General features: G+C 44.6%; 1 protein-coding gene, 1 non-coding gene and 1 pseudogene across 2 annotated transcripts; all 3 read left to right on the plus strand.

Moving 5' to 3' along the window:
* Window positions 1-857: 857 nt before the first annotated feature.
* Rbm28 (RNA binding motif protein 28) lies at window positions 858-35,121 on the plus strand. Its single transcript, XM_042272942.2, has 19 exons — window positions 858-1,415; window positions 3,903-4,061; window positions 4,316-4,410; window positions 5,862-5,937; window positions 6,328-6,420; window positions 8,095-8,166; window positions 9,561-9,765; window positions 9,928-10,067; window positions 12,940-13,012; window positions 15,793-15,902; window positions 19,745-19,818; window positions 20,502-20,637; window positions 21,568-21,632; window positions 23,934-24,092; window positions 26,666-26,815; window positions 27,074-27,148; window positions 31,289-31,542; window positions 32,129-32,231; window positions 34,629-35,121. The coding sequence occupies exons 1-19, from the start codon at window positions 1,298-1,300 to the stop codon at window positions 34,761-34,763; spliced, it is 2,292 nt and encodes a 763-aa protein (XP_042128876.1). The 5' UTR covers window positions 858-1,297; the 3' UTR covers window positions 34,764-35,121.
* A 9,235-nt stretch (window positions 35,122-44,356) lies between these two features.
* On the plus strand, window positions 44,357-44,519 carry LOC121826639 (U1 spliceosomal RNA). The gene has a single exon (XR_006068868.1). It is a non-coding gene; the product is annotated as a U1 spliceosomal RNA (small nuclear RNA).
* Window positions 44,520-63,334: 18,815 nt separating this feature from the next.
* LOC121828195 (high mobility group protein B1 pseudogene) lies at window positions 63,335-64,006 on the plus strand (annotated as a pseudogene).
* Window positions 64,007-71,104: the final 7,098 nt, after the last annotated feature.

Consider the following 71,104-nt stretch of genomic DNA (forward strand, 5'->3'; position numbering starts at 1 on the left):
TGCCCAGTTTACTGTTTATGCTGGATAGGGTTGACTTAGTGGTAGCCTTGACAATCTATTTTTCTCTTTCAGTGCTCTTTCTCCTGATTTATCTATTTAAATGTAACTGTGGTATGGTTTTTTTTTTCCAAAAGCACATACTATTTATTTGAAGTTAGCTAGGGCTTCATAAATTTCATGCTTAGCGGTCCCCACCCCCATTACTTACAACAAGTCATCCATTCATCTATTCCAAATATGCTGGAAGTGGATGGCTCTTGGGAATTTTCACTGGACCTTTCATCCTTTGTGGTGTTTTCTACCCACTATATGGCTGTAATTGAAAAGTAACAATTTTAAAAGTGCCTCAGGTACTTTTTGCAGCAAGGCATTTCCAAGTGCAGCAGTTTTCCATGTAGGACAGACAGTGATCCCATTGAGTGTCAAATACTGTGGTTAGCCCAGAGTCTGTCTGATGAACAGACACGAAGGAAGATGTTCTTTCTCTGGGCAGCAGTGTGTTCTAGGTCTGTGCATATAGCTGGGTGTTATGTTTGGCTTGGGTGTGCTCTGATGTGATCTTGCAGACATTTTTTGTAAGATTAAAAAAAATTGTCTATCGCTCCATACTATTTTATATGAAGGCAGGGTTCCTGACTTTTTTCCCAGGCAACCAGTTTTATCCCTAATGCCTGGCATATAGTAGGAATTCAATAAATAATTACTGAAAATATAACTTTGTAGTATTTGTTCTATGCGAATTTTAGTAGATACAATTTGTCTCCGAGGCCAGGTGACACTTTGTCTCATGGTTTTTGAGGATATGAAAGTTGTTCAAATAATGTATGTCACATCCTTGTGTCTATGACGTTTTGGCCGAGGTTTTTGCGCGTAATTTGGGAATTATGTGGAGAACCTTCAGAAAATTTATTGAACACCCACTCTATGTCAGATGTGGGCAAGGCTTAGAGGGAAAATGACTTCTGCCTGTTTTGATGAATTTGGGATCGATCTCTTGAATGAAAGATTTTAAGAGAGGGTAAATTGTTGATGTCGTTTCACTTAGTGGCAGGGACGGCGCTAGGACAGCACGTAGACCGTCGCTCAGGAAGCTCCGCCCCCAGGACATCATTTTTCTTTTTCATTCCGGAACTTTTCTTCCCTTCCCCACTGCGCTTCCTCCCCGGACTCTTTTGAGCAACGGGTACTTCCGGGGTCGCCCGGCAACTTGGCGTGGTCTTCCTGCCCGAACTCATCCCGGGACTCGCTCGCGCCGGTGAGGTCCACTCGTGGCCTCACAGGCTTGTTTCCCGGTCTCATGGCGGGTCTGACTCTATTTGTGGGCCGTCTCCCGCCCTCGGCTCGCAGCGAGCAGCTGGAAGAGCTGTTTAGTCAGGTGGGTCCGGTGAAGCAGTGCTTCGTGGTGACTGAGAAAGGTAAGGAGTGGATGGCGAAGAGGGCTGGGTGCCCCTGGGAGCTAGAACACACCGAATTTCAGGGAGCTATGTAGTTATAGTTTGTTTTGAGACAAGGATCTCACTCTGTAGCCTCCTGCCTCAGCCTTCTGAATCCTCTGATTAAATGACGTGAGCCATCCTGGCTATAAGCGTCCAGTTCTTCCCCCCTCCGAAGGTACGGGACCGGGAACTAAGTTTCTTTTCTAAACTGACTCTGCTGTAGGTTGGCCAATAGAGTCAATTTATGAAAGGCAAAACACCCACTTAACGTTTCTGTTGCGTTTCCCCCTTTGTTACACGTGTTCAAATGTTCAAAGGCTAACCCATTAGCCTGGCGTAATCCCCGCATTTGGGAGGCTGTGGCAGGAGGATTGCTGGGAATTCAAGGACAGCCTCGTCTATAATAGCCTCGTCAGGCCAGCTTGGATTACATAGTGAGACCCTGTCTCAAACGAACAACCCAAACTAACATTTAATAAAGCACCAGTGTGGCCTATTGAGTCAGATGATTGCCAGGCAGGGAGGATGTTTAGCTTGACATAGGTTAACTTATTTAATGTTCTCAACAATCTTACATGGCAGAGAGTCTTAATCCCACTTTTTAAATACAGGAATATAAACTTTAAGGACATTTAATGATTTGAAGTTTTTATGGTAAATAGAGGACTCAATTTGATCAGCACATGTGGAGCTCTTAGTATGCTTAGTATTCATTTGTTCATTTGGCAAATACTTCTTGAATGCCAACTATGTTCCGCAACATTGTTGGTCGTTCTTGGGGTACCGCAAACGTGTGACACTAAATCACTAATCTGACTCAGCTGAACTTCACGTTTGAGCAGCTTTGTTTTTGGTTGTATTGATTGAGAGGAGGGTCTTATTTTTTTATTTTTTATTTTTATTTTCTGAAAGACGAGTGCTAGACTTTAGTGACAGCATGTTCCAAGAGAAAAGAAATCAGTCTCCTTGTCACAGTTTGCTTTTTTCTGGTGCCACATGTCAGCTCTGCAACCAGTGTATGTAGATTACTACCCTGTGCTATATCGTATGTACTCTGGAGGAGATTTAAGAGTATTTAAAGGGTGCCGGGTGGTGGTGGCGCACGCCTTTAATCCCAGCACTGGGGAGGCAGAGCCAGGCGGATCTCAGTTTGAGGCCAGCCTGGGCTACCAAGTGAGTTCCAGGAAAGGCGTAAAGCTACACAGAGAAACCCTGTCTCGAAAAACCGAGAAGAAAAAAAAAAAAAAAAAAGAGTATTTAAAGGGAAGCAGCACACAAGAGTTGTTTCTTCTGCAGGTTGTGGGCAGACATCACCATTGTTTTTTTTCCCCCTTCTTTTTTTGTGCAAGAAATTAATTACAGTTTTACTGTTAACAACTCCCCACCCCCAAGGGCCATGGTGAGTAATCTTAAGTAATTATCCATCTTTTTGGTCCTGATACTCTTCTGTGTGGAGTCTCATGAAAGACTGTGAGGCTGGCAAGGAGGCATAAACATAGTTCTTTTAAAAATGATTTCTTAATTTTATGTACCTGAGTTTTTGTGCATCAAATGTGTGCCTGGTGTCCTGGTGCCTTTGGAGGCCAGAAGAAGTTGTTACATCCCCTGGGTCTAGAGTTACAGATGGTTGTAGGCCACCATGTGGTTGCTGGGAATTGAACCCAGGTCCTCTGAAGAGCAGCCAGTACCCTTAACCGCTGAGCCATCTCTCCAGCCCCTTAGCTTAGTTCTTGTTGTTTTGACATTCACTTACTTCTCTCTTTCTCAAACCACTCCTTGGAAAGGAGTGGTGTTCACGTTACCTAGCTTGGAGTGTTCTGAAGCTAAAGTGAGGCCAGTGGTTTACACCTTCTTTGGAAATATTTAATTTGATACTGAAATGCCAAGGTCTTGATGACTTAATGGTTTTTTTAGGGCCTTACTCATTTATTACTAATATCTTCTAAGACTGCATTATTATAATCTGATTTTTCAAATCTACCATATGTATTTTTTCTACCCTCTGTTGATCTTTCATTGTTTGATATGGAATTCTTCAAGGGTCTAATGCGTGTCATGAGTCCTTCATATTCTTAAGATTATCAAGGCGCCGGGTGGTGGTGGTGGTGGCGGCGGCGGCGGCGGCAGCGCATGCCTTTAATCCCAGCACTTGGGAGGCAGAGGCAGGCAGATCTCTGTGTGTTCAAGGTCAGCCTGGTCTATAGAGTGAGTTCCAGGACAGGCTCCAAAGCTACACAGAGAAACCCTTTCTCAAAAACCAAAAAAGGAAAAAAAAAAGATTATCAAGGCTGGGATAAGAAGAGGCAATAACACAATAACATAAAGATATCAAATGGGAAGGGAGAGGAAAGCCTCATGGTCCCGAGTAAAGTGCTGGCCTTCTTTCTTTTCTTTCTGAGACTCGTATCTTTGATAGATTGCTCACAGGCCTTTGCTCTCAGCCCCTCCTGTCTTGCCTTGTTCTAGGGAGTAAGGCATGCCGAGGCTTTGGCTATGTCACGTTCTCCATGCTGGAGGATGTTCAGAGGGCACTCAAGGAGATCACTACCTTTGAAGGTTGCAAGATCAATGTGACTGTTGCCAAGAAAAAACTGAGGAACAAATCCAAGGAAAAGAGGAAACACGGTGAGTTTCTAGATTCTCCAAGAGGGAGACAGTGAAGATGAGAGGTGGGCGAGAGCCGGGAGGTACTTTGGGAACCAGGGCTCCCTAGTTTTCTTTGTGCTGTGCTCTGATAGTCAGTCACGTGCATCTCAGGTATTCCTGGATAGTGCACACTTGACCCCTGGCAGATGCTGCCCGTATTGCTACCTTTTCCACCTATGTCTAGCCTAGAAGTGGGGTTGCAGACTTATGATCCCATGTCTCTTATCTTTTAGAAAATTCAGAGTCCCCAAAGAAGGAGCCAAAGCCCAAAAAAGCCAAAGTGGCAGATAAGAAAGCCAGATTAATTATCCGGAACCTCAGCTTTAAGGTAAGCGATTGAACTAAGTGCTTGTTTTGAAGGATGCTTGAACCAAGGCGTGCTCATTAGTGGAACTCCTCACTAAAATGGTACTTATTACTGGAAAATAAACCTTAGCCTGTTGAATTGGGAAAATGGGCCTCTTTGTCAAGGGGCAAGCAAGATGGATCAATGGGTAAAGGTTCTTGCTGCCAAGCCTTATGACACAAGTTTGATACCTGGGTCCCACATCGTGGAAGAAAAAAAACCAATTCTTGGAAGTTGTCCTCTGAATTCCACACACATATGTAGAGACCTACAGAGGCTTCCTAGTGAGAACTTACTCAGGGTCCGAGAATCTGAGCTTGCTTCACCCAGCAGGGCTGCATAAGGGGATGATTTGACCACGGGCGTGTTTACCAGGTGTTTGGAAGGGTCTACACATGGCTGTACTTGGGTGTGCTTTGATTTGGCAAGGGGAAATCTTTTGCCTCTCCCTTGGCGTTGTTATAAAAAGCCCTTTTGAGCCGGGCGGTGGTGGCGCACGCCTTTAATCCCAGCACTCGGGAGCCAGAGCTAGGCGGATCTCTGTGAGTTCGAGGCTAGCCTGGTCTACAAAGTGAGTTCCAGGAAAGGTGCAAAGCTACACAGAGAAACCCTGTCTCGGAAAACCAAAAAATAAAATAAAATAAAAGCCCTTTTGAAGAGGCCAGCAGATTTTGATCCAGGTCCTCCTGAAGCTACCCTGTTTCTGTCTCCTCTCCACTATCTTTCTATCTAAAAGTTTCTTATTCCTCTCTCCTCCTCATAGGAACCCTTTGAAAGGTGGGAGCTGAGTCATACAGTGGTGGCGCATGCCTTTAATCCCAGCACTTGGGAGGCAGAGCCAGGCAGATCTCTGTGAGTTCGAGGCCAGCCTGGTCTGTAGAGCGAGATCCAGGACAGGCACCAAAGCCACACAGAGAAACCCTTTCTTGAAAAACCAAAAAAGGGTGGGAGTTGGCCTCCCCCCCACACGAGCATGCATTGCCCTCTTCCCAAATTAAATAAATAAATAAATAAATATAATTTTAAAAGAACTTATTAAGTCCACTAAATGTGAAGATGCTTTCCTTTAGAGGAAACTACCACCGAGAAAGAGGTTTGTGTGTTCAACTTCTCTTTCCTTCCTCTTTCTTGTAGCTCATGTGCACCTCAAATGTTTTAGCCAAGGCTAGCTTTTAGCTCCTGATCCTCCTGACTCCGTCTCATGAGTGCTGGGATTACAGGTATGGGACACCATGTCTGGCTTTTTTTCTTTTCCTTTTTGGCTTCTTAGATACAAAGTAAGCTGTCATCTTTTCACAGATGTTCACTTTTCTAGTCTTGAAGGTTTAAAAAAAAAAGGAAATATTCAGACTCTTTCTAGACAATGAACTTAGTAGTTGATGTTTCATATTTATTTGCTGTGATAATATTTCTCATTTTCCTTTTGCCTTTAGTGTTCAGAAGATGACTTGAAAACGGTATTTACTCCCTATGGAACTGTTTTGGAGGTGAATATCCCAAGGAAGCCAGGTACGTGTGCACCTTCGTTTGGTGTGGATTTGATGAAGACAGTTTAATGTGAATTTTTCCATATTATTGAATGGAAAATAAACCTTGTGTCGTGTTCTCTGTGGCCCTAGACACTACGATATTTGCACAGTACCTGTCGTAGTACTCGACAGGGCGTGAGGCCCAGGTCCTAGTGTCATTGCCCTGAAGATGTCTATGTTGCTCATTGTCAGTACCGCTGGTCTTGATTATTGCTTTCCTAAAGCCAGAGTTCAGGAGGATATAAAACTGTTGTTTGGCTGATTGGCAGACTGTGGACTGTCTTGTCAGCCTGACTGACGGCTGTGATCTTCCTGTTCTGTTCTGGGCTACCCCACTGCTGCCACTAACTTTTTCCACATTTGCTCTCAGATGGAAAGATGCGTGGTTTTGCTTTTATTCAGTTCAAAAACCTCCTTGAAGCAGGAAAAGCTCTCAAAGGCATGAATATGAAAGAGATAAAAGGTGAGTCTTCAACACTCATACCATGACCTAGTTATTCCTGGTACTTGAGTGAATTAGCACAGTAACCGCCTTTTTTTTTTTTTTTTTTGTTTTAAATGTTCAAAAGATGTTTCTACCGTTTAGGAACTCATTGCTAAAATGGTAGCTTGTGAAGCCCAGGGTAGCCATGAGTTCCCTAAGTCGCCAAGGAACATCTGACCTTTCTGCCTCCACCTCCTGGTTCTGGGATTACAAGCGTGTGTCGCCACACTTAAAATATTTGGTGAAAAATTTTTTTTTTAAAGTTTTATTTATTATGTATACAGCATATATGACTGCAGGCCAGAAGAGGGCACCAGATCTCACTACAGATGGTTGTGAGCCACCATGTGGTTGCTGGGAATTGAACTCAGGACCTCTGGAAGAGCAGTCAGTGCTCTTAATCTCTGAGCCATCTCTCCAGCCCTGGTGAAAATTTTTTAGTGTATGATCTTAGGTTAAACTTGAAAGAACTCATGCCAGGAGCCTTCCCTTCATTTGGTTTGAGTGTCTTTTGGAAGTTCCTAATGACTATCCTGGACATAAGTGCTGATAATGCACATTAGTGCCTACATTCCTCTGTTTTGGTTGGATCACTCTTTTTTTTCTTTCCCCCTGAGACAGGGTTTCTCTGTGTAGCTTTGGATCCTGTCCTGGAATTCACTCTGTAGACCAGGCTGGCCTCAAACTCACAGAGATCCGCCTGGCTCTGCCTCCTGAGTTCCTGAGTGCTGGGATTTAGGGTGTGTGCCACCACTGCCCGGCCAAGTTGGACCACTCTTTATCAATACCCATGGGTTATTAACCTGACAGTCTGTTCTTGGTATCATCAGGTACCAGGCCGATGGAAAGGGATCAGCTTAGTTCCTACTTAACTTCCGAGCAGGATTTCCATTTTCCCAGAATGTCTGTTTTGCTTCTTGGCAATGTAACTGGAAACACAATTCTTTGTTTACCTCATATTGTCAGAGTGTAGTGGCTGTGTAAAAAAAACTGAATTTCTGTTGTTAAAGGGTTAATATTAAAAGGAGCTACTGTAGGTGGGGTTTTTGGTCAGGACCACCAGCTCCCAAATAACCACACAGAGACTTAATTATGAGAGCTTGGCTGACAGCTCAGGCTTGTTACTAACCAGCTCTTACAACTTAAATTAACCCATTTCTATTAATTTATGTGCTGCTATGTGGCTCATGGCTTGTGACCTCATTTCCTATACATCCTGCTCCCTCTGTGTCTGGCTGGTGACTCTGCCGTCCTTTCACCTCTCTTTTGTTGTGCCTACCCTCTACCTGCCTAGCTATTGGCCATTTAGCCCTTTATTAGACCAATGAGAGCAAAGATATTCATAGTATACAAAAAGATTGTTCCATAGCAAGCTGTTGAGAGCATTTTTAGTTTTGTTTTTGTTTTGAAACAGTGTCTTACAAGGTAGTCCCGACTGGCCTGGAACTCAAGATCTTCTTGCCTCTATCTTTAAGAACCAGTATTCAGGCTAGAGAGATGGTTCAGCAGCTGAAGGCTAGGCTCACAGAAACACCAGTAGTCTCAGAATTGGCATTTCTTTGTCTCCACTAATACTGTGACTGTCTTTTAATGGGTGGGAAGTAGGGATGTTAAAGAGAAGGAAGTCTCTTTGATCCCACCTCTGTCTGACAGGGCGCACTGTGGCTGTGGATTGGGCCGTGGCAAAGGACAAATACAAAGACACCCAGCCTGCTTCTGCCCCAGGTAAGCTGTGTTAGTGTGAGGTAGGAGGGTTGCGAGGGTGGAAACAGTTCTTGTGGGTTTTTTGGTTTTGAGACAGGGTTTCTCTGTTTAGTCCTGGGACTTGGGATGTAGACCAGTCTGCCCTCAAACTCACAGAAATCTGCCTACCTCTGCCTCCCAAGTGCTGGATTAAAAGTGCACGCCACTGTGCCCGACACATATTGGAGCTTTCCTGGATAGTGGAAATATTGAGCTGGAGATTCCCCAAAGCATATTAGCCAAAAAAAAAAAAAAAAAGTATCCTGGAAAATCTCCAAATCCCTGTGGGCTCAGGTCTGCTTGTTGATGCGCACTGGACTGTCTGGTGAGCTGATCCCCAAACATAGGATCTATGTTTTGAGTCTAAAGTCACTTCTGAGGTGTGGGTATGAGTGAGTAGAGGCCCGAGTTTGTTCATTCTTCCCTTTACTTACTCTTTTCTCACCATCCCATATTAATGAGTCATTAAGAAGAAAGAGCAGGGCTGAAGGGGGCTCATTGGTTAAGAGCACTGCTTTCTCTTCTAGGGGATCTGAGCACCGCATGGTAGCTCACAACTGTCTTTAACTCCAGGTTTAGGGGATCTGATAGCTTTTTCTGCCCTCTGAGGGCACTGCATGCTCGTGTATAGGTACATAAGCAGTCAGAACATTTTCATAGGCATAAAATAGTATTTATTAATTAAAAAAATTGAAAAACGAGAGAGAAAACTTACAATGCTTTTAAGTCACCAGAGTGTCAGAGTATTAAATATTGAAATGAAAGTTCATGGAGGGCCAGAGTGAGCAGTGTGTTTGCTGTGGTGTGTAAATGGTGGCTTGTCTGAAGAGTTTGGTTGCTGTTTCTCTCTTTCTGGGGCAGGTTCACCTTCAGGCTTAACTTAGAAAAAGAGGAATCTGATGTAGGTGGTGACTGCCTTGCTTTTTTGTTTTCTCTCTTATTTGCTGATATTGTATGCTGTCGTCTTTAGGTGTCTCTGAGGAACTGATTCACAGACTATGCTCAGATACCTGAATCCTTGGGTGCTCAAATTTCTTATAGAATTAATGCAATCGTTCCATACACTTTAGATCCTCTCTAGATTAGTTGTAAACCTAATATAATACAAAACTATGTAATAGTTGTTGTACTGCATTGTCCAGGGAATATTGACAAAAAATAGATATTCAGTACAGATACAGGGTTTTAAACAATCTTTGTTGGTCTGTGGTTGATTGGATCTGAGGTTGAGGAACTGACAGAAATGGAAGCCTGACTGTATGGTAAGAAAAACAAGAGGAAATCCTGAAGAGGACTAGGAACTTGAGTTACTAGTTATTCCTGTTACAGTGACCTTGTTTTAGATAGTCAGTGAACTCCTTTACCTTCCTCCACAGATGAAAAGGAGAGCAGTGAACACAAGCATAAGGAATCAGGTAAAAAGAATGGCAGGGTGGAAGAGCAAGAAGATGATGATGATGGTGATGATGATGATGATGGTGATGATGATGGTGATGAAGATGGTGATGAAGAAGATGATGATGAAGAAGAAGAGGAAAGTAGAAAGTCAACAGTGACCACTCGTGTGAAAATGCAGAAGAGGTAGGCCCACTCTGAGACACTAGGGGAAGACATAGCATTTTTCCTGAGAGGAAATCCTCTTGCCTTTCCTGCTCCCACTTCCCTGCCAACTTGGTGTGTGTCATAAAGCTCAGTAGCTTATGTGTCAGCCCAGATGATGAGATCTGAACTGTGCTGTTGCAGAGCAGTCAAGAGAGCAGCTCCTGAAGAAAGCCTCGAGGAAGATCATTCTGATGAGGACAGTGACCTGGAGGGAGGAGGCAGCCTTGATGGTGAAGGAACGGTGCAGAGTGGTAGCAGTGCTGAAGAACAAGAGGATGAAGGTTTGCTGGGATCTTCATAAATGCCTTTCAGCTTTGAATAAATTACTGAGAAATGTATACCAGTTCTGCCCAGGCCTCTTTTCAAATAGTTTTTCTATCAAATTTTTGTTAAATACTAAAAAGGCAAGCTTTATTTTCCCTTTTTCCAATGCTTTTCTCCCCAGCCCTGTCTCCCCCTTTCCCTTCCCACACTCCTCTCTTTTGAGACAGGATCTCATGTAGCCCAGGCTGACTTTGATGATGCTGTGTAGGAGATGATGAGCTTGAACTTGTGATCCTCTTGCCTCTACCTCCTGAGTGATGGGCATGCACCACCACTCCTAGTTTGTGTGGTGCTGGAGATCAAACACAGGACCTTGTGTATGCAAGGCAAGCACTCTAACCGTGCTGTATCCCTGCCCCCTCTGCCCCTTGGAGCCAGGTCTCCTATAACCTAGGCTGGCCTCAAACCCAGTATGTAGATGAGAATGATCTTGAACCCATCCCCATGAATTCAAGCATTACAGGTATGCACCACTGTATCTGGTTTATACCATGTTGGGGTTTGAACCCAGGGCTTCGTGCATGCTGGGCCAGCAATTACCAACTGAGCTACATTCTGAGTCTTTTTATTTCTTTGTTTTTTTTTTGTTTTCCCCCCACCTCCTGGAGCTGAGGACCGAACCTAGGGCCTTGTGCTTGCTGGGCAAGCGCTCTACCACTGAGCTAAATCCCCAACCCCTATTTGTTTTAAAGATAAGTTTGGAATGATATTTGAGAATTTAGAGTCTTTATTAGGAAATTTAAAACCTAGCCTTAATATTGAGGGCGCTACCACTTCTAATTGTCTAAGTTGAATGAATAACTGGATAAACAGATTAAATACAAATAGATTGAGAAAAACCTTTTGATTTGAGATGTAGATGAGTTAAAAACAAACAATTGAGTTTGAGATGAGATAAAGAGCTATAAATTCAATTTGGGCTTCCATACCAAAATTATACAGACATGTGGCTCAAATAAGACAGACTTGTTTTGTAGCTCGAGTTTTCCTGCCTGGCCCACAATCAGGACAAATCTCTCTCACCCGCCAGTCCCATAGCCACTCAGACCCAACCAAGTAAACACCGAGACTTATATTACTTACAAACTGTATGGCCACGGCAGACTTCTTGCTAACTGTTCTTATATCTTAAATTAACCCATTTCTATAAATCTATACCTTGCCACGTGGCTCGTGGCTTACCGGCATCTTCACATGTGGCTTGTCATGGTGGTGGCTGGCAGTGTCTCTGACTCAGCCTTCTTCTCCCAGAATTCTTCTCCTTGTCCTGCCTATACTTCCTCCTGCCTGACTACTGGCCAATCAGTTTTTTATTTACTAACCAATCAGAGCAACACATTTGCCATACAAAACATTCCACAGCATTGTTTCCTTATAGTTCTGGAGGTTAGATGTCCCCAGACCAAGGCACCCCGTTTCTGCCTTACAGACTTTCCCTGCTCAGTGTCTTCACATAGTTTTCCCCACGTGTTGGGTCAAGGAGAATAAAGCAAAACACCGCAGGACTCTGCTCTGTCTTCTCTGATAAGGAAACCAGTCCTCCAACCCGCGTGACTCCACTTAGCCGTAATCACCTCTCCGAAGTCTCCATTTCCAAGTATAATGGCATGAGGCGTTAAGGCTGTTTGTATGAGCTTTGGAGAGACACAGTTCGGTTCCTAACAAGGACTTCAGGGAGCATTTTGTAGAACTAGTACCAATCTCCCTTTATTGGGGGTCATTAGACAGTGGGAAATGGCCAATAACTGCTTGTTGGAGTGGGTGTTTTTCTCCCTTCCTGTTGTCTGGTGTTTTGGTTTGACCACAGAAGAAAGAGGAAATAAACATTTTTATTCATGAGGATAGAGTCAAGGCTTTTATATTGAGAGCGTGATGAGACCTGCAGTTTGGATTCATGTGTCTCCTGTCATTTTCTTGTTTGAATCTGAAAACCTAGGGGGTTCAAATAAGAAGTTAAAGGATATAGTACAAAGGAGCTTAATGTAGAAATCCAAAGTTCTTCACCATTCCAACAATTCTCCAAAGTAATCATTTTTTCTCAGAAATTTGTTTGTATGCACATAGCATGTAAGTGTTTTTTACATTTTGTTTTTTGGTTTTTTTTTGATAGGGTCTCACAGTGAAGTTCATGCTGTCTTTGAACTTGAGATCTTCATACCTCAGCCTCTCAAGTGCTAGGGTTCTAAGCATGACCCATCACACCTACCTTAATGTTTATTCTTCAGGCAATGAGTTTGCTTTTTACCCAGATTATCAACCTCTTAAGCCATATTCCCAGAGAGAATCAATATTCTGTTTCTTGTGTACTTGGAAAACATTTTAACACATTTATAAGCAGAAACATGTGCATATACATACAATATAGTATATAGTGTGTACATGCTTTCTCCTCAGATGTTCTAATTTATATGGCCACAGCAATATATGGGGATTTTTCCTCCCACACTTTTACCGTACTGGATTCTATTGGTCATTTTTGTTTTGCCAGTTTAGGTAAAAAGTAGTATCTTTTTTTCTTGAACCATGCTTTCCTCCCCCCTTTTTCTCTCTCTCTCAGCTGGGGATTGAACCTATATCCTTGTTTATGTTAAACGCACATTCTACCACTGAGCTATACCCTCAGTTCCTCTGCTTTGCTTTGCTTTGAGTTTGAGCAACTTTTAATAATATTTAGTTGTTATATCCTTTGTCCATTTAAAATTTTAAGAATTAGTTTCTATAAAATATTTAAGAAGTTAGTCCTTTGTCATATGACTTGCATTGTCTTTTTGAGTTTTTTTTTGTTTTTTTTGTGTTTTGTTTTGTTGTTTTTGTTGTCTTTTACATTAGATGTCCCAGTCTCAAAGAAAAAGAAGAGGAAGTTATCCTCCGATGTGAATGAAGGGAAAACTGTTTTCATCAGGTATGCAGCCTTCCTTATGCAGAGCTGTGCATCCCCTTCACAGGTCTCATCGCTTACCTTGCCTTTTCCTTACACCCCTGGTTCTCCTTTCCTCTCTCTCCTCTTCATCTCTGGTTCCCCCTTTCTCTTTTCCTCTCTCCTTTCTTTAGCACTAAAATTAGATGCTATGAGACTGTTTAGCACATCTGATCTGAGGGACATACCACTGAGAAATTTAAGAGCAAGACCTTAAAACAGGAGGTAACTAGTAGGTAGAGTCCTTGTCCTTTCTAGATTTCATGTTTTGTAATTGGGGTGGCAACTTTTGAAACATTTTAGCTCTTAATCTTTTCTTTAGGAGACATACTGAGGTGATACCATTTGCTCTAGATAATTTCTATCTTCATGCCTGACTTCTCTTTTTCTTTCCTATTTTTTGTTCTTTATATTTTTGAGACAGGGTCTCATGTATCCCAGGCTCCAAACTTGTTATGTAGCTAAAGATGGCCTTGAACTTCTAAGTCTCCTGCCTCTACCTCCTGAGTATTGGGACTACAGATGTATACCACCATGCCTAGCTTAGGTGGTGCTGGGAATCACACTCAGGTCTTTGTGTATAATAGGTGTGCAGAATAATTGTTTGTTGACATAAGCTAGAGTCATCTGGGAAGAGGGAACATCAGTTGAGAAATTGCTTTCCAAATTGGCCCATAGTCAAGTCTGTGGGAAATTTTCTTGATTGATGATTGATGTGGGAGGGCCCAGCCTCTGGGCTGGTGGTCGTGGCTTGTCAAGAAAGCAAACTGACAGGGCTAGAGAGATGGGTCAGTGGTAAGGGCACCGACAGCTCTTCCAGAGGACCTGGGTTTTATTCCCAGCACCCACATGGTAACTCCCAACAGTTTATAACTCCACTTTCAGGGGGATCTCTACAGGCACTTGCATGCCCCTGGTGCACAGACACACATGCAGGCAACACATCCATACAAATAAAATAAAAATAAATAAATTTAAAAGAAAGAAAGCAAACTGAGCAAGCCATGGGGAGCAAGCCAGTAAACAGCACTCCTCCATGGACTCTGCTTCAGTTTCTGGCTCCAGGTTCCTGCCATAAGTTTCTGCCATGGCTTCCCTCAGTGATGGACTGTAAGATGATAGGAACTTTTTTCTCCCTAAGTTGCTTTTGGTCATGGTCTTTATCACAGTAATAGAAAGCAAACCAGGGCACTAGGCAAGCACTCTACTCACTGAGCTACATTCCTAAGCCCTAACTTCTCTTTTAAGTAATGTCCAAAATACAGAAAGTCATGCCTTCTGTTTCCAGGGGAATATACGGGATGAAGATAGGTTTTATGGACTCTTGTTGTTATTTCAGCCCTACTGACTAATAGATAGGCATCTTCATAGGTCGGGTTGGTCTTACCATACTGCAAGCCGGCTGGTGAGTGAGGTGGCTCAGTGGGAAAAGGTGCTTGCCACCAAGTCTGACAACCTGCTGGGGGGCTACCCACCACCCCCATATTTCCCCAGAGTGCTCTTGAGTGAGAGCAACAGGAAATATTAGATAGAAGGATTTAGAGTGTGGAGAGAAACAGATAGAAAATACAGGATTGCCTCGAGAGGGCCTGGAACCTTTTCCAACAGGCCCTGACGGTCTCTGTCCTAGGGTATTTATAGAAACGCCAAGGGGTAGAGTAAAAGACCTCCCCCCAGCACAGCCAAGTGCAGACCATCTCAAACACCTGCACTCAGGCCCATGATCCTAATCATCCTCTCTATACAGACCTGCTGGGTAAAGCCACTAGGAACCTGAAAATGGGCTCCCACAACAACCTGAGTTTGATATTCAGGACCTACATGACAGAATTAGAGAACTGAATTCTTGCAAGTTGTCCTCTAATTGTCAAATGTGTTTCGTGGTGCATGTGCACATACACACTAAAATTTTTAAATGTGTAAAAAAAGCTTTAGATTCTCAGATTAAAGCTATTCATGTGTAGTTCCTGTTCCTCCCTTTCTCTCTGCCCTTCTCTCTCCCCTCTTTTCCCTTCTATTTGCCTAGTCATCTTTACCATGTTTTTCTTTTATATTGTTTTGAAGGGTTTTCTTGGAAAATTTTAACTGAAATCTAGATTTCATAATGAACACGAAGGGGACTGTGTCTAATTCAATAGAAGAAAGACATGTTTCTTACTAGCCTGCTGTGAAAATTTCTGGTTGTAAAGAGAAACTGATTGTCGCCACATTCTGTGAGAAGAGGATGGGTTGGGTGAACTCTGGTTTGCTCCCAGAGTCAGTGCTGTCAAGGTGCAGACCTCAAGTGGGGGTGAAACCCTGGGCAGTCGTGAGCTTGTGGATCTTTTCTCTATGATACCATCTTTAAAAAAGGGAAGGCACAAAATATTTCGTATATGAAGCAGAGCTTTTGTGTGTGTATTTACGTAACTACCAGGTCACGATACAGCATATCTGTATCATCCCAGGGTCTCTCAGCTGTCTTGGTCCTCGTTGGAAGGGAATCTGTATCTGCAACTTTTAGTCTTTTTATTGTCTATTAAGTTTTAAATTCCCAGGTGAGAGAATCTGATATTGGAAGGTAAGTAAGTTGGGACAAAGGGACAAAATCATAGAGCAGAGGCTTAGCCACTAGGGGCCACTCTTGTGTACTGGTGCTATTTTTGAACAAGGGAGAATGGTTATAAACAGGGACCCATCAAAGTTGATTGTCTAATCCGTGTACCTCATATTGCAATTCAAGGTCTTTGTCATTAAAGTTTTTGTGGCCTGCTTTTGTTCCATAGAAACCTTTCATTTGACTCAGAAGAAGAAGATCTTGGGGAGGTCCTCCAGCAATTTGGTGATCTTAAGTATGTCCGAATTGTCTTGCATCCAGACACGGAGCATTCTAAAGGTATTTGCCCTCAGCTGACCAAGCCCAGCATTAGAAAAGAGCATCAGTTCCGCCGTTCTGGGTGTTACACAGTCTGTCCAGTGTTTCTTGGCTTCCGTAAAAGCCCAAGGACACTCTGAAATTGTCTTCCATGATGTGAAAGTCAGCAGTTTAATGGCTTTGCCAGCTTTAATTTTGCCTCAGCCTTTAAAGCTCTTGCTTATTTACTTTAAGATAATGAATTCCATTTGTTGTTCTCCTTTGCATTTCAAATGTGATAGCATCTCATGGGTATTAATATTCTACATTGCTCAAAGTTGATGGAGAACTTGTTTTTTCTCTGATGCTTTTGTTAGAGATGAAAACTGACAGGAACTTGGTTGCATGGCAACAGTGGAGGGCAGCTGCAGCAGGGGTGGTGCCGAGATGTTTCCTCTAGTGCTGTTTGTTCTGGAGTCTGAAGCGCTCGGCGTTCACCCGCGCACTGCTGTGTGTTAGCATGTGAATGTAGACACATACATAGCATCAGTGCGTATGTAATCTTTGACTTCATGGACTGCGTTCATTCTGCTTAAGCTATGTATTACTTAACTTTTCCATTACTGTGTCCAAAATACTTGACATAAAGGAAGCAGGATTTATTTTGCTTTGGTTCAGAGGATTCATCTGTTATGGTGAGGACACGGCAGAGCAGCTTGGCTCTTTCATAGTGGGGCTGGAAGCAGAGAAAGGGTGAAACTAGAGCTCTGCTCACTCTCCGTTTCTTTGATTTTACAAGGCTCCTAGACCATGAATACCACCCACCTTCAGGGAGGATCTTTCCCCTCAACCCTTGTGGAGACACCCTCACAAATATCAAAGGGTGTGCCTTCGGTCTCCTAGGTGGTTCTATATCCAGTTCGATTGATGGTGAAAGATAAACCATCAGAAGCATTGCGTTCATGTGTTTGGACTTTTGACTCCTCTGTGCTCTAGCAAGTGCTGTAAGCCCACTCATCAGAAGAATGCTGTTTCTGAGGGTTTGAGGGGTCTCCAGAGTTTATCCATGGTTAAGAACTTCCATTCTAAGCTTCAGCTGAGAAGAACTGATCACATAAGATTTAATCAATTTTTACTTTTACTCAGTTAAAATAATCTAAGGCAGTACTGAACAGCTTCTTGGAGATTAGGGATCAAACTCTCCTTAGTCACATACCAATTTGGAAAGTACTTAATCACTGTGAGCTTAGGTTTTTTACCTGAAAAATGGCTAGAGTAATAAATGTCTTCAGCTCTAATAGTTACACTTGTTGGACCTTTTTCATTTCTGGTTGTTTTTTCTAGAATGTCTACTCAGACTTTCTTAGAATGCTCATAGGGCAGGCATGATACTGTTTTCCTTCGGTCTCCTTTTGAGTGTAGCAGGGTATTTAATACTTTTACAATGTAGTCTGCAGTTGATGTGCTAGATTTCTTTCTTGGTCTATTCATCTTAATTGTTACTGATTTTAAAAGCATAATTTAAGTATCTCCCCACCTTCCAGATAGAGTTTCTCTGAGTAGCACTGGCTGTCCTGGAACTCACTTTGTAGACCAGGCTGGTCTTGAATGTAGATGGACACTTTTCTCTGTCCCTCCTTGGTCCACAGTTGCTTGGTCCCAAATAAACACATAGAGGCTTATGTCAGTTAAGTACTGTGTGGTCTATGGGCTTCTTGCTAGCTAGTTCTTTCATCTTAATTTAAGCCATTTCTGTTCATCTATGTTTTGCCACTTGGCCATGGCGTTAACAGTCTGCTGGCATCTTGTTCCTCCTTGGGCGACTCGCAGCATCTCCTCTGACCCCGCCTTTCTTTTCCTTCTCTCTCTCCTTGGATTCCCCGCCTGGCTCTGTTTTACCTTGCCATAGGCCATAGCAGCTTCTTTATTAACCATTGGTAGCAACAATTCACAGTGTACAGAAAGACCATCCCACAGCACTTGAATTTGGAGATCCACCCGCCTCTGCCTTCCAAGTGCTGCGATTAAAGGTGTATGCTACCACCACCTGGTTCTTCCCATACACTTTAATCTCTAGATCAATATGCATTAAGGAATGAAACTAAAACAACTTCCTTTGGGATTAGTTTGACCAAGAATAAGCCCAATATGAATTCTCCACTTCTCCTGTATCTGCTGCCTGTCCCTAATAAAGGGCTTTGCCTCGTATTTTTTGGACAGCACAGAAAACATGGCATGGGGGAAGTAATGGGGGATTCTTTATAGAAATCTTTGACAGGGGAAGAAGTAACTTTATATCTTCCAGCCGACCTAGTGTAGCAACAAAACTGCAACGGATGTTATCAGCCTACATCTGTATGTTGCTCTAACATTTATAACATAATGTTTAAGGTTGCTTCCAGCCTGTTTGCTGATTTCAGCGAATGATTAGTACAGTGCTCTCTCTCTCTTTCTCTCTCTCTCTCTCTCTCTCTCTCTCTCTCTCTCTCTCTCTCTCTCTCTCTCTCTCTCACACACACACACACACACACACACACACACACACACTGTTTTGGGTCAAGGGCATGGAAGGGCATATAACTTAAGATTAAAGCTATGCATTTAACTTAGGTTGTAAAAGCTGTGTGGGAAATCCAAGGCCCAGTAAGGTCTGTTGCATGTTTCCTTCACGTCCGTTAAGCTTACAGAAGTGCACAGTAGAGAGAGGGGTAAGCACGTAAGTACGCAGTCTGAGATGACCTCAAGGCACATTGCTGACTTGATGGCAAGGCCTGGGAAAAGTTCATTCTCCTTGGAGTCAAGAGATGCTTTCATAAAAATGTGTCAATATACACACACCCCTGAGAAACAAGATAAGTTGTCGTTACATTGTTTTTAGAAAATGGCAAGTCCATACATGTTCAGTTTAGTCACTTTTTTTTCCCCAAGTATTTTTGTTCTGTGTGTGGTTGACTCCACTAATGCATGGCCCATGAGTTCTGAGGTAGAACTGTTTTTCTTCTGACTAGCTCTGTGCTGTAGAGGGTAGTCCAGATTCCTGAAGTACTTCTTGTTTTGGGGAAGATGCTACCTGATCGATGCCTAAAGAGATGTGAATAGAGGTGGGAGGAGTTGGGAACACAGAACACTTGACCCTGTCTAAAGTTTTGACTCTAGATGCTTGGTCTTTAGATGTGGCCTTTGGGTTAGCCTATTGTATGTATACTTCAGATTAATCTGCCTAGATTTATTCCGGTACAGGGCAGAAGATAATGCCCTAGCTCTGGGAGACATGGTAGTGTTCTCAATGAGAGAGTTCTTTTTTGAGTTTTAAAGTATACCAACAGAATATTATGAAACATACTGTTTTGAAATTTGCTGTGAGGTGAACTTGTACAAAGTTACTTTTAATTCATAGTAGAAAATCATTTAGATAATTGGCCCTACATCTAACCAAAGGCATGCTTTATAAAGGGTCTAGAGAAGACGCCAGCAGTTGATCTCATGGCTGTTTTCCTGTGACATTCATATAATAGAAGCCTCTTTAACCCCAAGAGGCGTATCTGGGTGTTATTTGATGCCCCCCAAGGTGACTCTAAGACCATGAGATATAATTTTAGGGTTCAGTAGTTCTGCCTCATCTTCCATGATGTTGAATTAAGTGGTTAGGTGGGTTTCTCTGTCATTTCATGTGGGTATTATTAAGGAGATAATTGATGAGACCAAATGCTAAGGACAGATGTGTATACTATGGTATCTGCCTATAATCCTGCACCACTCGACATAGTGTCTGTCCCGTCGATGCTACTTAGTCGTTCCATTTGTGTCAGGCTGTGATATTTTCAGCGTCTTTTGCTTACTGTGAAAGTGAGGAGTGTCTCACTAAGTTTTGTGTTTTGGTGCAGGATGTGCATTCGCACAGTTCATGACTCAGGAAGCAGCTCAGAAATGCCTTGCAGCTGCCTCTGCAGAGGCTGAGGTAAGGAAAGTATGTCCTTGCCCTATGCCTAGGACATAGTAGCTGAAGTGAAGACTCGAGCACTTAGCGTGTATTTAAGCACTGAGCTTTGCATGCGCTGCCTTAATTATTTATCCATTGAGAAAATGCAGTTACTCATATGTCTTAAGTGAGGAAACAGTTTTGATATTTGTAGTATTCATTGTTGTCTGTCTATCAGCCTCTATTCTAGGCTAATAACATTAAAGACTGAAAGAAGGTATTAGTACCATCTGGGAAACTAGATGCACATTTGACAGACAAAGTGTAGATACTGAGAATTTTTCTGTGCTTTTTACATGACGTATGCAATTTTTGAGATATTATCCTGTATTGTCATTGTCTCGTAAATACTCTTACCTTTCACCAGCTTTAGAATACTGAACATTTGTTTACAGAACATTTTCCTCAGTTTAGGCCTGCTTTAGAACTACTGTAAACTCCTTACTGCTGATTGTCTTAAGTACATACGCATGTGACCTTTTATACACTTATAAAAACTAGAGTGACTCTCAAGGGTCCACATGTGGCCAGCCAGGCAGATGCATCCTGTGGCTTGGCTTTCACAGCTTAATTACAGTGTGCTGATTTCCTTTTGTTGATATTCCTTGCTATGTACTTTCTGCTTGCTAAGTATTTGAGTAGAAGGTTGCAATATGTTTCAGGGTGGTGGGCTTAAACTGGATGGCCGGCTGCTCAGGATTGACTTGGCTGTGACCCGGGATGAGGCAGCAAAGCTCCAAACAAAGAAGGTGAAGAAGCCAACTGGAACCCGGAACCTCTATCTGGCCCGAGAAGGCTGTGAGTAGTGGAAGAAGATAGGAACCAGGCGTCTAAGTAGCCAGCCCTGGGACATGCGAGTGAGCCAGCAATTATGAGATGTGTTTCCAATAAAACCCCACATTTCCTCCTTTACAGTGTGTTCTATTGCTATTCCACTCCAGTAGAGGTTAGGACCTGTTACCCATTTACTTTGCAGACCAGTCAGTCCCATTCTTCTGTTTGGGTGCCTTAGATATTTCCGTTATAGGATTAGAAGCTCAAAGGAGGAAAACTCACATTAACTCCCTTTTGTCTTCATTTCTTATGAGCTTTTTTTTTTTTTTTTTTTTTTAAAGATGTTGAAAAATAAAACCAAAATTACTTTTTTGGATTATTGATAGACTTTAAATGTTTACTTAGTATCTTTCTCTTAATATCAAAAAAGAATGAGAAATTAGTTTTAAGTTAAAAAAAAAAATTCTAGAGTTTCTGATATTTATCAGCCTACTCCCATGTAGATGCATAATAACAACTAGTAATGTTAGGCCGTCAGCCTTTGGCGCTAAGGCCTGTGAAACCATAGCTCTCCTCCACGGTGGCTCATCTAATTGGGAGTGGTGGCCCTCAGGTGCACAGGGAGCAGCTAAGTTTCAGGGCAGATTGTTGGTGGATCCCTGGATTGTAGCTGCTTTCAGAACTTCTTCCACACCTTTCTGTCTTACTTGCAGCATGAATATGATGCTGTTTTGCAGGCAGAAAGGAACAAAATCACAAAATGTCCAGAGTTTGTCTTCAGAGCAAGTCTTAAGTCTAGAACTTAGCCCTGTAGCTATTTTTGGACCTAACTAACTGGCCAACACAGTCCTCAGGGCCCTATTCAAAGAGTTTGCATCATTCAAATCACATTCTTCCTGTTGCTCAGTGAACATTCCCTTGGTGACATCTTGGCCTTTTTCCTTCTTTCTGCAGTGATCCGTGCTGGGACGAAGGCTGCCGAGGGTGTGAGTGCTGCAGATATGGCCAAACGAGAGCGGGTGGGTAGATCAGGCACCAGCCTCAAGGTTCCCTCCATGGTTTTGTAAATGAATCCGAAGCAACTATTGCTGCTACATTTGCTCATGAAGAGCTGTGTATAAAGAGCATGTTTTACCTTGTTAGAAGCGCACAGGGGAAGGAGAAGTCACTGGACGTTACTCCTAACGTGTCAGCGTTCTGTTCCAGTGTAAGAACCCAGTCTTCTCTTTCTTTCTGTAGTACTCACGTGTGTGGTGAACAGCATTGTGTGATTGTTAGAGTAAACGTAGAACAACAGGAAGGAAGCTCTGTGGGCAGGGCTTACTAGGAAAAGGAGGACATGTGGGGTTTGGAAAGAGTAGCCAAGATGTCATTGGGAGGGGTTAGCATCTCCAAATTATGCAGTTATTGTAGAACAACTTCATATTGTAGGTGTTTCTACTGTTAACTGACCCCTTTGCTGCTTAGTAATGTTCTCGGCAGTTGTTATTTTTGTACATATAGCTTACTTTTGTTGTTCTGAGATGGTCTCATGTAGCTCGGGCTGACCTCATTGTGTAGCCAAATATTTCTCGATTTCTGATGCTCCTTCCTCTCCACCTCCTGAGTCCTGGGGTCACAGGCAGGCTCCATCATGCCCAGGTACATGTGCTGAGGGTTGAACTTCAGATGCTGTGTGTACTGTGCAAGCTCTTCACCAGCGGGGCTGTATCCAGCTCATGCAGCTCACCTTAAAAAAGGCAGCCTAGAGCCGGTGGGGCGACTCCATGGGTAAAGTGCTACTGAACAAGCCTGATGACCGAGTATCTCTCAGAGTTGTCCTTTGACCCTACCTCATGCACAAGTGTGTACACATTATACACAGACACACCTAATAATAAAGTTACAAATTAAAGGATCAAAAGCCAGCTTAGAATGTTAAAGATACAGAGCAGCTGTGAAACCGTAAAGTTCTGTAGATGGGGAGCAGCAAATATACTATACTGATACAGTCTATTTATGTGTCATTATAGATATATATTTATGTGTTATGTAGTATACACTATAATGATATAGCAGCAAATATACTATACTGATATAGTCTATTTATGTGTCATTATAAATATTTATATATTATGTAGTATATACTATAATGATATAGCAGTAAATGCACTATACTATACTGCCTCTACCAAAGCAATATGTCTTTCCAGCATAGATTTTATAGTAGTGTTCTCAATTTTTTTTTAGTAGTGAACATCTGGATATTATAGTTTTTGGTGAAGTAGTGCAATAAGATGTACTGAATTTTAGAATTAATTTTGCTAGCCAAAGCTGGCTAAGTTATTTATGTGCATTATAAAAAGTAAGTTTATTTTCTTTAGGGAGGAAGTACTTAGACTTAGTTGTTGGGTGGGTGAGGACTGAGCACAGATGCTAACTTCAGTATTTGTGGGAGCCCGTTCTCGGGTTCCTTGTGGCTTTACCCAGCAGGTCCGAATAGAGGATGATCAGGACCACGGGCCTGAGTGCAGGTGTCTGAGATGGTCTGCACTTGGCTGTGCTGGGGGAGGAGGTCTTTTGCTCCACCCCTTGGCGTCTCTATAAAAACCCTGGACCAGAGACAGTCTGGGCCCGTTGGAATAGGTTCCAGGCCCTCTCGAGGCTATCCTTTATTTTCTATCTGTTTATCTCCGCAAGATTCTCCGCTATAAATCCTTCTATCTAATATTTCCTGCTGCTCGCACTCAAGAAAACTCTGGGAAGCTGTGGGGGTGGTGGGTAAACGCCCCACAAGTATTATAGGAATACTTGTACTAAGCTGGGTGGTAGTGGTGCAGGCTTTTAATCCCAGCACTCGGGAGGCAGAGGCAGATAGATCTCTGAGCTCGAGGCCAACCTGGTTACAAGGTGAATTCCGGGACAGCCAGGACTGCATAGAGAAACCCTGTCTTGAAAAACCAATAAAAATAAAAATAAGCGTTTTAAAATAAAGAATATTTGTGCCAGGCCACATTTTGAGCTATGCATTTTTTAAAAAAAATCTAATTTGGCCTCATGTCAGTGCTAAGACTTAAGTATTGATCTGCAGTTTCGTTTTTAGAGATGAAAATTTGAGTCTTAGAACGTCGTTTGATTTCTCTAGTTGGCTGACGTTGTTGGTTCAGATCTGACTTGAGCTCATGGTCATCTTGCCTCCCTGAGCCTGCCTTTCTCTCTGCTGACACTAAGGCAGCAGGAGCATCTGTGGCTGTGGGGTGGGTGGGTTAGGATTCTTTAGGGATTGGGAGCCTGCCTGTGGGCGTATTGTATGTTAAGAGTTTGTCTCTCTTCTCTCCCAGTTTGAGCTACTGAAACATCAGAAACTCAAGAACCAGAACATCTTTGTCTCCCAGACCAGGCTTTGTCTGCACAATCTGCCAAAGGCCGTGGATGATAAACAACTCAGGAGGCTGCTGCTGAATGCCACTCGAGGGGAGAAGGGTGTGTGCATTAAAGAGGTGAGAGATGCGTTGCCATGCAGCCATGAGCATTCACTTCAGGCCATGCTGCCAGCCTGCTTTTGAATGCCTCGGCATCCAAAGTTGAGTTTGCCAGTTTTCTTGGTTTCATTTTTTTCTTTGGAGAACTGTCTTTCATGTCTGATTGAATTATAGCAAAATGTGAGGAAATCTCTGCCATGAATTAATTTAGCAAGCATTTATTCAATACCTGCTGTGTGCTCGGCATTATATAGATAGGTGTTGTAATGTGAATTTTGTTGCAGAGAATACAATTTATGTGGTTTGTTTCCTAAAAGAATGTTGTTTGTGTGTGGGGGCACGCACACATGAGTGAGAGAGAGAGGGAGGAAGGGAAGGAGGAGGGGAGAGGGGAGGAGAGGAGAAAGGGAAGGGAAGGGAAGAGGGGGAGGAGGGAGACCACGAGCGCACGTGCCAGGGCACCCGCAAAGATGTTAGAGGACGGCTGTGTCTCGGTCGGTCCTCACCCCACCTTCGTGGAGACAGGCTCTTGTTCACTGCAGACCCGTGCTTACTGTCCTAGAGCTGCTGTTTCCACACAATTCTAGTGTGTCTTCCCACCCCACCACAGGAGATTACAGACACCACCATGCCTGGCTCTTAGCTGGGTCTGGACATCTGAACTCAGTTCTCATGTTCCCATGGCAAACATTTACCCATTCTGCCACCTCCCTGCCCCTACAACAGCATTTAACTATGTGAGACTCTTACTTAATACCCCTTGGTAAACACAGACAACCATGCATGTCTCCACTTGAATTAGAAAACTGGGTTCACTCCAGTACTTGGTTCAACTCTGTCTCTTTTGAAGCCCTTACTGTTTATACTGACCTGAAACTTGGTTGTTTCTCTGGACAGACTGAGCTCTTTGAGGATAAATATTATCTCATTATCCCCAATTCTGGATGTAGCACTTGGCATAGAGTAGTCTATTAATCTTTATATTTAAAAATGCCATTGCCAATATTTTAGGTGTGCTTTGCTGTTTCATAGCCATAAACTGTGTGCCTAATACCCACAAGCCTCTTTAAAATGTGTTCCTTGGTCTTGAGGAAATGACTTGAGAATGTTAACCGGTCAGAGCGTGCCTGACAGCACTGTTAGTAATGCACACCTACAGTATTTCGTGTGCATCCATTTCGAGCCCATCACGGTTTAACGCACTTCTGTACGTTGTACAGTGTGTGCATTGCTTGTATAGCCGTTTCCTCCAAGATAAAGCCTCCATTTTGGAGGGAAGGTTGGTGGGTGAGCTTAGGAAGAACAATTCAAAGGCTCAGGAAGTCCCTGAAATTGACCAGATACACTAGCCCTCTGGCTCCTCAAACATATATAAGAAGTAAGGACTGCTAAGAGATACTCTCAGACAGGCTGAGGTGCCTCAAAGAGGCTCTGACCAGCCAAACTACTTGGTAGAGGCAGAGACCTGATGAGCTACCTGGAAGAGGCTACCTGGGAAAGACACTCTAAGCTGTGGAGCAGTGTGTAGGTTGTGAGTGTACTACAGGTGTCCAGCTTGTGAGCTGTCCCCCAGGCTGGGCCGGGCCTTTGGAGACAGCTGTCTTTGAGTCATTTCTGTTTCTGTAAGTCACCTAGTAAACTCATGGTTCACCAGCTGGACTTTGGTGGGATCATTACCATGGTCCGTCTTCAGTTCCCTATCTTTGGTGAGTAGATTTTTGTTCATGTCTCCCCAGGAATCATGTCTCACAGCAGCATTGTATTGATTTTTGTTCTTAATTCTTATATTTGTGTCAGTACTGTCTCTGTGAGATGTCTTGAAAGACATTTTAAATGAGTATCTTGAAGTAAGGAATTCATTCTTCTCTTCATCCTCTGCTGTGGAAAGAGGAGTATCCACACACAGATGTCTTTCATACTCCTCCACTACAGAAGAACAACAGCTCTGGGGAGAAATAGTGTATAAATGGTGAATTTTCTCCAACTGTCTTCTATGTTCCTCATGACCCTAAGGTACTTCCTGTATCCTGTCTAGGGAGTTAGAGAAAAACGTGCACAAAAGAGTTTCTGACTCAGGCCAGGAGAGCTGAAACTCGCTGTGTTCCGAGGCTCATTGAGGGAAAGCGATGGTCTTCCCGTGTTGAGTGTGTCTTGCTCATCTGAACCATCAGGTCTTCTTTCCTTCCTAGGGGCTTTCTTCAGTGCTAGACTCTTTGGAGAGTTCACCATTCTCAGCAGTAACTTGATGACATTCTAGAGAGTCATGTGCCTCTCATTTACATGTGTTCTGAGCAGTTAACTAGAAGTTTCCTCCTGTTGGAGAGATGGCATAGTGGTTATGAGCACTTATTGCTCTGGCAGAGGACCTGAATTTGGTTCCCAACATTCATATCTGGCAGCCCACAGCTACTTCCAAGTCCAGCTCCAGGGACTCCATTGCCCTCTTCTGGACTCCATGGGCACTGTATTCATGTGTATATGTGTACACATGGCCACACACATATGCAAGCTTTAAAAAATAAATGAATTTTTTGGAAGTTTTTATTTTTTATTTATAACTACTGCTTATTTTTTCTTTTTCTACTCAACAGTGCAGAGTGATGCGGGACCTTAAAGCAGCTCATGGAAAAATGAAGGGCCAGTCCCTGGGCTATGCCTTTGCAGAGTTCCAGAAACACGAGCATGCCCTCAGAGCCCTCCGTCATATCAACAACAACCCGGAAATCTTTGGGTCTCAGAAGGTGAGCCTCATCCTCCAGGGAGACCCCATTTTCAGAGAGTTGAATGGTGGGAAAGAGAAGCAGACTGGGTGGAGGTGAGGAAAATAGATGGTGACTCTAGGCAAGAAGATGCTTATAAAGCATGTAGACTGGATGGACTTCGTGCAGACAGGCATTTAAAGAAGACCTGGGAAGCAGCCTTGAGGCTTACCAAGAGGAGTGGTGGAAGGGACACTCCCAGATTACAAAGTCTTACGAATGAAATTGTCTCCCTGACAGAGACCGATAGTGGAGTTCTCTCTAGAAGATCGAAGGAAACTCAAAGTAAAGGAGCTGAGGATTCAGCGCAGCCTGGTACTGAGCCTGACTGATTGATTGGATTTGGTTGCTTTTGTGCGTGCGTGCGTGCGTGCATGCGTGCGTGCGTGCGTGCGTATGTGTACATGTACATGTGTGCCTGGGCCATTGCTTCTGGAGGTCAGAAGACAACTTGGGGAAGTTGGTACTCTTTTTCTACCATGTGTGTCCTGGGGTTGAACTCGGGCCATCAGGGCTGGTGGCAAGTGCCTTTACACGCTGGGTGTTCTTTTTTTTTTTTTTTTTTTCTTTTTTTAATGCCGAATGCCGTTTATTGAAGGAGGGAGGATGTCTTAAATACAGGCTTACAGCATAATGGGAGAACCCCGGAGGGCAGAAGTTCACTACCGATGTTTTCCAATCTTGCATCTAAGCTGTTAACGCCCATTATGCAGGATACACAGACAAGGAACTTCCCTAAAGCATTCAGGAGGGTGGAACCCGGCAGAGAATTAGCATAGGGAGGATATCAAGGTCAAGGTCAGCAAGTAAGGCAACAGTTACCCAAAACGGGGGCCAGGTCCCTACAGGTCCCCCTTTTACTAGAAAATGAGCTCTGACTTAGGTTGTGTGGGACATCAGCACGTCACCTTACCCGTCATGGAGACACCTGCCCAGGCCACATAGGCGCTCTGCCTTAGGTTTGTGAGCGCCCCCCAGGCATTACCCATCTCTGAATACTCATTATCATACAGGCTCAATCATGTGTGAGCTGCAGAGTTAACTGCTGCCAAAGATCTCAAAGTGGCGCTGGGCTTGCAATCTGTGTGTTCGACACAGAAAAGACCAACAGAAGTCCTAACCCACCCATAGCCAGTAGGCTAAAGGCAACTGAGCCATTCCCTTCCTTAATGAGCCTTACTGCAAATTGGAGTCCTTGTAAGATGGTATTCCAAAAGCAAATGGAACTTGAGTTTATAAATTTGTAACTTTCAAAGCCAATCGAAATGTATATAACTATTGAATTAAATTTATCATGCCCAATAGAATGAAAGATTAACTAACTGTGGTAGCTACTTTTGATGCCAGGGTCTCTACTGTGCTAGCTATAGTAATAACCAATTATGAAATGGCAATCCCAGAAACAGTAGCAGTGGTGGCCGCCATTGCTATAACAGCAACAATGGCAGCAGCAATGTCAAATTCTCTTCTGGAGCATGTGAGCATCCACTGACATGGACAGAACTCTAGGAACACGAACTGCCAAGGCCCATTTTTCTTGATCCCAGCACGACTTAAGCTGGCAGCTCTGCAAAAGAACAACTAAGAACCATAAAGAAAAAAGAGACAGCTCACAAGGAGCAGAACTAATGGATTGGTGGCAAGTGCCTTTACATGCTGGGCGTTCTTACTGGCTGGCCCTTGTTTGTTTGGTTTTGGTTGTTTCTGACAAAATCTCACTGTGTAGCTCTGGCTAACCCAGAACTCAGAGCTGCCTCTGCTCAGAGGTCATGTCCAGCCTTTTGTTTAAGGATCTTAATTAAATTCCTTTTTTAATCTGTGCTGCAGCCACAGAGGGTTTTACTCAGTTTCCTCAGACCCCCAGTGTTTTCTCCTTTGCTGTCCCTCTGCTGAGAGCTGCATAGGGGAAGGGGAAGGGGAAGCAGGGAAACGCAGACCAATGTGCTACTCCATCCTGAGTTCCTGTATGACCACGTGGAGGCCGTGTCAAAACCAGTGGCTCAGGTTAAGTTTCAGAATCATCATCTGAGACAGGGTCTCCCTTGGTCGTCCAAGCTTGCCTTGAACTCAAAGTCCTCCAGTCTCAGCATGCACCTGGTGGCTTTAGACCATTCATTTTCAGTTAGTGTGGAGGAGGAAGAGCTTAGCTGCATGTTCCCTGGCCAGTTACTTCTCTAGCCTCAGTTTGTAAAATGGGTTAATCACAGTGTCTTCACTCCTCATCTTAGGAGATTCAGTGAGCAGATGTACCATTGCCCAGCTTGTAGTCAGTACCCTTTTACCCATATTCCCCTGGAACATACAAGGCTAGATTATTTTGAGGTCCATAACTCTTATAGTGCTCATCAGTACTACATGACAATTTGCATGTGGGGAGAGTATTTGATGTATACTAAAAGCATGACAAACAGATAAATAAGCCCTCATTACATAGGTGTTCATCAACTTCCTTGACTATTGGTTTTTATTTTATTTTTATTTTTTTATGTGTGTGTTGTTTTAGTCAGTGTTCTGTTGCTGTGATAAATCACCATGACCAGAAGCATCTTAGGAAAGGAAGTTATTTGGGCCCATGCTTCCAGAGGGTATGGGTCCATCATGGCAGGGAGGCAGAGCAGCAAAGCAGCAGGCATGGCCAGAGGAGGAAGCTGAGAGCTCACATCCTCAAAGGGAGCAAATGAGTCACGGCAAGGCTGTGCACTCTCCAAGCCTGCCCTCACTAATGTGCTTCCTTCAAGCTGTACCTCTTGAACCTCCCCAAACTGTAGCAGCTTTTTCTTTTAGGCCACCAACCAGCTCCCAAATCATGACACAGAGACTTACTAGTTTTGAATGCTTGGCCTAGCTTAGGCTTGTTTCTGACTAGCTCTTTTCACTTAAATTAACCTGTTTCTCTTTATCTACCTTTTGCCTCGGGGTTATTACCTCTCTTATTTCTGTGTATCTTACTCTCACTGCTTCTCTATGTCTGCCTGGCAGCAGGCTGCCTGCCTTCTTGCCCCAGGCATGTTCCCTGTCCTCTCCTCTCCTTCCTCCTCTCAAGCCTAGATTTCTCCTCCTGTTTAGTCTCTCTGCCCACCAGCCTCACCTGTCCTTTCTCCTGCCTGGCTGTTGGCCATCCAGCTTTTTATTAGACCAATCAGGTGCCTTAGGCAGGCACAGTGAAACAAATGCAACACATCTGTACACAATTAAACAGATGCATCATAAACAAGTGTAACACAGCTTTGCCTAAAGTCAAAATGATACTCTGCAACACCAACAGCATTACCAACAGGGGACCAAGCATTCAAACACATGAGTCTGGAGGGACATTTTCATTCACACATTTTATTCCTACCAGGCTATTGTTTGTAACTGTATCTTACCTCTTACAGACTGGTGCATAGTTGGCATTTAATAAATATTGTATCAATATGTCTATTTAGATTAAATTAGAAAGGGCAAAATGACAGATATTTATTTTTACATCAATTTTACTAGAATCTTTTTCCCACTTAGTGCTAGTAAACTTTCAACATCCTTATGCTTGCATTTGAAGTTCCAGCCTCCCTTTACCTTCCTTTCTCCACTGACCCCTTCTCTGACACTTTTTCTTCTTCATGTTGACCAAGGTTTTCAATCCATGCCATTTCCCTTCTCTGGAGGAATTTGTTGAGCATTTCTTGTGAAGCAGATTTCCTGGCAACTGTTCTTTTTTTTTTTTAATCAAAAAAGTCTCTCACTTTTGTGAAAGGTAATTTTATTGGGTAGAGAATTCTAGACTGGTAATTTTGTCTTTTGGACTTCAACTACCTCATGTTATCTTCCTCTTCCCTACATGATTTACTGCAAGTGACTGATAGATCGATAGATCTAGTTGTAGAGCTTGGAGTGTTTATTTTGTTGGTTTTTCTCTCAGCCCTTAGATCTCTAGCTTAATGCCTATCACTATCTTGAAAATTTCTAGCTGTATTATGTGAAGTTGCTTTGCTTCTGCTGCTGGCATCTCCCTTTTTGTGTGTTACACTTGGGGGCGGGGCAGGCTTTTTTTTAAACAGGGTCTCAAGTAGCCCAGATCCATTCCTTCCTTCCCAGTGACTAGGATGCTAGGTGTGTGTTGTCATGCCTGGCCCAGATTTCACCTTTGGCAATTGTTCCTTCCTACTGGCTTTTGAATCTTGGGCTACTGATCACTGTTTCTGGGTTGTGTTGTTTTGTATTGGTGTGCGTGCATGTGTGTGTGTGTGTGTGTGTGTGTGTGTGTGTGTGTGTGTATGTGGGTGCACGTGTGTGTCCTGCCTAGTAGCTATCTGTTACTAGGCAGTGCCTGTGAACTGCTTGTATTTGCTTTGCTGAAGTTTCCAACTATGTGGGGGAAGAGTTCCCCTTTCAGCACACTCATAGCAGGCTCCTGAGTATTTTAGCAAGGAAACCTCATCTGGAAATTAGGTGGCAATTTCTTGTTTTCTGTAGCAAAAAATGGCATCTAAACCTGTAACCAGTAAGCCCCAAAAGGAGCAGAAGAAACCTGGAAAAGAGAAGCAACAACAAGCAGTGAGCCCTACCCAGGACCAAAGCCAGGCTTCTGCAGAGCAGAATGGCAAAGCCCGGCCCACCTCATGGACAGGGTTCCAGACCAAGGCTGAAGTGGAGCAGGTGGAGTTGCCTGATGGAAAGAAGAGAAGAAAGGTCCTGGCGCTTCCTTCACACCGAGGCCCCAAAATTAGGTGAGATGCAGGAGGCTTAGCAAAAATAAATAAGTACAGAGACAAACAAATGAATAGGTAACTATTGCGACTTAGGATTGCTGTTGTGGACTCCATTTAAGAGTGACTACTTCTAGGCTTAGAAACAGCTATGTAAGCTGGGTGGTAGTGGTGCACACCTTTAATCCCAGCACTTGGGAAGTAGGGGCAGGTGGATCTCTGAGTTTGAGGACAGCCTGGTCTATAGAGCCAGTTCCAGGACAGCCAGGGCTACACAGAGAAACCTGTCTTGAAAAAAATAAATGAACAAAAGAAATAACTATATAGAAAAGAAATTTGTCTCTCAAACTCTTTAAGAGATGCCAGGTATGGGGCTGGAGAGATGGCTCAGTGGTTAAGAGCACTGACTGCTCTTCCAGCGGACTTGGGTTCAATTGCCAGCACCTACATGGCCACTTACAACTGTCTGTAACTCCAGTTCTAGGGGACCCGACACCAATGCACATAAAATAAAATAAATTAAATAAAAAATAAAAAAGAAAAGGATGCCAAAGATATTAACCAGAGAAAGAATTTAATGCAGCATCTACCTGGTGTTTTATTTCAGGTTGCGGGACAAAGGCAAGGTGAAGTCCATTCCTCCTAAGAAGCCAAAGCCCCAAACAGGCCAACGCAAGCAGAAGAAGCAGCAGTTACCTTCTTCCCTGCAAGTGAGTCCCAGAGGGTCTGTGGGTTGGGGTGCTATGGCTCTGTGGGGCTGAGCAGGTGGCAAACTTTCTGGATAGCTGCATGGATAGTAGACTTCTCCATGCAGGGCTGCAGCTCTTCAGGGGGTAAGGTACAGTAGTAAAGTGGAGAGGACAGTAAGCCTGTGACTTGTCAGTCTGCTTGAGCAGTTACTGTCTTTCCTGTTCCCTGCACCTGCGTTCCCCCACTGCATGTCTGCAAGCAAATCCTGCTTTACATGTAAATATGTCTCCAGAGATAGAAATAGAAAAGAGAAATCCACTGTTTAGAATAGAATAAATAGAAATAGAATAGAGATAGAAAAACCTCAGACTACATCTCTAATGACCAAGTCTGCGCGCACGCACACAATGTCATTATCATATCTACTGAGATTATTCAGAAGCTCTTTATACTCTCTAATGTATAGCCCCATTAAAATTGTCCTAATTGCCTCAAAAATGTTTTTATTTTTAGTTAGTGCCAGTTAGGATGCTAGCAAAGTCCACACACTACATTTGCATTATTCGTCCCTCCCTTTCTTCATCCTATGGCATTTATTCTTTCTTAGCACATTTTTGTTCCACATGTTGTTAATTTATTGGAGAAACAGGGCATTTGTCCTTGAGGATGTATTTTATGTTGCGTTCAGCCCCTTACTTCCTTATGGTATCATGTAACTTGTCTCCGTGACACCTTGTATTGACTGTCAGCTGGTATAATGGTCTAGAGGTGTAAACAGATTTAGTTTTCTTGGAAAGAACACTTCATAGGTAGTGAGAGTTTCCTTTCTAGTGACTGCATTTTGGTTGTTCACTGTTAGTGATGCCAAGATCAGTCAGTAGGTGTCGGAGTTGTCCACTTACTGTTCTATTTAGAAAATCCCCTAGCAGCTTTCAATTAGTTTTTAGTTTTCTGCTTTGCAGTGCTAGGATCTAACCCAAGGCCTTTCTCGTGCGTAGAAAGTACTCTGCTATTGAGCTATACCCCTAGCTGCTGCTTACCTTTGGTTTTAAAACAGTAGATTGTCATGTAGACCTGTTATTTCATTGTGGGTTACAGAATGCTGATTTTCCAATTCAGACAACCCTTTTGCACTTAAATAGAGTTCTAAGAATTCTAGAAACGAGAATCTTACAGATAGGAAAGATAAGGTTAGATGATTTATTTCCCCCCCCCCCCCCCCCCGCTTCTTGGTGTGTCAGTTTCAGAGTAGTGAACTATTACCAACCTGCTATGTGGCCTGTGAGGCTGACGTGTGTGTGTGTGTGTGTGTGTGTGTGTGTGTGTGTATGAATGATGAAATTCCAAATTTTCATATAATGCTCTGTGTTTCAATTAAATGTAGTCATTTGTCCTGTCCAAGACAACAGAAGCGTCTTTGAGTTGGCTATCCATTCTTCTGAAATGACCTTGACTCTCTTTGGTAGTGTTGCTTTCTTGTGCAAGATGTTCTAGGCCCATCATGCATGTTTCTTTCCCAGTTTCTGGCCAGAGCCATTTTCCTAAGGAGTTCTTTTTAATAGGAAATAATGGTCCTGTGCTCTTTTTTCTTAAATAATTAAAAACATTCTGTTATGTGTATGGGTCTCTTATCTGCATGTATGTCTCTGTACCAAAGACATGGGTGGAGTCCACAGAGACCAGAAGAGGGCATTGAATCCCCTAGGTCTGGAGTTAGAGATGGTTTTGTGATGCAGTATGGGTACTGGAAATAGAGCCTGGATCCTCTGGAAGAGCAGCCAGTGCCTTTAACCTCTGAGTCCTCTCTCCAGCTCCAGTCCTGGGTTCTTGTGCATTTGAGGTCAAGCTTTTATCTCCCTTCCCTTGAAGAGCAGAAGAGTCCCTAGCATCCTGTTCTACTCAAATCTGTCTGGGAAATTTCCAACTGTATCATATTATATTGTGGAGATCCAGTCTCTGAAATTTCATAGATGGAGTTCTTGTGAGGGCGAGAGCAAATAAGGATGTCCAAACCAGGGTTCTCTCTGGAAATTGTCTTCCTAGTGCACCTACTCATTTTCTGTTGTGGGTGTCTTGACAGTAAGTAAGGTGATATTTAGTGTTTGAAATTCACTAGGCATGGTGGTGGCACTTGGAAGGAGGAGAGATAAGGGTCAGAAGTTCAAGGTCATCCTCATTACATAGTGTCAGGTGTACAGAAAAGAATGCAGGCAGGTAGGAAAGGAAGCAGAGAGTGAGGGAGGGGGAGAGAAGAAAGAAAGAGAGAGAGAGAGAGAGAGAGAGAGAGAGAGAGAGAGAGAGAGAGAGAGAGAAAGAGAGAGAAAGAAAGAGAAAGAAAAAGAGAGAGAAAGAAAGAAGGAAGGAAGGAAGGAAGGAAGGAAGAAAGATGACTGCTTCATGTCTCCTTTCTTTCACAGGCACCTAAGAAAAAAGCTAAGGAAAACAAGGCGGAAGCTCACTTCAACCGACTGGTCGAGCAATATAAGCAGAAACTGTTAGGCCCTTCTAAAGGATCGCCCCTTCTGAAGAGAAGCAAATGGTTTGATACCTGATGCTGCCTGCAGAAAGCTGTGTCTCTGAGGGAAAGAGAACCCAGATGACACCCCCTTTCTCGGGGACTCTGCAGGTCGTGTACATTCTTGGTCCCTTCCCCAGTATGGGAGGAGAACAGCATCTGAAAACACCATGGAGTTTTTACATCTTCCCCATTTTATTGCTGGAGCTGTGCGTGGAATCGTGATTCACTGCTATTTTCTTCTTCCATGGAAACTATTGTAAAAAAGTGTTTTGGAGTACTGAATTTTTACAATGCTTATTTTGTTATGGAGTCTGTAAATGAGGAATTGTGACTTTTGGATGAGTCTCATTTTTATATACACAAATACATTATTTATGAGGTTTTTTTTTCCCTAAATGAACATTTTTAACATTTTTAATTCAGCTACATAGTGTGCAAGAGCTAAGAACAGAGAAAAAATGTTTACTAACGTAGTCTCTGAATGTGGGGGATACTTGCAAACAACTGAAGGCCCTGGGCCTGATACCAAGCAGCACCTGATAAGTGTCTGCCCCTGGAGGGGTAATGGCTGGCTAGAAATCAGATTGCAGTGGCTAGACACTCCTGACCAAGGATGGCCCAAGTGTATCCCATGGAGCACCTTGTCCCAGGGACTGAGAGCCTGTAGATGTGGGAAAAGCAGTGAGCATGAGGCTTAGGCTCTACCCTAAGTGCCAAGGAGGTGGGGGAGTCTTGTTTAGTCATCCTAAATAAGGAGTTGAACTAAATGTTCTGGTTGTTCCCTGCCCTACATACTTCTGAAGCATTCTTTTTACCATACTTTCTTCCGCTTTTCTAAAGAAAGCTAGGGGTGGAGGGTGTGAATGTTAGAGTCAAGGTCCACGCGGATCCTGGTGGTGAAGAGTGGGCTGCTGTAAAAGATGAAGATGAGTGCAGCAAACAAATCCCTGTGCTGCACAACTTCTGATACAAGTTGTGTCAGATCAGGTCTGTCACCTGGGAGCCTCGTGTCTGTCCCCTTGGCCTCCCTCCCCAATCCGAACCCCAGCTGAGTTCTCCTCCCCTGTTTGTTTTCTGCTGGCACTAATAGTTGTCTGCAGTTGTCCTCCTTAAAATGACTTCCTCTTGTTCCCCCTACTCAGATAGCACCTTCTCCTGACTCTGGTCCACAGTGGGTGTGGAGTAACTATTGAGAGAAAGAATAAGAAAGGACAAGGAAGCCGGGCGGTGGTGGCGCACGCCTTTAATCCCAGCACTCGGGAGGCAGAGCCAGGCGGATCGCTGTGAGTTCGAGGCCAGCCTGGGCTACCAAGTGAGCTCCAGGAAAGGCGCAAAGCTACACAGAGAAACCCTGTCTCGAAAAACCAAAAAAAAAAAAAGAAAGGACAAGGAGCAATAGAGCTGTCTCCAGGAACATGGCTGGGAACGCAGCTCAGCTTGCTGGTTGCCTGGCCTAATGCAATGCTTTAAAGGACGCTTCCCAGACCCACCGCTGAGCCAGGCATGGCGCTGTTTCATGGCAGCATCTTGGGAAAACCAGTTAGTGCTCCAGAGTGCACTTGATGGGTTTGGAGGTAGCGAAGGAGAAATCCTGAAAACGTTTAGACCCTTTGGAAGTATCCAAGGACAGGTGCTGTCTTTAAGGTCAGTTCGAGACAGTGACGGGAGTTTTGAACAATCTTTCAATACATCTGTCCAAGAGACAGAGTAGAAAGAGCCTTATGGCGAGGGTCCAAATGGCCACAACCTGGACTCGGTTGGTCCGTTTTCCCTTGGCCGACCGTCGGCTTGCCAGACACTTTTCCTCCAGTACACATATATCCTTAATATTTGAAAATGTATCTTAACATTTAAGATTACAAAAAATTGCTGTTCTTTCAGAGAGTGTTGCCAGATTCTCCTAGATCCAGAGATTTCTCTAACATCTTTAGCAACCCTGTGTGTTAAAACATCAGACAGTTGCTTGGAAAGTTATTGCACACTTCTTTGATGAGTGGTATGAGGACGAATTATCCTGTTTCTCAATGACCACACTCCATATATGGTGTCTTCCTTTGAGACACCTTCCTGAGCTCAGTCAGCTCCTTGACCCCCTTGCCATGTGAGTGCCCACGCAGGGGACGGTGCTTCTGTGTCGCTTTCTAGACGGCTGTTTCAGGACGTGGGGTTTCTCAATTAATGTGAGAGGTAAGTTCCACGTGCTTGGTTAATAAGGGTAAGCATTTTTGTTAAAGGTCACAGTGAGAATGACCAAGTCCCACCAACTCTTCTTGTAGGATTAGGCACTAGGCTGGCTCAGAGAAAGACCTCTAAGTAGAGAATCTTAAGTGGGTACAGCTTTTTCTGTGCCTTGTTTTTTCTTGGTTAGATGGGGGTCTTGAGGTTGTTTCTCTGGAGTCAGTCAGTCAAAATGTGCTTCAGCTGTTGTAGAAACAAGAACCCTGGTTCCCTCTGTTAGAATCCTAGAGCTTGTGATTCCTTGAAAGACAGTCACATGTCTCCCAACAGAGGGGCTCCTGACGTGTGCTTCGTCAGTCCATGTTGTCACTTGAATGTACATCACAGAGCATGCTTAGACAAACCAGGATGGCCGTGATGATCCTAGGTAATATAGTCTTTGGGGACCGGTGGCATGGGTGGTCCTGCATTGACACACAGCTCTATTTCTAAACATCCTTGGATGTTTTTGTCTTTTGGTTTTTTTGAGACAGGTTTCTCTGTGTGGTCCTGGCTGTCCTGGAACTCACTCTGTAGACCAGGCTGGCCTGGAACTCACAGAGATCCACCTGCCTCTGCCTCTTGAGTGCTGGAATTAAAGGTGTGTGCCACTACCACCCAGCTGTTTTTATTTTGAAAATAAGTTTTTTAACTATAATTCAGAGTCCAGAACCTCAAGGCTCCAAAGAGCGTCTTCTCATCCATTTGGCTTTCACTTGTCTGAGGAGGCTGATGGCCAAATGTGCCACAGTGAACACTGACACTGTGTCACCTTAGGAAATGCAAATCTGCGATCTCAGCTCTCCAGCTGCCCTAGTTAACCAGTTTGCTCCTTAATATTGTCTTGACTCACTGTGACATGAGTGACAAGCACCTGTCAGTTCTGTCATACAGGGAGCCAGTCTGCCCATACAGCGGGGGACGTTCCTTCACCTCTTCATAGATTGCTCTTTCATGGCTGAATCCACATTGTCACAGGACTGCAGGCTGCTGAGACAAGTTTGGATTCCAGTTTGAGCTCCTGCTTTCCACTCACCTCTAACGGGCTTGTTAGGAGCCAGGGTGGGATTTCTTTCGGGCCAAATGGAGATTTTTGGGTTTCTCATCTACTGGTTAGAGGCCGGGCACGCAGATTACCTTGATTTTGTTTGCAGTTTGACCTGGTTCCACTTGTTTCCAGTCTTTTGCAGAGCCTGAGATAGATGGTTTATTGGATGGGGTGTGGCACGGCAGTCCACTTTGGATGCTATTAAGACATAGTCACCAGGCGCTGGTGGCTCACGCCTTTAATCCCAGCACTCGGGAGGCAGAGGCAGGTGGATCTCTGAGTTCCAGGCCAGCCTGGTCTACAGAGTGAGCTACACAGAGAAACCCCGTCTCGAAAAAACAAAACAAAACAAAAAAAAGACATAGTCTACAGTCCCTTTGACTTCTGATTCTGAACTGGTGATTGGCTACAGACTGATGATGCTTCCAAACTGATGAAGGAATATGCTGGGAAGGCTGTTGGACACTCTCTGGGAACCAGTTCTGAGGAAAAGGCTGAGTTGCCAAAAAGACCTTGTGGTCCATCGCAAACGTAGTGTCTCAATAAACATCCAATCTGGTCGTCCTTAAGACGAGTCTGCTGTCCAGATCTCACCCACCAGCTTTTCTCAGCAGTGAGTCCACTGCTGCGGAGCCACCCTGAAAACTCACTGGACTCTGATAGAGGCATCATTGTTGTCCTGAGGCAAGGGTTGTGTTGTATACTTTCCTACAGACGCTCACACTCAGCGTTGATTTAGCCATAATAGGAGCTGTGTATCCTGTGAGCTCTCTAGAGGTCGATCGTTCCAAGGCATAGCTGGACTCGTGAAGGACAGTGGGATCATGTCCTAGAGCCCCGAATAACGTGACTGATAGTGGTTTACTGCTCACAGTTTGAATAGGCTACCCATAGCCTTTCTGCTATGAATTGTCAGTAGCAAGCTTCCTCTCAAATACCACGCATTGTTCTAGTTCAGTTCACTATCCCAGGGCATAAAGATCGGTCGCTCTAAGTCCTGGCATGCTTCTGGATAGCCTGTCACTCAGCAGCATGGCTACTGTGGCTTGCTTGTCTTTTGTTGTCCCATGAAAACTCACCTAGCACATCGCTGTCCTTTGTGATAGATCACTAAGGATGGTTACTGAGGTGCAGTCATCGTTTACACACACACACACACACACACACACACACACACGGTGTGTCTATATACATACACACACTAATGTGTGTATTTCCTTTTCCTTACTCATCCTCATTCCCCTCGTATTAGGTAACATGAAAACATCATTTCCTTTCTTCCTCTCCTGCACCGTTGTCTGGGCCCCAGTCTGCCAGCAACTCCTTCGGATGTTGCTTAATTTGTCTGAAATGCTCATCCTATTCTATCTCCCTGCCAGCCCTTAAGTACAGAGCTGGATGGCGAGGGCTGAACGCAGGCACGTCAGTGCTAAGTCAGTGACTGTCGAGTGTCCGTCTCAGTCTCCCCAGGTCTTCCTTTTCCTTTTCTTCTTCCCTGAGCCGGTTAACACATGTATACTTCAGCCATGAGAGACTCAAAAGCTGTGCTTCTGATGCTGCCACAGGAAGCACCCTGTCTTTGTGTTCTGGTCCGAGTAGCGAAGATGCTGTCATAGCCTGTGACACCTCAGCTGGACTGTGAGTTTTTCAAAAGATGGCAATAGAGTGTTCCCTCCTAATAAGATGCGCGCAGCAGCGCTGGTCAGAGGTTGCGTAGTCCTCCAACTGTCGCGTCTTCGCACCAGGGCTCTGGGGAACATGGAGGCTTGAGTTATTTCAAAGGTGGCCTTTACCACCCAGAAAATGAACAACTCACCAATTCAGCAAGAGGAGAAAGTTAAGAGCTGGCAAGTGGCCCTGGAGGCACATGTCCTGCCCCTCACGGGACAGCAGCTGAGAGGGGACATCTCCAAGCCAGCTGCACCCCTGGATGGGACTTCTGATTCTGAACTTATCAATGGGAAGGAAACTCTTGGGGTTTTCTTCCAGAAGGCAAATTAGTTCTGAACTATTTCACATGTTCTCTGCTGACCGAGAGCCCACGTCCATTCAGGGACTCGGTGGCTGCTGAATGTAGCAGTTACCAAACATTAATTGTCTGATTGTGTTAGGTCACGGGTGAATTTCATCCACAGGTTCCTGCAGACGACACAAGAGTGGCAAATTACAAAGGTATCCTGTAAAAAATTACAAATTATACAGAACTTAAATGAAAAACATTGTATATTATCTAAATTGTATGCAGCATATTCTTTTAAAAATTAAAGTTTTATGAAAATATGTTTAAAATTACAATAAATTTATGTGCATACATTTTAATCCCAGAGATTCTCTTTTTAAACATTGAAACACCACCTATTTTATTTAGGAACTTATGTAGGACAGGCTGGCTTAGAGCATATGATTCTCCTGCATCAGCCTCCTACGTGCTGAAACTATAGGCTCGTGCCACCACGGCTGGCCTGTAGACCCTTTTGTCTCGCTCCCACTGGATCTGGCTGGCCAGCCCACTGCTTTGGGGTGTCACATTTCCATTCTTTAGTTACACAAGTAGTGTTCTGCCTAGCCCTCTAGATGTTTTTCATCCTTTCATCAAGACTATTAGGTGGGGGTGTGGCTCAGTGGTATTGGGCGTCCCTAGTTTGTATGGAGCTCCTGGCTTCAATCTGCAGCTCCTAAGGGGCAAAGAGTGTTTTGTTCTGCTGAAATATTGGCCGGCTGTGGCTTCAGATTGGGCCCTGGCTTTCTGAGGTCAGCTCCTGACGGGCATGGGTGTTTAGAGGGAGCTGACCCTGCCAGGTAAAACCCGTGGAGACTCAACCCTTTTCCTTACAGGTTTTTCTTAATGCGCTGAGTGTTACAGAAGTTCAAGTGAGATGCCTTGATGTCAAAAGAAACCTTCAGTCAGGAAGGGTTTCCCCTTTTCAGATCACACCCAGGGCCGGTGGTGGGGCTTGCTGTAGTCTTAGCCTGGCATGAGAGGCAGGGCCCCTGGGGTGTATGCTGAGCCGAGCAGTGCTCCCACTATACAAAACCTGGCTGAGGAGGGCTGCCTGGTTTAAAGCCCTTCATCGCTCATCTCCGGAGCCCTTTGCCCCAAGTCTGGCAAAAGGACATTGAGGGGACAAGCCTTCCCTCCCTGTCACAGAGCAAGGAGAGAAGAGGTCGGAGCCCACAATCCCCGAGCTGTTTGCGCCACCCGGGCTAGAATGAGCCCACTGTCTCTAGGGCTGCTGTCTCTATTAGGAATGTCTTAGTAGGTTCCAAATGCTTTTAGAGTTAAAGTGCCTTTTCTTTGAAATTAGGTAGTAAGAAAAGGAAGACACTTCTCTTTTGAGACAAAGTCTCTTATATCCTGGATTGGCATTGAACTGGCCACAAGGCTAAGAATGACTTCTTGAACTTTGTGAACTTCTGATCCTCCAAGTGCTGGGATCGTATGCATGCTCCAACACATCTGACTTATTTGGTGCTGGGGATGGAGCCCAGGCTCTCATGCATGCCAAGCAAACACTACCAACTGCACTACACCCTCAGCCTCAGGAAGGGCATGTTCAATGTCATGTTCTTTGGCTGGTAAAGTCTTTGAAAACCTCCCATATGTAATTAATTTAAAGTTTTTATTACAATTCTCAACTTGAAAATTAAGCCCCCTGCTTGGCCAGCTTCTCTCCCCACTCCCCGTCCTTAAGTCAAAAGGAACCACTTACAGATATTTTTACATTTTTTTGCCTTATTCTTTTATGCTTTCAGAAGCCATGTATAAAAAGTCTTTGAGCCCAGGATACATTTGTCTTAAGGTTTTCCTCACGTGGCCAGGCTCTGTACTTTGGCTCACCACAGAGTTGCTCATACACAGCTGGTGTGGATCGGTTCCACTCACTTTTATAACTCTCTTTCCCAGAATCCAGAATCCGAAGACATCTCCATTGCCCTGGAGGTCAGAGAATGGCTGTTGTCCATAGTCATGAAAATCTACAGGGAGGGCCATGGCCATTTGACAAGGGCTGTTAAAGGGACATCAGGCTTGAAGTCCCAACACAGGGAATCACGATCTCTGAACCCTACTGCAAGATCTGCAGGACAGCTGCCAACACTGGCCAGTCGGGAGGCTGGCTCTCCCGCCCCAGCTGTGTGGAGGTGCTGCTGGCACCCAGCCACTGGAACGAGTCCCGTGGAAGGAGACAAGCTCTTGGAGGAACTGTTTGTGTCTGCTTTCTCCCTCTTCACAAGAAGACAGGCCCTACGAACTCAAAGTCACTAACAGCAGCAATTACCCTGCTTACTGGTGTGACGGTGCTAGGCCTAGCTCAGTGAGTAAATTGCTTGCCCCCCCCCCAGCCCCCATGTCCAGAGGCCAAGAGAAGAGAACCAAAGGCAACATCTGGAAAGGCAAGCAGTCATTCATTCCCTTCCCTCTGCAGACCTGTGGCAGGAACTCACGGCAGCCCTGTGCAGGTACCTCAGACGTACATTTCCCCACACTCTGGGGACTCAGCTAATTAGCAGAGGTTAAAGACCCTCTACAGAGTCATTTGCAGTCTCTGGCTCTTCCCTGCAAAAGATCTTCCCATCCTTGTTCAACTTAGTATACTTGGAAACAGCAGGCACTTAAAATTAGTGCAGTGTTCTAGGTCTCCATGGGAGGCCCCAGCACGGGGCACCCAGACACTTCAGGAGCATATGCAGGTTGGAGTGTTACATCTCAGATCAGGACAGGGCCCATACGTGTTCCCAGGAACCAGCCACAGAACCTCTTGGATTTTTGATATTGTATCTTGGTGATACTGGGTCTTAACGAGGATCTGTGTCCTTTCCTGGACAGGTCAGGCAGAGCTGCCGGTCCTCCACCTCCTGGGACCGACAACCTCTGCCCACCTTTGTAGCCCACCTCCCCCCAGAAGCTGTTGCGGAGACCACAGGGTCTCCAAGGGCCAGGGTGTTGGACCTCCAATCTTTTTGTGTATGACCTAGGGAGTGAGAAAGCCCAAACCACAGTTGTTAGCAAATGCTTAGTAAAATGTCTGAGGCAAAGATCTTGAAGATCAGTGGAGGCAAGAGGATGTGAGAGGCTTGGGAGAAGAGTCTCTGTTGCTCTTTGCCCCCAGTACTCTGAGTAAATTCACCAGAAATGCGAGAGAATAACCTGCTTTTCAAAAGAGGTAGTAGCAGGCAAAAATCATTCTAAAGATGTTTGCATTCACACAATACCATTTAAGTTATTCATGCCAACAAGAATAATTTGTAGCACACATAAAGTTACAAATGTAAGCTGGGCATTGGTGGCACATGCCCTTAACCCCAGCACTCAGGAGGTGGAGGCAGAGGTGGGCAGATCTCTGTGAGTTCGAGGCCAGCCTGATCTACAGAGCAAGTTCCAGGGCAACCAGGGCTACATAGAGAAACCCTGTGTTGAAAAACAAACAAAAACAAAAAGTGAGAGATCTTGTCGTTTGGGGAGACTGAGCCCCCCCTTACTGTTTTAGACTCAAAGTAACATGTAAAAACAATGACATGGAGACAATGAGCCAGAGCACATTTCTTAGTAAAAGTGAAGGAGAAAACTTTCATCTATATTTGAGATGCAAAAAAGTATCACAGGAAGAAAAAAAAAAAAAGATCCAGAGTTGAGACTTGTTTTATTGTTACTAGTAGTTTTTTAAGACAGGGTCTCACTATATAGCCCTGACTGGCCTGGAATGCTGTGTAAACCAGAACTCACAGGGATCTGCCTGCCTCTGCCTCCTGGGTGCTGGGATTAAAGCTGTGTGCTGTCATCCAGGGGCTCGTGTGCGCAAGGCAAATGCTTTACTACTGAGCTACACTCTCAAACTGTTTTTGTCTCCTCTGTTTAAAAGCAACAGAGAGAAAGACACCCTTTTAGGCAGGCTTTTTCTTCCTTTCCCTTCCTTCCTTCCTTCCTTCCTTCCTTCCTTCCTTCCTTCCTTCCTTCCTTCCTTCCTTCCTTCCTTCCTTCCTCCCTCCCTCCCTCCCTCCCTCCCTCCCTCCCTCCCTCCCTCCCTCCCTCTCTCTCTCTCTCTCTCTCTCTCTCTTTCTTTTTTTGGTATTATCTCATTATGTCACCATAGCTGACCTGAATCTTACTATGTAAACCAGGTTGTTGGCCTTCAACTCACAGAAATCCACCTGTCTCTGCCTCTCGAATGCTAGGACTTAAGGCATCAGCCACCACTCACAGCTGAACATGTTAATGTAGTGGGGATCTCTTCCCCGTCTAGACTGTATCCTAAAGCAGTCTTTTTCTCTGAAATCAAATTTTGTTCTTAGAGACAAGGAGGAAGAGGCAAGGTCAGAGAATATAGATGAGGTGGGGAGAGGGGCTTAGGAAAGTTATTTTTTTTACAATCACCATCAGGGAGGATACCATGATCAAGAAGGTGGTTTTCCCAGGGTGAGGCTCTCCCATTGCACTCTGGGTATGCAGGCTCTTGCGATTTCTCCAAATACAGGAGATTCAACTGCATGATTTGTGGTAGTAGGGGACAGCATTTGAGCTTTTCCCTTTAAAAAAATTAATTTTCTCAGTTTATAGTTCTGACACATCTACATTTTAAAATAATTTCCCATTTATTTATTTTAAAAAGTGTGTGTGTGTGTGTGTGTGCCATATGCAGGTCAAAGGACAAGTTGGAGTTGGTTTGGTTGTTCTGGTCTACAGCATAGGTCCTGGGCCTTGAACTTGTCATCGAGCTTGGCAGCAGGCTTATCTGCTGAGCCATCTATTTATTTTTATTTTTAACATAGCTTTTTAACTTAGATATACTTTATAAAACTCTCATTGTGTTGTAAAATGCCCATCCACAGTGTTTAAATTCTATTATCTGCTGGGTATGCTGACACATGCCTTTGATTCTAGCACTTGAAAGGCAGAGACAAAAGCATCTCTGTGAGTTTAGGGCTGGGCTGGTCTATACAGTGAGTTCCAGGACAGCCAGGACTATGTAGAGAAACCCTGCCTCAAAAACCAAACAAACAAAAAACAAAAACAAAAATAAAAATAAAAAATTCTATTATCTAAGTTTTTTGTTTGCTTTTTGGTGTTTGTTTGTTTGTTTTTGTTTTTTTGGTTTTTTGGATTTTCAAGACAGGGTTTCTCTGTGTAATAGCCCTGGCTGTCCTGGAACTCTCTTTGTAGATCAGGGTGGTTGAACTCACAGAGATCTGCTTACCTCTGCCTCCCAACTACTTGGATTAAATGCATGCACCACCACACCTGGCCCAAGATTTTAATGGAGCATGCAAAAACTCGATTTAGGGGTGTCATATGTTTCCTACTGAGGCAAGTGTAAAACAGGTTTAATTTAGTTGCATTTCCTCATTTTCCAAATACTTGAGCTTTGAAATAACAATTATCAAGCATAAAATCAGTTAAAATAAGCCGGGCGGTGGTGGCGCACACCTTTAATCCCAGCACTCGGGAGCCAGAGGCAGGTGGATCTCTGTGAGTTCGAGGCGAGCCTGGTCTACCAAGTGAATTACAGGGAAGGCGCAAAGCTACACAGAGAAACCCTGTCTAGAGGATAGAGTTCTAGAGCCAGTTGAAATTATTCTGACTAGTCATTCTGAGGTGTGTGTGTCTACTTGCTCATGGAAATTGCAATAAAGGCTCTGGTTTATACCTTCTCTTACTCTATCTGCTTCCTGTGTCCCCATATGGCCCTGCACTGTCCCTTTTCTTGGACGCAGCTGTGGGCCTAGAGAGACGGCTCTACAGTTGAGAGTGTGCACTGCGTTTGCAGAGGGCCCAGTTTGGGTTTGAGCACCCACATCCGGTGACATACAACCACTTCTGACTCCAGATCCGGAGGAGCCATTCTTCTGGCCTCCTCAGGCATCTGTACTCACATGCACATATGTAGCTGGAGCATTTCTCTCCAGGTTCCACCAAGCCCCACAACCCACATATAAGATAATCACTCAGACGCTTATATTACTTATAAACTGTATGGCCGTGGCAGGCTTCTTGTTATCTACTTCTATCTTAAATTAACCCATTTCTATTAATCTATACTTTGCCACATGGCTCGTGGCTTACTGGTACCTTACATCTCCCTTGTCATGGTGGTGGCTGGCAGTGTCTCCCTGCCTCAGCCTTCCACTTCCCAGAATTCTCTTCTCTGTTTGTCCCGCCTATACTTCCTGCCTGGCTACTGGCCAATTAGCATTTTATTTATACAGAGCGATATCCACAGCACTTCCCCTTTTCTTTTTTTCAAAAAGGAAGGTTTTAACTTTTACATAGTAAAATTACATATAACAAAACAATTATTGATAATTACAGTTATAATATCTAGTCTATTTATAACTAGTCTATTTGTATATGGCAAAATTAAAGAAGATATCCTGTCTATCCTATATTTGTGAGTCTAAGGTTTCATATCTAACTTATCTTTTATCATAACTAAAGAAAATTATAACTATCTAGTCTTCAACTACATCAAAGTATTATATCCTCAGAAGGATATACTATTACCTGAGAAATGGGAGATGGATACAAGCAACTTTAGGGAGTCTTGCAGGGTAGACAGAGACAGCTGGCAGCCTGGACAGTTACCTAATGTTCCTTTGTAAAGTTGGGGCATCTGTCTTTAGCCCACAGGGCTAGAGTCTCTCCGTCATTTTTCTCAGTGTCTGGCAGTTCCCTCTGTGAAGCAGGAGCTTGAAGGACCATTTTGCCAAGCAAAGTTCAGTGGTCATCTGTAGCTAGAGTTTTCCTGCCTGGCCCACAATCAGGACAAATCTCTATCACCCGCCAGTCCCACAGCCACTCAGACCCAACCAAGTAAACACAGAGACTTATATTGCTTACAAACTGTAAGGCCATGGCAGGCTTCTTGCTAACTGTTCTTGTATCTTAAATTAACCCATTTCTATAAATCTATACCTTGCCACGTAGCTCGTGGCTTACTGACATCTTCACATGCAGCTTGTCATGGTGGCGGCTGGCAGTGTCTCTGACTCAGCCTTCCTCTCCCCAGAATTCTTCTCCTCCTTGTCCCACCTATACTTCCTCCTGCCTGACTACTGGCCAATCAGTTTTTTGTTTACTAACCAATCAGAACAACACATTTGCCATACAGAACATCCCACAACAGTCATCTTTCTATGGGTCCTGCATGCCCAGTCAATCAAGCAGTCCAGGCAAGAACAGTTTCTTGCCCAAATGGCTACATTTGCCAAGGTTAAGAAAAACTCCAGTATTCTCCTTAAGAAAAGAAAAAGTGTCTCAAAAAAAAAAAAGAGAAAAGAAGAAATGGAATGGATAGGTATAAGATATTATGGTAGATTATTGTATATACTAGTAAACAAATTTAGATAATTTGCACTGTTATGGATTCTTATATGTTCATACAAATGTAAACTATTTTTATATTCCTGTTTAAGATAATTTGTATATTGATACAAATACAGAACTATATTTGTTATAATGTACATATATTTCTACTCTTATTTGAAATATTTGTATATTGATACAAATGTAAATTTATATCTGTCATACTGTATGTATGTTCTACTTCTGTTTAGGATATTCTGTATATTGATATATATTTAAGATTATTGTCATATTGTATATTGTACTATACATTTCTACCTCTGTTACAAATATCTTGTGTATTGTTACAATTTTGAAGTCATTGTCCTTTACCATACATTTGCTTATAGACTGTTTACCTTATTTACATGAAACCTTAGTCCTTAGGTTATTTTGGTAGATAAGACTTATAGATTTATAATCACCTATGCTTGTCATCTCTATAGTTACATTAGTTAGGTTATCCAGATTTACAGATACATAGGTTGGATGGACAGGTAATCTTCAAACACTTCATAGACCTAGAGGATATGGCATTTAAATAACTTAGAATTCTGTTGACATGAGACACAATTGCTCCTGGAAGCACCAATTTGATCCTGAGAGAACGTTGGGCTTCTAAGACATTTCCATTTGGAAGTTTGTCTTCTTGGCACAAAATGGCCTACTGGGCAAAGAACTGCCCTTGCCTTGACGGCTGACAGTACAAATACAATGCTGTCTTTCTGGACAAGCGGGACACAAGGAAAAGTGACTGAACTCTGCCAAGACAGGGTAAGACGGTCTTTCAGAATTCCTGCTTCTGAAAATGGTCTTTCAAATACTCTAGGCCTGTAGCCAATTTGAATGTACCAACAATGCTGAGAAACATTAGGCTGCAAGATTCCCGAAAGTTGCTTGCATCCATCTACCATTTCTCAGGTACCATTACATTCCTTCTCAGGTCTTTGATGGGATTGAAGACTAGCAGTTATAGTTACAACTTTATATATATATATATACTTAAATAGAACATATTAAGTATTAGATTCAGGTTCTTTAGGATAGGACACCTTTTGGAATGATCTTTCTAACAAGCCATTTACCTACACTCTAGACTTCTCTGGATTTTAGTATGTGTTTCTTGCTTGATATTGTTCGAAATGGTTGTAGTTCCATCTTATCTAGGTCATTATCCTTCATTATTCCTGGACAATATTTGATAACCATTCCTTTGTATATAGTCTTGTATTAGGTTAGACCCTTCTTATTTAGACAAAAGGGGAAGATGTAGTGGGTAGCCATTCCAGCTTTGATCAGGAAGTTCAAACCCCCATTGAGGCTTTGGAAACTGTTACGCCTAAAAGGCAGGACCAAGGGAGGGCCCTGAAGACCCGAGATCTGGATGCTCTGGCACTCTTGGTTCCTGGACCCTGGACGCTGGAGGTAGACTGAGCAGAGTTCTCCAGAGAACACCGCCGGACTGAGCTACGTCTTTCCCAGATCCTGCAAAGTACCTATCCCTTCATTTGTAAGTTATGCCACTAAATAAACCTCCCTTTTAACTACATGGAGTGGCCTTAATAATTTCACCAATACACATAGCCACATAATTAAAAATAAAAGAAAGTTTTTTTTTCTCTTCAAAAGGACAGAGTCATCTTTGTCATCTTAGCTAATCCAAACAAATCCTGGGTGCACGCCAACGCAGTCATTTTGCCATTCATGATGATGTCTGTCTGTAATCTTGACACTCGGGAGGCAGAAGCAAGAGTATTATTGTGAGTTCAAGGACAGCCTGGTCTATATAGTGAGTTTTGAACCAATCAGGGCTTTTGAGGAAGACCTTCCCAAACAAACAAAATCCCCCAAACTGAAGGACAGAAATGAGTGGCCTGTTGCTTGGCTCCACAGGAACCGTGCCTTAGGATATAGAAAGACTAAAGGAAAGCAGTGGGAGGCACATTGCCTGTGTTGGCTTATCCTTGTCATTCCAGCACTCAGGGCGCTCAGGCAGGAGCTCTTCCAGCCTGGGCTACACCATGAATCTCTAAGGGAGAGGGAGATAGATAGGGAGAGAGAGGGCGATGGCCAGTGGGTGACAGTGCTTGTCGCACAAGTGTGGGGCCCTGAGTTCAAATCCACAGCATCCCCATAGAAAGCAGGATGTGGGTGTGCATAGGCCTGTAATTCTAGTGCTTCCGGGCTTGCTGGCTACCAACCTCCCTCCGGGTTCAGTGAGAGACCCTGTTTCAAGTAATAGAGCAGGGCACCCCATGTCCTCCTCTGGTCTGCAAAAACAGGCAGAAAAAAAAGGCATTTGAAAAAAAAAAGATGTTTATTTTTTTCTGATTATACAACATCATATATATTCAAGCCTCAACTAAATGCTTATAAGAGTTGCTGAAGTCATGGTGTCTCTTCACAGCAATAGAACACTGACTAAGACACATGCTAAGCAAGCACTCTACCAACTGAGCTACATATCAACCTAATATGTCCTCTTTTTTTTTTATATAACTTTATTTTGCTCACATTGGTGTGAAGGTGTCAGATTCCCTAGAACTGGAGTTACAGATAGTCGTGAGCTGCCATGTGGTTGCTGGGAATTGAACCCAGGCCCTCTGGAAGAGCAGCCAGTGCTCTTAACCACTGAGCCATCTCTCCAGCCCCATATGCCCTCTTCTTAAATGGACTCCCATTATTTTAATCTGGGGTGGCCTCATCTTAGTTTCACTTACTACATCTGCAACAACCTTGTTTCAAGTAAGGTCACATCCACAAGCGCTGGGTTAGCTCTTCAACACTGGGGGAATGACACAATCCACTTAGGATTCATTTATTTGGGTTTATAGTGTGTGCGATGGTTTGAATAAAAATGGCCCCCGTAGGCTCACAGGGAGTGGCACTCTCAGGAGGTGTGGCCTTGTGGAAGTAGGTGTGGCCTTGTTGGAGGAAGTGTGTCACTGGGGGTGGGCTTTGAGGTGTCAGAAGCTCAAGCCAGGCCCAGTGTGACTCTCTCTTCCTGCTGATCTAGATTTAGAACTCTAGGCTACTCCTCTAGCACCATGTCTGCCTGCAAGCTGCCATGTTTCCCCGCCATGATGACAATTGGACTAAACTAGTCCCAATTAAATGTTTTCCTTTATGAGAGTTGCCATGGAGCCAGGCAGTGGTGGTACACACCTTTAATGCCAGCACTCGGGGGGGGGGGGGCGGGGGGACAGAGACAGGCAGCTCTCTGAGTTCAAGGCCAGCCTGGACTATACAGAGAAACCTTGTATTGGAAGAAAAAAAAAAGAATTGCCATGGTCATAGTGTCTCTTCACAGCAATAGAAACCCTAACAAGACAATGTGAGAGGATATGTTCCCTCCCAATCACTAACAAACTGTCATTAACCATATAATCAAATAATGGCTCACAGAACTATGATTTCATCTGCACTGGACAGGACCTTCTTGCACTCTGGCATCCACTGGTAGGTATCATCCACCAATGTATCTGCCAATTCTTGCATCATGCTATTTTCATAATTTCTGCTTCATTGTATATTTAATACGATAAGGTGAAGTTCCTTCTTGTTCACCTTCATTTTTTTTCTTAATTATTTCCATCTACATTTGTTTTTAAGACAGGGTTTCACTATATAGCACTGGCTGGCCTGGACCCGGCTGGCCTCTAACTCCTAGAGATCCACCTGCCTCTGCCTCCCGAATGCTGAGATTGAAGGCTTGCATCACCATCATTCCAGACTACCTAAAAAACTCTCCTGTTCTTTAATTGGAGCATATTAGCTCTTCAGGTTGTTCATTCTACCTCCTCCTCATGTTCGAACATGACATGGTTTCCCATCTAATTACATCATGAGATTTCAAAGTTAAAAAATCTGAAGATGTGGATTTCCTGGATCCCACCCTGTTGGGGCAGGGAATCCCAGCTGTTTTCGTTGTTGTTGTTATCTCTGTCCCTCTGCCTGCTCACTCCCATTGTGTTTTCTAATTGGTTGTTGCTGGTTGATGAGGAAGCTATTGAATTTTGCATCCAGCTACTTTATTAAATTCTCCTGTTAGTTCTAATAGCTTTTCAATTTATTCTTGTGGGCTCTCTGGAGCCTTTTGCACAAACCAATTCAAATGAATAATTAACTCTCCAGCTGAATCAATGACCTCACCTAAATCAGGTCTCTCATAAATGGAAGGAATTTGGCTGATGGAGAATACCATGTAAATGCGGTGTAAACTGGGGGCAGGGGGAGGGGAGCTTGGAGTATTCCCATAGCCGTAAGTATGGTCACATTCTTTGATTCATCATTTTGCTGCTCGAAATCCATCCTGAAATAAGCAACCAGAGCTGTGAGTAAAAGAAAGTCTCAAGACATGCATTGCAATGCTTTGTACTTATAATGATGCCAGTTGCAGACTTCAGCAGGTTGGGTGAGTGTTTGTCTGGATTGAACCTCAGCTGCCTCTCATTCTACCCATCCATCAAGGTCCACTCCTCTCGGTTGAGCTTTCTCTCTCTCTCTCTCTCTCTCTCTCTCTCTCTCTCTCTCTCTCTCTAAGATTTATTTATTTATTATACATACAGTGTTTTGCATGTGTCCTTGCAGGCCAGAAGAGGGCACCAGATCTCATTACAGGTGGTTGTGAGCCACCATGTGGTTGCTGGGAATTGAACTGAGGACCTCTGGAAGAGCAGTCAGTGCTCTTTAACCACTGAGCCATCTCTCCAGCCCCGAGCTTTCTCTTTTTATATTATGTTGCCTGCTGGAGGTCCAGGCCTATTTTGTATGCTGTCTTACCCACTCTGGGTTCTACTGCGGCTCAGGCCAATGGCTGAGGTCCGGCACCTGGGAAACACTTAGGGGCAGAGATCCAAAGTGTGGGAAGTGGCTGTGGAAGATCCTTGGGAACACATTCTAGGGGAAGTTGAAGAAGCAGAAGTTTGAGCTGCAATGCACCTATCAAATGTGACCGATCTAGGGGACTCCAGAGATGGCATGACACTTTAGAGTTATTATAAATGGTCATAAATTGACTTAAGGGAGCTGGGCTCTGCTCTCTCAGGAAATGTCCTCCCTTAAAAGGGAAACCATTACTGGGCAAAGATCCAGCTGTAAGCGGCCAATATTTCCCCAGAGAAGCAGATGCTTCCATCCTGAAGAGAGTACTGTGTGAGTAGCCACAGCAGTCATTGTACCTACGCCTTGGATTAAAGACAGCCACAGATTTTTGCTGCTCCTTCTTTCAAGTAAAAAATGGAGCCTCTTTCATTTTCTTTCTTTCTTTCTTTTTTGGCAGGATGTAGCTTTAGCTGTCTTGGAACTCCCTATGTAAATTAGACTGACCTTAAACTCAGGGATCCACTTGCCTCTGCCTCCTGAGTGCTGGGATTCAAGGCCTGTGCCACCATGTCCAGCCCTCCTTTTTGTTAAAATGGTGATAGTTCTGTGCCTTCTTTTAGCCAACAGAATGTGGCAGAAGTGCCTTTGTATAATTTCTGAGGATGGATCTTGGCCGTTGGACAGTGTTATCTGCCTTTGACTCTTTGGCCAACATTCTTGGAGTCCAGTCTAAGAAAGAGGGTTAGCTATGCTCAGACCAGCCTGAGGTAGCCACATGGAGGGGACCACATGGGAAAGCAACAGCGTGGCAGGCACAGGAAAGAAGCCTTTTAGCCTGGCCAATGGCTGGATGCAGCTAAGCAAATGGGCCCTTGGCAAAGTTGTATAGACAAGAACCCTGCCATTTCTTGATCTGTAGAATCAGAAGAAATAAGTAATCGAAAGTCATATTTCATCTAGGGTTTCTCCACACCCCTTGAATGATAGGCAAGCACTGTACCACTAAGCTTTATCCCCAGTCCTTGGCTTTTTGACAGAGTCTCATTATGTAGTCTATGCTGTCCTTGAACTTTTGATCCTCCTGCCTCAGTCCCCTAAGTGCTGGCATGTGCCACCATCCCTACCTAGAGAGACTTTGCTTGGCACAGTCCCAGCCTTAGGTCTGGGGGATTGTGAGCTGGTTGCCAGTTCATAGCACTCATACTGGAAGGAAACCTTAATCTCCACACAAGGCCCCCTCTCAAGAAAGTCAATTGTGCCCTTTTTCCCCCACTCTCCTCCAGCCCCAGTGCCCACCAGGTCCCGGGCTTTGTTCTTTGAATTCAGACAATGAGCCCAAGAAGAGAATTCAGGGGCCTAAAACTGTTATTCTATTCACAAATAGTCTTGATTTTCCATAGGCCTGCCATACTAAAGTGCTAACACTAGTATTGATGTCTATTATGTAGGTTCCATTGATTGCTACGGTGTTAGTGGCTGTATGATTCAGGGGCTGTAGTATTTAGAGTACATAGTATTCCATACCTGGAGTCTTTAGCTCCAGTGTTATGTAGAGCTTACAATATTTATTATCAGAAGTGCTTAATTTCAGTGTTCTTTATTGCCTATACTATTTAGCATCAGTGTTATACCATGCCTCTAACATTTGCTATCTTAGTATTTCGGAGACACAATATTTAGTTTTTAAGCGTTCAGTGGCCATGGCACTTAGCGTCTGTCATATTTGGAACCCATCCTCTTTAGTGGTCACATTATCCCGAGGCTACAGGACTTGGTGGCCCCTTGCAAGTCGGTGATCGCTCACGTGTTCTGCGTCTCCTTTGCTGTCTCTGAAGAAAGCACTTCTTCTGTCAGTGTGCTGCTCCCTCAGCTCATGTCCTCTGTTCATAAGCAATTTTTCAGTCCCCTGGCACAGCTTCATTTAAAAAGGCGCTTTTCTGCAGTGCGCGAGAGATTTTTCTTCCGTTTTTTCAAAGTTCAGCTGTTTCTGAATCATCTCCTCTCCACGTCTCTTCCCTCCGCCCCTCCTTTGCTCCCAAAATGGAGCGCTTTTCACAATGGGAACTGTGGAATTTTCCATGCTCCATCTCTACCTACAGAACAAGACAGCGATTTGGCGCAAGCTCTCTGAGCAGACAGGGCAGGTGTCTGTCTAAAAGGATCAGTGGGCACAAACACCAAGTAAGCGCGAGGAGGAGAGGGACTCTTTGTGACTTCAGCTAGGCTGTGTGGTAGACAGCTGGAAGGTGATGGGCCTAAGCCGTTGTCTGGCCCAATGTCACCCTAGGGCCTCTCTGAACTCCAAAGTGCTGACTTTTACACTGGACACAACAGAAGTCTCTCTTCCGAGGGAGGCGGCCGTCTAGTGGGAACATACTTGAGTGTTCCCGGTACTCATGTGGTAACTAGTGATGGCCATATGCATGGCTGGCTGCTGTGACCTGCCGGGCAGGGTGGGGTGGCAGTGTTGGGGTCCCTGAGGAGAGGAAAGCTGTCTTCACCTGTGCCCCGCCAAGAGGATCCTCCATTTTCCGTCTTGAGTTTAGACTCTGCCTCATGGGGTACTCACCACATTCCTGGTGGGTTGGTTAAATCCCTCCAAACCCTTTTCCTCCTCTTTATAGTCCATTTAAGTCATAAAAAGTCCCTAAGCATTTTAGTCTGGAAACATCTACTAAGCACGGACGATGTGAGACAATGCCCAATCCTTGTTTGAGGAAGAAAGGCACAGCTTCTGTGCCTGGAAGGGGTTGCCATGATTCTTTCACTGCTTAGGTACAAGTCAATCCAATTCTTGGGTCTATATTTGCGTCTCCCCAGGAGTCAGACTTCTCTGAGATTCAATTCAGCCTCCTGCCTTCTAGTTCAAACCCCCTTCTCCTGGGAAGCTTCCTCCTCCCCACTAGTCTGGCCAGGAGCAACTGAAAAATGGGACGTTAAAGGCACATGGGAGAGGAAGGGAGCCCCCTCACTCGGGAGTCTGGTTGAAGCTTCTGGCTTGCTGAGAATCAGAATTTCAGCATAATTACCAAATTGCGCTGTGAATATTGCCTACACAGAGAGAGTATTCATTTTATATAGAGAGAATTTCAAATAAGAATGTTAAAGTAGCTATCAATCTTAGTATGATGGCTTTACTCTCTTCCCAGTTATTTTTCTGGAACTCTCCAAAAATATGACTATTAAATTTTGTTCAAAGTAGAAACACTTTCACTTCCATACATCCCTTATGAGCCAGGGTTTTATGCTATCAGTTACAATCCCATTCAGTGCACCCCAAGAAGCATTTTATAGTTTCTTTAACAAGAAAAAGATAGAAAAAGTTTCTCAAGAACCCTTTTAGATGTGACTTCAGAAGCCACCCAAATCATATCTACGGCTCGGTAGGGACACTTAAGTATGACTGTCTATTGGGAAGCCTGCCATGCTCAGCCCAGATCTCCTCTAATTCACTCCAGCTCTGCCTCTTCCTGGCTCATCCCGCAACTCTTTCCTGCAGTGAAGTCCACGGCCCTGGCTTCACCTGAACAGAGGTCTCTGGAAGGAACTCAGGTGGCTACAGGTAGCAACATGGAGCTGTGTCCCCAGCCCTGCCCACTGCTCTGACCCAGCCACCGAGGACAGGGAGCTCTGGAGGGATGTCACCAGGGCTGTTCCCCGTGAATTGAGAAGAGCATCCTGGCCACTCTTCATTTTTGTCGGTGACCTTTGTCTTGTAACTTGGGACATGTTCTGAAAAGTTTGATAATTTCAGACTCTTATGACAATTTAAGAATTACAAAGGCTGCAATTTAGTCTGGCCTCTGGGGTGATTTAGACTCTCTGTTAAGACCTTTAGCCTTTTTGATTAAAATAGAGACATTTAATATCACCAGGGTGTCCCAAACTCCCTTTAGCTTTCTACATTAATTTCCTTTCTTGCCTGTGCTCAGAATGAATGTTTTTTTCTTTAGTGTTTTTCTTTCTCATTCTCTCTTTTGCATCCTCTACTCCCCTTTCCCCCTTTTCCAGTGTCTCTTCTATCCCAAATCCTGCCTCAACCAGCGGAGGCATCAGGCTCCCTGGAAATAAACCGAGTGGGTCCTGGATCCTGATTGATATCGCTAACCTCACCCTTAGGGATCATCTCCTACAATTCATCCTCACCTCTGCTTCTGCACATTCCCAGGGCCATGCTGGCAATTTCCTAGAGAATATGCATTGGACCACCATCCCTGTGCTTTTCTTACTAGCTTAGCACCCATGGTGCCCGGGCTCCTCGGGGCCTCCAGCCTGAGGTCACCACCACGCTATTCTCAGCCTTCATCCTTGCTGCCTCCATGCCTCTCTGAGGAAGCTGGAGTTAGGAGGTTGCCATGGGTTTGAAGTCAGCCTGGATTAGATAGAGTGAGTTGCAGGCAATCCTGGAGTACAGTGTGAGACCATCTCTGAAAAGACAGATAATAATAAGCAAAGAAAGACCTTATGCCTTTACACAGCTTTTCCTCCACAGTGACGTCAGGTGGAACTCTGACAACAATCGGGACATTGACTCCGTCCAACACAGGGAAGACACAGAACTTGTCACCACAGGGATTCCTCCGGTTGTGCCTTCAGAGACACCCCCCACTTCTTTTCTCCTTCCATCCCTAATGCCTGGCAACCATGAATCTCTCCTCCATTTTCTCTTCCTTCCTTCCTTTATTTTTTTTTATTTATTTATTTTTATTTTTTTATTTTTTTGAGATAGGGTTTCTCTGTATAATGGCTCTGGCTGTCCTGGAACTCACTCTGTAGACCAGGCTGGCCTCAAATTCAGGGATCCACTTGCCTTTGCCTCCAGAGTGCTGGGATTAAAGGTGTGCACCACTACTGCCCAGCTTGTTCTCTGTTTCTTTAATCATGCTGGTTCAGTAATATTAGATGAATAACATCTTTTGGGATTGGCTTTTTGATCATCAAGTTGGTGCCTCTACCAACCTGTTCTTGTTGAGCAGTATTCTAAGGTGTGGATGAAGTTAAGATCACAGGTCACTTAAGGGTTAACCCGTTAGAGGACATTGAGTCATTTCTACTTTTTGACTTACAAATAAAGGGCCCCTGAACACGGAAGTGTGGGTTTTTGCATGAGCATTCATTTTCATTCTTTTTGACTAATGTCTCAGAGTGCAGTTGCTGGGTCACTGACACTCTTAAGCAAAGTGACTTGCCATTTTGCATTTTTAATGGCCATGTATATGAGTGAGGCAGTTTTTCTGCACCCTCCCTGGCATTTGGTGTTTTCGTTATGTTTTGCTTCAGTTTGACCAGTGCACGTGCGGTGATGTGTCATTGTGCATTTCCCTGCAGACTCATGATGCTGAGTATTTTCCATGTGCTGCATGCCATCTATATCAGTTCACGTCTTTTGTCCTTTTTCTAATTGGTTTGTTTCCTCACTGTTAGATTTTATGGGTTCCTCATAAACACTGGTAAACTAGTCCTTTGTTAAACGTATAATAAATATGTTCTCATTCTCACCAAGTCTTTTGAGAATGGAAGTTTTCAGTTTGGGTGAGGTCCAAGCACTACACCATTTGCAAAAAGGCTGTCCTTTCATCCAGCTATTTTGAACCATTGAGAGGAAGCGACAGGGCCCCCAAAGCAGGTAGATTCTGGGCTCTTGACCTGTTATCTATTAAAGGTGTGCCTTAAATCGCTTTGTCATAAAAGTCCAGATTAAATGGTCTCAAGGCTAAGATGTTTACAGACGAGGAGCCTTTGTGACTAGACTAAGCTAAAACCAGTGGCCTTTGAGATGGATATCCAAGTGACAAAGGGGATGTGTGACTGAGGACAAACCTTATCCCACCAAAAGCCCTTGGTAAGCCCCGAAGTCAGCTCAGATGTCAGCTCATCTATCAGAGCCAAAGCACAGCATTCGCTCTTGGTTGACTTAAAGATCACTAATTTTGGAGGTCACAGCTGAGCAATGCATCATTAGCTTCCCACGAGCTTGCCAGAGATAAAACCTCCGATGTGTGGGTTCTGATAACAGTCGCCTTGGTTACTCTGCAGCAACTTGAAGCCTGCTTTCTCTAAAAGCACTGTCTCTTTGCTTAAACCCACAGACATCTGATGGGAGACTAAAGTGTCTGACATCTCTGCCTTCATATTGTGTCTGTCCCCTCCGTTGTCCCCACCCTCCGGATCCCGTTTCACTGAGCTCTGCAGGGGGACATGTTGAATATTTGAGAAATGGTTGATGCAAAACCATAACAATAAAGGATTAACTTGGCCTGTTGCCTGCTGGAGCTGGAGTGTGTTTCTTCTACCCCACCTTTGCTTAGGTCTCGAGCAAAGCATAAGCTGGAACTTTCGTGAGAGATTTCCCAGCCACAGGAGCAATTCAGCAGTTATTGGGTTAAGCCACTGTCCATTAGCCCACAAACCTCAAGGTCAGAGTGTTTACCCACAAGAAGGAAAAACATCTTTTGAAACCATGCCCATGACCAAGGGACAATTACCAGACTTTAGCCTGGCCCAGAAAATCAATAAGAGCTGGCTGGTCTATTGTGTTGAACACAGCAGCCTGACCCCTTTCCACTGCTGCTGAATTCCTTTGCCCGGAGCTTCAGTTGGCCAGCTCAGGCTGATGCCGGGCAGAGGAGTCTTGCTCAGTCTGTCTGTCATGTGTGACTTGCTCTCATTTTGACCATGTCCGAGCCTTAAGATCTGCTGCCCCGGTATCACCATCCTCACAAAGGAGTTGAGGATGTTGGTGTGGAACTATTCTAATTTGATTTTCAATAGCTGTGTTTAACAACTTGTTCTTCAGATTCTTGGAAATGTAACAGCTGCCTCTCAGAGCAGCTTTTGACATACGCTTTGTCAAGTCCCTTTGCCTTCAGCCTCGGTATTTGATCTTGTCTCCTGCCTCTGCATCAAAATAAATGCCTTTTCCTCATCTCTTGGTTTATTAAACCCCCACCCCAACATATCTCAGTCCTGCCCCATCTTTTGTCCTTCATCTACAGAGGAAGGCCTCCTCAGCTGGCATCTAAGGCCAGGGTACTTGGTACTGTGAATTCTGACTTTACCCCTTTCTTTAGAAACTTCAACTCAACTAGTGGCCCTTCTCTCCAGGCCCTCAGAATTCAAACCAATTTGTTTCCCTCCTGCTTGAACCCTGCCCTCCATATCCCTTTTTTCCTGCACAGACTCGTTCCAAGAATCTGTTTCTTCCACCCCTGGCTCTTTCCTCAATCTGTCCCATCTCCCTTTAGCACTGCATTGGGGACCCCCATCCCAAAGATTCTCCAGCACCTGATCTCTCCCTAAGTCCTTTCTCAGCTTCCTCGATCACCCAGCTCACTCCACCATGCTCTTAAGACATGCCCTCCTGGGACTCCGTGTGTCCCTTCTTTTCTTCAGGTTGGCTCCTGGCTTCTTGTCTCTCATGTGCTGGAGTTTTTCAGGCCACAACCTGGCTATCTCTTCTTGCCTTCCACACTCAGGGCAGCTTGCCCGTTCCCAAAGCACTGGTGATGGAAAGTCCAGTGGTTTCTCCTAGATATGGGTTCCTTGTTTTTTATGTAGGTGTCTCGAACTCAGGTGGCCCCCTCACCCCAAGCTCTTCATCCTGATAAGTGGCTCCTCATCCCATTTCTTCTGGCACCCTCATCCCAGCCCCATTCACCTCAACCACCCTAGGCTCCTCCCTCTTCTCCCCCTCCCCTCTCCCCTCCCTACAGTCCCTGAGCTCTGAGCCCTCTCTGAATCCTGCTTTTTCCTCACTGTTGACCCTGGTTCTCATCTGGGGAACAGCACCAGCCTTCCCACTGGTTCCCCCTGTAATGTAGCCTCCTGGTGACAGCCATGTCAGCTTCCTAGAGGGAAAGTCGGACCCTGTCGCTCTGAATTAACACCCACTGGTTTTCATGACTCTCAGGATCAGGCCTGTCAGAAGGCAACCTGCCCTTCCATGCCAAGTGAATGCAATTCAGTTGTTCGGTGGACCTCAGAGCCACACTCTCTTTTACAACACTGAACTATATGAACGATGAACCTACATGTAATTCACCACTTTGTGTGTGTGGCATGTGTACGTGTATGTGCAAGTACCTGTGGGAGCCAGAGGAGGATGTTGGATGTCTTCCTCGATCACTCTCTACCTTATTCCCTTGAGATAGGATCCCTCTGAAGCTTGCCATTTTAGCTAGGCTTGGCTAGCCAGCAAGCTCCTGGGACCCCGCTGTTTCTACCTCCCTAGTCAGGGGTTACAGGCATATGTGGCCATGCCTGGATTTTATGTTAGTGTTGGAGATTCAAGCTCCAGTCCTAGGCTGCTTGGTTTCTGTCGACTGGAAATCAAGTAGAGACACCTGGAAAGAGAGACCCTCAATTGAGGAATTGCTTCCATCAGATTGGCCTGTGGGCATATCTGTGTGGCATTGTCTTGATTAATGATTGGTGTGGGAGGGCCTAGCCCACTGTGGGTGGTGCCACCCCTGGCAAATGGTCCCCAGTGGTGTAAGCAAGCAAGCTGAACGAGCCATGGAGAATAAGCCAGTCAGCTGCGTTCCTCTGTGGCTCTGTTCCTGCCTCCAAGTTCCTGCCTGAGTTCCCGCCCTTCCTCCTCTCAGTGATGGACTGTCGCCCAGGAGTGTAAGCCAAACAAGCCCTTTCCTCCCCAACTTGATTTTGGTTAGAGTTTTATCACAGTGACAGAGAAGCAAGCTCAGAAGGGTCCTCGCACTTACACAATAGGTGTTCTTACCCGCTGAGCCATTCCCCCTAACCCACACTTCACCCTTTGAAAATCTCAGTGTCATTGGGTTGGTTTTTTCTTCTCTAGTATTATCACTAGACTTGCAGCCATCATGTAGCACCTAATTCCACAACACTCAAAAGACACCTGTGCTCATAACAGTCCCTGCACATCCTCCTGCTCAGTGCGGGTAACCATTCATCTCTTTTCTCTTCCCATAGATTCTGGACTCTGGATATATGGAGTCATATTGCATGTGGCTCTTTGATCTGGTTTCTTTTTCTCAGCATGCTTCTAAGAGTCTTGCCTTTCCTGTGCAAGTTTCAAAAACCTCATTGCCTCTGCCCCTCGGTATCACCCATCACCCTCTCTGCTCAGAGAGTCTCAGCTCTCAGGTCTTACCCATTTTTAAAAGAGCCTTTTTTCTGACCCAGGTCTCTGCCTCCTACACTGGAATGGGACCCCGGCTTAGGTCATGGCAGCCCCACTTTCCCCAGCATAAGCCTCATCAAATTATATCACTGTTTCTCACTTAGCTTGCTTCCAGCAGGAAAAGAATCTGCCATTCTATTCACTTCTACTTCCTGGAGCCTTCTCCATGCCTGGTGTGGAAAAGCCCCCCAGTAAATACATGCTATGTGAAAAAAAAAACACATTAATATTTATTGGTTTATGAGATGTGGTAACACATGGCCATAATCTTGGCTTCAGGAAGGCGGAGGCAGGAGGATCAAGAGTTGGAGGTATACCCTGAGCTACACAGAGACAATTTAGCTTAACAGACTAAGAAACCAAAACAACAAAAATTACATTGGGTCATTGGCTTGTGGGCAGAGTTCTCTGCTAATTCAACACTAGTACCTTGAAGTCTTGCTGTGTGACACCTTGAAGTCTAGCTCTGTGACACCTTATTCTTTGCCTTCTGTGACATTAGGTTGCACTTAGCAATGGGTAGCAAAGGGATTTGAACACAATTTTGTGTTTCAGAGTTTCTGAACAGCTGGGGTCACAGGGTTTTTATGGAAAGGGGTTCAGGAAACACAGGCTGAGCCCTGAGTTCCTGAAGGCCAACCGGCCCTAGTCACTCCGTCCCTAGCACTGGTGGAGAAGGAAGCGTTCTGAGGGCCTGGTGAAGAACTCAGTGCAGACAGGTCAGCCTTAGCACTGGGATTTTCATCTGGGAGTGCATGAGTCCCCGTCTGCGCTGTGCTAGTGGTGCAGGGGCCTCGTGGTTGTGTCCAGGAGGAGCTGGGGTGCAAGGGACAGACATGGGCACACTAGAGGCTTGGCTAAGAGTCCCCCAGCCCTCTATCAGAAAGACGGCTGTCATCTTGAGGATGTAAACAACCCCCATAACTCTCCTAGAAGGTGAGATGTCTACTCTCTCAGTTAGCAATGAGTCAGAAAGCAAGGTGGTGGCTTTCTTTCTAGAGAGTTCCATGTGTGTGTGGGGCCCCTTGGACATCAAGTGCTGTCATACAAGCCTCTATCAAATGATTCCTGGGGAATGTCTCTCTCAAAGTGAAAAAACTGCTTATGAAGTCCCTCAGCTAGCCACAGGGGATGACAGAAGCAGACCTGTGAAAGATCTGTATGTGTTACCCATAATGCACTCGGAACATTTGTGTTCTTTTACCCGACTCTCACTATAATGAGGCAGGCTGGGGTTACTTTACAAAGAAAAAGAGTATGCCTGACACTCCTGCTTCCCCAGGAGACAAGGGTCAAAAGTTCAGCATTCACCTCCTCGCCAACAGAGGATGGAGGTGACTCGACATGCAGTGAAAAGGACATGAAGTCGAGAAACCTTGATTCTGCCCCGGCAGAATATAGTCCCACGCTTTCAGGCTGTCTTAAACATAATCTTTTTTCTTTTCTTTTCTTTTTTTCTGTGTAGTCCTGTCAATCCTAGAACTCATTCTGTAGACTAGGCTAGCCTCAGACTCAGAGGTCTGCCTGTCTCTCTGCCTCCCCAGTGCTGGAAATGAAGTGTGTTAACCATCATCCAGCAGTCAGATAAACATTGGGTTCTCTCAGTTTAAGTACATCCCTAATGTTGCAATCCAGCAGTCAGATAAACATTGGGTTCTCTCAATTTAAGTACATCCCTAATGTTGCATGGGATATATTTCCACTGTTATAATCTCCAGGCAGTTGGGCTTGTTTCCCAAGCCCAACAGGAAGGACAGCAGTGAATTCAAACGCAGGAATCAAACAGTCATTGTTTAGACCTATTTTGGGGTAATATTTTTGTGGTCAAAAGCCTTGCAAATTTCCTCTTCAAATCTCAATGTTCTTAAAAAAAAAAAAAAAAAAAAAAAAAAAAAACCAGCTGGAGACAGCCATTGCAGTATCTTGAGCTCCATAGAGACAGCGCCAGGGCAAGTGCGAGCCAGACGCGCACTGGGCGACTCTGTGCCTCGCGGAGGAAAATCAACTAAACAAGGGCAAAGGAGATCCTAAGAAGCCGAGAGGCAAAATATCCTCATATGCATTCTTTGTGCAAACTTGCCGGGAGGAACACAAGAAGAAGCACCTGGATGCTTCTGTCAACTTCTCAGAGTTCCCGAAGAAGTGCTCAGAAGGGTGGAAGACCATGTCTGCTAAAGAAAAGGGGAAATGTGAAGCCAATGCAAAGGCTGACAAGGCTCGTTATGAGAGAAAAATGAAAACCTACGCCCCCCTCAAAGGGGAGACCAAAAAGAAGTTCAAGGACCCCAATGCACCCAAGAGGCCTCCTTTGGCCTTCTTCTTGTTCTGTTCTGAATATCACCCCCAAATCAAAGGAGAGCACCCCGGCTTGTCCATTGGGGACGTGGCGAAGAAGCTGGGGGAGATGTGAGCAGCACCGCTGCGGGTGACAAGCAGCCCTGTGAGGAGAAGGCTGCCGAGCTGAAGAAGTACGAGAAGGATATTGCTGCCCACAGAGCTGAAGGAAAACCCGATGCGGCGAAGAAGGGGGTCATCAAGGCTGAAAAGAGCAAGAAAAAGAAGGAAGAAGAAGATGAGGAGGAGGAGGAAGACGAAGGCGAAGATGAAGATGATGATGATTAATGAGTTGGTTCTAGCGCAGTTTTTTTTTCTTGTCTATAAAGCATTTAACCCCCCTGTACACAACTCACTCCTTTTAAATGTAAGGCTGTGTCAGATTTGTTTTTAAACTGTACAGTGTCTCTTTTTGTATAGTTAACACACTACCGAATGTGTCTTTAGACAGCCGTCCTGGTGGTGTTCTCAATAGCCACTAACTTGCCTGGTACAGTCTGGGGGTTGTAAATTGGCATGGAAATTTAAAGCAGGTTCTTGTTGGTGCACAGCACAAATTAGTTATAGATGGGGGCGGCATGTTTTTTTTTTGTTTTTATTTTTGTTTTATTTTTTTCATCTTCAGTTGTCTCTGATGCAGCTTATTACAAAGATAATTGTTCTGTTAACTGAATACCACTTGGTAATTGCAAAAAAAAAATTGCAGCTGTTTTGTTGACATTCTGAATGCTTCTAAGTAAATACAATACAATTTTTTTTATTAAAAAAACCAGCTGGATTTGCTATACTTTTAAAAGTAATTTATTATGCATGCGTATGTGCACACAGTGTACCCAGCAAGGCTCCACTGTTTGATCTCTTGGAGCTGGAGTTAACATGGGTTGTGAGGTGTGTCCATTGTAGGTGCTGGGAATTGAACCAGAGTCCTCTGGAAGAGCTACAGGGCTCTGAACCATCCCTTCTTTGTTATACTTTTATTTATATTGTTTGGTCTGGCTACTGATAATAACATTGAGTTCATGGCAGGACCAGCTCGCCGAAAAAAGGTACACACGAAATAAATTTAAAAAAAATGAAATGGAAACAAAACAAAACAAAACACCTTTGTCCCTCTTGAAAGGGACAAAGTTATCCTTTGTCTGCGCTAGGATTTTAGAAGCAAAAAGGCACCATTGGCAAAGATACATGGCCTCAAATGTCATCAAGCGCGCCACCCAGTGGGTACATAACATCAGTTGCCCCGGTATCAGAGCGGTAATGCTTGGGCAGAACAGTGGCTGGGTCACTGAGGAACCATAGTGCAAACTGGCTTCAGGCATGAATTCACTCTCTTTGCCTTCTCTGCTTCTCTCGGCTCATATTGCCGGCTAAGTGGAAGAAGGAAAAGAAAGCCGGAAAACATCAACACTAGAAACTAAACAGTATACGTTTGTTGAGCCATGGAATTGCTTTGGAAACACCGCGCGGCCGCGCCAACGCTCTGCGTCAGTAGGTTGGAATCGCACGGGAGGGAGACGCACGCGCGCGTTCATTCCCCACCCCTCTCTCTCCCTCCTTCTCTTCCTCCCTCCTTTGTTTGTTTGTTTCTTTCTTTCTTAAATGTTTTTAATCGAAATAGAATTATGTCCCTTTCCCTCTCGCTCCAGCCCCTCCTAGATATCATCCCTCGAACCCCTCCCATGCCCCCTCGAACTGATAGAGTCTTAGGATCTTTCCACACCCTTTTCAGGAGCTCTGATGTTGATGCATCCTTTGAGGCTGGGCCTCCATCATCTGTTGATATGTTGATACTTGCATTCTGTCCAGTTGTGGTTTTCTGTGATGGTCTCAATGTGCTACAAAAAGGCTTCCGTGATGAGGGGTGGTAGCTACACTTAATTCTGAGGACGTGGAGATAGGAACTCCAAACGTGCGAGCGCACGTGGTGTTTGTCTTTCCAGCTCACTCAATGTAATCTTTTCTAGTCCTATCCATTTACCCGCAAATCCCATGATTTTCTTTATAGCTGAATCATATTCCATGATGTATATGTACCACGTTTTCATTGTCTCTTCATCTGTTGAAGGGCATTTAATTTGTTTTCATTTCCTGGCTTTTGTGAATAAGGTGTCGATAGCATTGTGAGCAACTATCTATGGAGTGGGATCCAGGTAATGGTAAGCTGGGTCACTTGGTACATTTAATTTTAGTTGTTTTGAGGATGTACTGGTTCCCACCACCTGTGGGTGAGGATTTCTATTTCTCCATAACTTAGCCAGTGTTTGCTGTCAGTTTTTTGTTGATCTTAAGGGCTATGTTTCTTTGCTGGGCACTGCCTGAAAGAGGAAGAAGGCAGAGGCAGTCCTTTGGTTCTGCGTTATATGCCTCCTCAGCCCCTGGAGAGAAAGATGGGTCCCAGTTTTTTGGGAAACCACCAGACACCGAGCCCAAACCGAGATGAGATCAGCCTCAAGGATTTGCTGCCTCATGTCATGACCTCTCCTGTTGGGTTCTGAGGACACTTAGTTTTTGATTTGCTGACTTTGGATGACCCTGAATCTGCTTTTATAGTTTCTTGGGCCCATGGGGGGACATAATCAAGAAATATGGGAGCTATGAAGACCCCCCCACCACTATTCACAATACACAAGTGTGTCTTTTGTTTAGTCTCATGAAACATTGACTTAGACTTATTTTAACATGTTAATGAATGTGAAGAGGGACCATATCAAACTCTGTAGCAAGCATTATTTTAGGTATATGAGGAGGATGGGGGGGGCACAGTCCCATGAGTGGGCAGGATAGGAGTGACTAGGTCCCACCATGTCTGCTTGTCCTGGCTCCCCTCAGCTCTTTCATGCCATATTGGTACTGAAACACCACCCTTGGAGCACTGGAGAGCCTACTGACTTGCCCCATCTCTTAGCATCTTGGTTTCAGTACAACAGGAATTTTACTGACCACCTTAAATTTTGCTACTTGAAGATTTAAGGGTTTTGTGAATTTCCTCATACAACACGAAAAGTAACTTTTTTTGTTCTTTTGTTTTTTTGGAGACAGGGTTTTTCTGTGTTGTTTTGGTGGCTGTCCTGGATCTCACTCTGTAGACCAGGCTGCCCCCAAACTCAGAGATCCGCCTGGCTCTGCCTCCTGAGTGCTGGGATTAAAGGTGTGCGCCACTACCACCTGGCAAAAAGTAACTCTTTTTTAACTTATGTTATTATTTCTTAAAATTTGTGTGGTGTATATATGTACGTTTATGCATAGGCATGTGCATGTGAGTGCAGCTACCAATGGAGTCCAGAAGAGGGCTTCAGATCCCTTGGAACCATAGTTTACAGGTGGTTGTGAGCTGACTGACATTGGTGTTGGGAACCCAATCTACTCTTCTGGAAGAGCAGTATGTGCTCTTAACCACTGAACCATCTCTCCAGTACCAATCCGAAGTAACTCTTCATTAACTATAAACACTGTGGAAGCATTAGAGGACCCGCCAGAGATGAGGGGTGTTGTAGGGAAGCAAGTTCCAGAAGCACCTGAACCCCAAAGATCACTATAGTATTTCCTGTAGCTCAGGGAGCCAACCTCTTTCCTCTATACCTCTGTCTACCAGGCCATACCTTTCTGTATTTGACTAGACTTTAGAACCTTAGCACAGTGCCTGGGACTAGAGAATGTTTGTCAATCAAGAACCCACCCCAGCTCCTTAGAGACTATAATTTAGCCTGCCTGACCTAAGATCTCCTGAGATTGACCACAGAGCATCTATTCTCTCTCTCTCTCCCTCTCTGTCTCCCCCTCTCTTCTCTCTCTCCCTTTTCTCTCCCTCCCTCCTTTCCTTCCCCTCCCTTCTTCCCCCCCTCTCTGTCTCTGTCTCTCTGTCTCTGTCTCTCTGTCTCCCCCTAGCTTCTGGGATGTGCACAGTGGCAAGGAAGGCCTCAGGATTCCTCTAGAGGTGTTTATTTTATTTTGTTTGATTTTTATAATCTGGGCTCAAGCGAAGGATCTGGAAATTCCTTAAACAGCTAGTGTGGATTTGGGTGAAACACTTGGCTGACTAGCTCTCTACTATGTCTGTAAAAAGCATCCACCAGTCGGCCTCCGGGCCAGCCTGGATGGAGCAGTCCCACACCTCCAGAATGTTGCCTGTAACCCTTTGTGGCTGCCTGTTTTGTGCCAGGGCCTCATTCCTCTACCTAGGCCTCCTTTACAGCCACAGCTGACTGCGGAGACAGCAGCTGCTTGTTCTCCCTTCTGGGTTGGGGACACATCTGCTTGTGGCAGCGGCCAGATAATTCCTGATTGCCTTCCCTGCTGACTGTACAGGAACTGAGCTATTTCCCCAGCCAGCCCCAGGGGAATATAATTGAATGTTCTTGCAGCCAGAGTCCTTCCTGGCCAAGGAGATCATGGCTGGGTCTGGTTCTAGGAAGAGCAAGGCCAGAATGTATTCTTAGGCGAGCAGGGAGGCACTGAGGGATCTCATAGCTCCCTAAACAGGGCAGTTGGGGTGGGGCTGTGAGACTGAGTGATGCAACATGAATAAACAGTGATAGATGAAATTTAGAGGAAGGAGGATTCTGGAGGAGGACATTTCTTGGAGAGATTTTGTTTTTTCCTAATTCTCTTTGAAGTTAGACTTCAAGTGGTATCCAGAGGGGGAAAGCAGGAGAGAAAAAAACATCAGAGGCACCATGCCCAACTACATGCCAGAGACTGGGTGCCAGGATCGCTACACCCTGGGGGATGCAAGCTCATGACTGTCAGGGAGGGACTTTCTGGACAACATCTTACTAAGAGACAGCAATGTTCTGCAGGGCGGGGACATGCTCTTCAGACCATTTCTGTTTGTTTTGTTTGTATGGGGGAGGCAGGTGCTGTGTGACAGCACACTTGTAGAGGTCAGAGGTCATCTTAAAGCCATTGGATTTCTGTTTCCCTCCATCCCCTAGGTTATAGGGATTGAGTTCGTGTTGTTAGGCTTTGTTTACCAGCTGGAACTCTCCCTAGCCCTCCATCTGGTTGTTACTGCCAGTGATGAACATTTGCTGTGTTGCTTAGGCTGGCCTTGAATTCTTGTATGAAAGATATCTTCCTACCCTGGCCTCTCAAGTATCTGAGACTAGATCACCTCTGTATCCATGGTGTCTAGTATAGAGCTTGGTGCAATACTTGCTCCAAGAATAGCCAGGCACTATTATTACATTATTCTGAGTCCTTATTCTTTCACAGGCTAGAGGAAGAATAGTATGATCTCCATGCTGAAAAAGAGAAAGGTAAAACATGAAGAAGGTACAGGACGGCTCAACGTCAGAGTTTGAAGTGGATTCAAGCCCAGGCAGGATGACTTAAATGACTATTCCTGTTCACTGTGCTCTGGAGACTCTCGAAAGAGAAAGCAAAAAGAACAACAACTTGTAAGTCATAAAACTGAAATGCTTAGTGGACATCACTCAAATCCTGTTCCCAGTTTTTATCAACTAAGGTCTAGCGAGAAGACCCTCGGCACCAGCTCACTGAGAGCATCAGAGGCGAGGGCTAGAACTCAAACCCTCTGATGTCCAGCCTCGGGTGCTCGTCCCTCCAGGAAGCTGATTTCCGCTGGCTTAGGTGAGAGCTGGCCCTCTGCTCTTGCTCAGAAGCCCGCCCCCCCCCTCACATGGTATGGCTGGCTGTGTTGGGCACACTTGAGTTCCTTCCTGCTGACCTTGGCAGCCCAACCCAGCAGGAAGGCATCAAGGCTGAAGTTCCCCAGGAGTCAGGTAGGCAGCATCCCTAAGGCAAGCTGCTGAGGCCAGAAACCACAAAAACCAAGGCTTTGTCGGAGGCACCCAGGCCTCCAGGGCCGAGTGAGGAACATGCAGTGTCCGGTGTGGACTCTGTGTGCTTGGGTCACTGCCGAAATTCCCAGTTCTTTGGTAACCTGAATACTTGACATTTTCAGGGTAATTTTTTCTCCCAAGGCATTTGTTCTGGATCACTAATGTCTGGTACATGAGATATCATTCTTGATTCAACATATTTAAAACTCATTTTCCCCCCTAGACAAGACAAATTGAATTTGTAGCTTCCCATACAGGGTTTTATGAAAAGATTGGTGCTGGGATGCACTGGGTTCCCAGGCTGATGTCATCTGATTGGCCATGACAGTCTTTTCCCACTTCAGGGTATGAGGGAGTAATTGCAGTTACTCCATCTGGGAGAGGCATGGTTGGGCTTTTCTCCTCGGGGGTGGGAAAACAGAATTAACAGATAGATGGGTTTTTGTCATTTCTGTTTCTCTCCACTGCCTGGAGGGCCTTGCAGAATAGAAGCCTCCAAGCAGTACCCATCTGACCATCCACTGAGCTCTTCTCCTGGGTGTGGGGAGGTGGGGCTGTCCTGTGTGCCCAGGAAAATGCTGGAAGGTAACAGTGGGGTCCAGGTTGGATACAGAGGGTGAGATGAGAGGGACTAGAGGACAGTCCTCAACAAGGGTGGCTCCTGTGTGTCCTCCTGGGGTTTCCACTCCAAACCAGAGCTCCCCCCTCCCTCTAGGACTTTTCTGGCTTGTCCTTTTTTGGATGGTGACAAAATCCTAGTCCTAGCTATGGCTCCTGGCTATCCTACCTTTAGAAGATAGAGGGAGTTGGAGTTGGGGATAGGAGAAGAGTTCCACAGCAGGGTGAACCAGTGGTGTTCCTGGTGCCTGCTCCAGTCCAGGGGTCTGGCGACGAAGCTCGTGCACATGCCATGCCTGGGCTCAAGTGCTGACCCCTTCTCATGGCTCTGGTTGGTTCAGTGTTTGGGTTTTTAATCCTTCTGAGCTATAGTGAGTTTGTGAACTGCGTTAAGAACTGGAGATGGGGAGTTGGCCCTGATCGGCTTTGTGGCACTAAAATCTAATCTTGTTAAACAAATAAAGCCTTGAATAACTTACTCCTTGCCAATACTTTCCCACTGCCCAAGGCTACACAGCTCTGTGACCTTTAGTCAGGTGCTTAGCCTCTCTGAATCTGTGCCATAGCTATAGAAAATGAATATAATACAAGTTGCTTTCCTCCAACCAGGTTATTGTAGGGGATCAAAACTAACGATGTGTATTAAAGTCCTTCATAGAGAACAAGGTGCTGTTCTGCTGTAAAGGAATCATTATAATCATCCTGTCTATTGTAGAAGGACATGAATAGCTATTTCTTAGTAAGATTGTAGCAACATGAACTCTATTGTGATGAATGAAGAGCCCATCTTCCCAGTGGAAGAGCGACCCCAGACAAAACAGGAAGATCAATAAATAACCCCAGATGAGAACAATGTGAATGATTTAATATTTAGGCCCACTCAGGTACAGTCAGTAACAAAAATGCTCTTCAGGGACAGCGAAATGGCTCAGTGGGTAAGGGCGCTTGCTACCGAGCCCAACCATGCTGGAAGGAAGGGACTGACTTCCTCAAGTTGTCCTCTCATCTCCACATGTGCATGTGCTTCAGCGCGCGCACG

This window comes from Peromyscus maniculatus, chromosome 3, assembly GCF_049852395.1.
Source record: "Peromyscus maniculatus bairdii isolate BWxNUB_F1_BW_parent chromosome 3, HU_Pman_BW_mat_3.1, whole genome shotgun sequence".
Classification (NCBI taxonomy): Eukaryota; Metazoa; Chordata; class Mammalia; order Rodentia; family Cricetidae; genus Peromyscus; species Peromyscus maniculatus.

Excerpts from the sequence above, each read along its gene's own strand:
- Rbm28 (XM_042272942.2), top strand. The coding sequence starts at position 1,298 with ATGGCGGGTCTGACTCTATTTGTGGGCCGTCTCCCGCCCTCGGCTCGC. Across the intron at positions 20,638-21,567 it reads CTATCTGGCCCGAGAAGGCT|TGATCCGTGCTGGGACGAAG; the intron begins GTGAGTAGTGGA and ends TTCTTTCTGCAG. Across the intron at positions 27,149-31,288 it reads TGAGGATTCAGCGCAGCCTG|CAAAAAATGGCATCTAAACC; the intron begins GTACTGAGCCTG and ends TGTTTTCTGTAG.